We start from the raw sequence: 72,089 nt of genomic DNA on the forward strand, positions 1-72,089 counted from the left end.
ATACCTGAAGGCATTCCGCTAACAGGTCCCTCCTCGTCCCAACAAGTAACGGTGGCCGAGGAAGGACTATCTAAGAAGGCAAGAGAGGTGGTTGAACTGAGTTCTTCTGAGGACGAATATGGCGTGTTCAACCTAGTTGATCAGTCCGAGGATCCCTCTGGTGATCTAGGAGACCCTCATTTGTCTGAAGCCAATCTCCGATCCCTAAGAGTTGGTACTCAGGCTGAGATGGGTTTAAAAAGACAGCCCAAAACCAATCTTCTTGACTTGTTCGAAGGCGGTCCCAAGAAGGGTGTACCGGAAGAGTCGCAGCCCCAGCCCCCAGCACCTCCGCCCCAAATTTTAACTGTGTAAACCAGGTCGTCCTCTGCCCCCACAGTATCAGACCCTCAGACCGAGTCTCATGACCCGAAAAGGAAGAGACTTTCCAAGGGTAAGGAGCCAATGGATGGGAGCAAATCCCATTCCCCGCCCGAGGAGGATAGATTTCGCAGGCCTCCGAAGCAACTGAAACTCGGTGGTCAACGGAAAGGTAAGAAGGCCATCCAGCAGTCCGAGGCTCAAGCCTGGCTACCCGCTGCCATGCTCCATGATCAGCCCCTGATGGATAACGCGTCGATGCGGGAATCTCAAGGAGCCGAGGGGGCTCTCGTGGCCGAGGCCCTGGAGAAATCTCTTCTTCTTCCCACTGACATGGCCGAGCTAAGAAATATGAGTGGGTTAGAGGTTGTCCTTGACCTTAAGAAATATCTAGGCATGGTGGGTCCTTTGGCACCTATTTACTTTATTCAAATTTTGTCGCTTAGTACCTTCCGTTCTCTTTACGGAGTTACTTGTTTTTGTTGGCAGACTATCCAGGCTCTTTTCAGGTTAGACGAGGAGGTCGATGGCCAGAACAATGCCTTAGCGCAAGAGCGTGACAAGTTCTTGGAAGCTGCCAATACCCTCAAGAGATCTGAGGCCGACCTAAAAAAGGCGACCGAGGATCTGGAAGAGATGACGAAGGCCAGGGATACTGCTGTCTCCGACCTAGCCGTGGCCAGGAAGCAAGCTGAGGATCAAACTAATCGCTTGCAAGACGTTGAGGGTCAACTACAGACTGCCAAAGGGGACATTGCCTATATGAAAGAAAAGTTGACCGTGGCAATCCATGAGAAAGGTGTTGCCGAGTACGCCAGGGACGAGGCTGTGAGAGCCAAAGACGAGGCGGTTTTTGCAAAAATAGACGCTGAGCGCTCTGTAGAACAGGCAGAAGAGGAGGCTTTCGCAGATGGGGTGGCTAAGACTGAAGCCACCCTTCGGGCTCAAGTTCCTGCAGTGTGCAGGCATTACTGTTCTCAGACCTGGCTTGAAGCCCTCAACCAAGCAAGGGTTGATGCCTCATCTGACCTTAGGAGGGAGGACATGGTATATTACCCTCCTGCAATTCGCGAGACTACACTTGCTGCTCCCGAGGAGGGGTCCTCATTGCCAACGGTTGAGAGTCATGATAAGACCGCCGATAATATATCTTTAACGGACTAACCACCCGAGGAGGTTGAGCCCCAGAGAACATTGGGGGGAGTTATAACCGAGGGTCAGGAAATACCACAAGACGTGGCGAGGCCTCCGGCGGACCCTTCGAGACCAAGCCCTTAGGCCTTGGCTAAAGCCTTTTGATTTGCTTATCGAATTAATTTGCCTACTGAGTTGGGGAGAATAGTATACGACATAGGATAATTTTGTTTATTTTCTCTTTTATCTTCTCTTTTATCTCATTTTGTTTCTTGCCTCAGTGGCGTTGTAAGGAAGTTGTATACTTTTCGTTTGAACTGAATACTTAATACTTTGCTTCCAACTAATGATATTTTCTTTTATTTGCTTTACTATAATATTCTGCTCGATATTCGTATTCTATTCTGGAGTTATCCTCATGAAACCATCTGTTATCCTTCAAATATAAATCTAAAGACTGTATTATAGCTTGACTCTAGGTAACGCTTTGGCTTTTCTCCAGATAGTTATTTTCTCCATGGGTTCGAGTCCGAGGACCATGCAACACCCTGGTTATGTATAGTACTTCTATTTTTCTATAAGTATCTAGTTTTCCATAGGTTTGGGTCCGAGGACCATACAATACCTTGGTTCTGTCTAGTACTCAGGTATAATGGTGTGAATAGTTTTACCATAGGCTTGGGTCCGAGGACCATGCAATACCTTGGTTCTGTCTACCACTTCTATTTTTCTGCAAGTATCTAGTTTCCCCATAGGTTTGAGTCCGAGGACCATGCAATACCTTGGTTCTGTCTAGTATCCAGGTATAATGGTGTGAATAGTTTTACCATAGGCTTGGGTCCGAGGACCATGCAACACCTTGGTTCTGTCTACCACTTCTATTTTTCTGTAAATATCTAGTTTCCCCATAGGTTTGAGTCCGATGACCATGCAATACCTTGATTCTGTCTAGTACCCAGGTATAATGGTGTGAATAGTTTTACCATAGGCTTGGGTCCGAGGACCATGCAATACCTTGGTTCTGTCTACCACTTCTATTTTTCTGTAAGTATCTAGTTTCCCCATAATGATTGGCCCGTCAGTCGAAGCTCACACTGACGGGTTAAGCCCATGACACCTGCTATGATTATTATTCCATATCAGACTCTAATATTGAACGTGGAAAGCAAGTCATCTTTTTATCATTCATGCGTGGTGATCAAGTCAAGAATACATTGGAGCCGTCAGCTTTAGAGCCGTCAGCTTTGCCTACTCCCTCATTAGGGTTATCAGCTTCGCCTACTGCCTCGTCAGGGTCGTCAGCTTTGCCTACGACCTCGTTAAGGTCGTCAGCTTTAGGGTCGTCAGCTTTGCCTACGACCTCGTTAGGGTCGTCAGCTTTAAGGTCGTCAGCTTTAAGGTCGTCAGCTTTGCTTACGACTTCGTTAGGGTCGTCAGCTTTAAAGTCGTCAGCTTTGCCTACGACCTCGTTAGGGTCGTCAGCTTTAAGGTCATCAGCTTTGCCTACGACCTCGTTAGGGTCGTCAGCTTTATTATCTTCAGCTTACTGCCTTCAGCTTGCCCTTCAGCTTACTACCTTCAGCTTACTATCTTCAGCTTACTACCTTCAACCCTTCAGCTTACTACCTTCAGCTTACTACCTTCAGCTTACTATCTTCAGCTTACTACCTTCAACCCTTCAGCTTACTACTTTCAGCTTACTACCTTCAGCTTACTATCTTCAGCTTACTACCTTCAACCCTTCAGCTTACTACTTTTAGCTTACTACCTTCAGCTTACTATCTTCAGCTTACTACCTTCAGCTTACTACCTTCAGCTTACCCTTCAGCTTACTACCTTCAGCTTACTATCTTCAGCTTGCATAATAGAGCTGACGGGTCTTTGGAGATCAACTTTTATTTTTTCAATTAAAAATTCCCCTTATCAGGTATAAATTGTAGTTATCTATTAAAATACAAAAGAAAAATAGAAGAAATTAGTGAATATAAAAAGAACAACTAAAACTAAAATTAGTAGTCTCTGAATCTAAATTGCTCATCAAAATTACTCTTAAGAAATAATTTTGAACAAGAAAAAGAAAGTTTTCCAGTGCAATATATATTTAGGACATCCAGAATTCAAACAAATTATTTGAAGGAGAGACAGCATGTAGAGAACAATAAAAATTACATACTTTTGCAAACATTTCAGCAGAAAATCTTTTGCTTCAATAGGGAGATGTTCAGGGATCGGTGGTTCTCCCTATGTAGAAGATAGCAACAACTTGAACTAATAGCATTCACATCAAGGGTTTTAAAAATTTTAGCATTTGGCATCTCAAAAAACCACTTTATAACATTTAACATCTCACTTTATAATACACTTAATATCAAAACTTCTATTTTTTTACAACATCAAAACTTCTATTTTTATTCCTTTTTTGTTTTTGTTTTTTTTCATCCCCTCTCCCTCTTGGTCTCACTGTCTCTCTCTCTCTCTCTCTCTGGCTCTCTCTCTTTCTCAACCCAACAATCCTACCCACTATCAGCCACCAGTCACCACAATTCCAACGACCACCACAACGATCAGAGACCCACGCTGATCAACTCGATGACCCACGCCAAACTCCTAGCCAATGACCCACAAAGATCAGCAAGCTTTTAAAGCAAAGATCATTCCATAGTCTTGAAACAAACACTTTGACTGAATACAATATTTTTCAGGAAAAAGCGTGGCAAAAATTCACTTTAAAAGTCAGCTGGGTTTGTATCTTTTGACTGAAACTTCCTCTCATGTATCTCTAGTGGATGAAATGACCAAACTTTGTCCTATGATAGAAACACATTTCATCTTTCTAGTTGGGATTAAAACTTAAGGCTCCAAACGTATTTATTTAGAGCAAAATTTTGTCTCCAATTTTTTTTTTTTTTTGAAGTCTTTTGATATCAAATAAGAGATATGAATTTCAAACCTCGACTATATTAAAAACCAATTGGTGTTTTAGCCTAATTATAAAGAGCAATCATGAAGTAAACACCATTAATTGAAATTCTATCATATCTCCTAAAAAATTAATTAATTAATAATAGGGTTAAATTAAACTTCATTTATGATTTGTGATTGAACAAGATTCCTTTTTAAAGATTTTAATGTTTTCTATAAAAGAAAGGAAGATTCCTCCAAATAATTAGGGGCGACCAGAGGTCGAGTAAACTAAAGACATTCCAATGATAAAGTCAGAAATTGGTGAGGCTACAAAGTAATATTTTCAGGGTAACACTCAAACTTTTTAGGAGGAGAATTGCATACTTGGCCGATGAGAATGGCACTAGTTTTTATGGTTTGGGAGCCCAAGAGACCCCTCACTTAGGTCCGCAGGTCTTAAAGCCCATTTATGGCATTCTCAATTAATCCAAGCTCCTCTGGTTGTAGAATCTATTTGTTAGATTACAGTTCAAGTTTTGTCTTATTATTTTATTTGTCATGTCTTAGAGCATGATCAAATAATTAAATTTACCATCTTTTAAAATTTAAATTTTTGAGATAATTGGTAATTTAAAATCTGATCAGAGTAAGAAGTCCTAAGTTTGAACGTTGTTTCATCTAAGGGAGAATATTAGAATTGTGTATTTAAATGATTAAATTCATCACATCCCAAAGCTTAAATTTTTGAAATAATAGGTAATTCAACATCATGCAATATATAAACTCATATCTTATTATCTTTTGAAATAGTAAGTAACAACAAACGTGACATTAATTCAATCTAAAACTTGAAGAAAAATAAAATTCAATCAAAAACATTAATTCAACCTTAGATGATATTTGTACAGAAAACTAGGAACCCCATCACTTCATCCCAAGTGCGGGATTGTGAGTGGTAACTTGTGAGGTTCTTTTGTCTATCAATACAAAAACAACATTAACAATCTAACATTAAGGTAACTATTTTCAAAATTTTCTATAGCTACCATGCCATTACATTATTAATTTGTTCAAAAAATAAAGGAATCATTATAACAAATAGTGTGTTGTTCGTGAGTTTCAGTTAGTTCAACTGGTAAAACTCGGGTCCTTAACCTTAATTCTCCAATGCCCATCAGAACTAGCTCTCCTAGCTATCCCTCTCCACTTCCTTATCCTTGCATCCATTTTCTTAGTGAGTCCACAATATTGTTGCAAATTCTTTGGCATGGCATCAAACACTCGCCACCACCTCTTATGAGCTGAGTCACTAGCAAATGGATGGTGACTCGACATGTCCCAATTACAATCATAGTCCTTGTAACACATCCATGGCTTCAACCCCAAATAATGCATTGTATAACTATCCTCTGGTATGTCATGCTTCTCATTGCTCGACCCATCGAAACTTTTGAGCTGATTGAGCTTTTTAGGCAACCGGTGCCACCATGTGAAAGCTTCATTAAGAAATCCTTGATCACCACCATTATATGACTCCAGCTTAAAACTCTTAGACATTAACTCCTTGAACATGCACAATGATGGTTCAATTACCATGACCCCAGAATTAAAAATCACCATATCATTTGGTGCAGCAGATACTTGTGGAAGAACAAAGAATTTATCTATGTTCTTTAGGACTAAAAGATCAGCATCTATAAACATGACTTTGTCATACTCTATGAGTTGCCATATGCGTAGCTTGCTGTAGTTCCACTCATTGTAGGAATGCTTTTCGGCAAATGGACTTCGGATGCGTTTGATGCGTTTGATCTTCCATCCGGCGGTTGTTAGGCCTCGGATGGACTTGGAACTAATGGAGTAATCAGCAAGGAGGACTAGGTCTTTGTTGGATTTGCTCTGAATGATGCTTTGAGCTAAGGCTATTGCGCCACAAACATAAGCTTCTGAAGAATGGAGAACAGTTACATAGGCCTCCCTTTGAAATTGTGACCTATGATTTCTCCACGTCTCATCACCTAAAAAATCAAAGCTTTGAAATTGTTATATAGTTCTAAATTGTAATGTAGGATATTATTGAAATTGCTTGACAAGGGTTTTCATGTTATGAGATGTGCAATTAGACTTTTTTTTCTTTTGTTTTCTTTCAATTTTTTTTAAAATTTATATAATTCAATTGTAACAATAAGTAAAATATGAGGGATTTAGGCCTTAGTTCTTTTTTCTTTTTTGAAATAAACCTTGGTTTTTCTTATAAAAGAGACTAATCAATGATGAGCTACAAGACTATGATGAGCCTTTATCATATTCTTTTTATGTTTCATATATTGAACCTTACACCCATCTAATTTCCATTTCATCCTTTGACTACTTCTTGTTCAAACATTTGTGTGTAATTACAAAGAATACAAGCAATATAATTCCTTCTCTTTAAATATTTTTTTTCATACCGCAAGCGATGGTTTTTGAAGCCAATTCTACCACTGAACCGTAAGACTTTTAACCAAAAACAAGAAGTAATTGACGCTCAAAATGTAGAAAAATTGTGATATTTAGGTTACATCCATAAGCTAAGAGCCAAATTAATAAGATAAATGAAACTCTGTATAATGAGAAATATCAATATGTACAAATGGGCTTTTTATTTTATTGTTCCTATATATTGAAATTATAGAATCTTGTTGTTATACCACACTTTTAAATGTCAATCCTGGTGTACTAAAAGTCTAAAACGCACCAACCCAATTTCCTTTTGTCCAAAATATTGCCGAGATGGTCAATCCCTTAATAATATCTTACTAATTTAATTACAATATTTATTATTTAGAACTCAATAATTATTATTCAAGAATTTTGATCGCATGATTTCCCTCAATTAGAGTTATCATTTCTTATTCCTCATCAGTCATCACAATCCTGATAATGAAAAAAAAATATATGCCAGAACATAGCATGTAGAAATTTGGAAAGTTTGGCAGGTTAATTATTAATTCTGGACAAAAAAAGTTTCCTTAATTGTCTAGAAATTTTTTGTAAACAAACTAATCTCCTCAATGAAACTTATAATAAATAAAAAAAAAGTAATAGAAATTATGTCATGTCTTTCTTATTGGCATATCAACAGAACTACACAAAGAAATTCTGAGTAAACTAAAACTTACCGGTTTGTGCATAATTAGGAGCAAGTTGGCATGACCCAAAAGGCATGATTACTTTCTGCTTCAGTCTCCTCATATTAGGCTTATACACCCAATGATCCTCTTGATGCATCACAAGATCATCACATCTGTAAATCTCCACCATTGGCTCACAAGACCCGATGAACACAACGTACACCGTCCGCTTAACATCAAGACTAATCCATCCATTGCTTACCACCAAATTAGCCACCACTAAATTGACTTGTAACCTAAACACATCCCTAATCCCTTCATTCTCCTTAGCCCTATCACATGGAACCTTAGCTATTACTAAATCAAGGTCCTCATAATCCTCCACCCTCGGCAACGGTATCTCCGGGCACTTGGGTGGAGCCCATTTCTCATCTTCATCAATCCATTCAGGGAAGAAGTCATTCCATGTCAAATTCTTGGACACATGATCAAACCCTACCTTGACAGTTTCAGTGTTTGACTTTGATAATCCAAGTAATCTATATGTAGCTTCTATTCTATCACCTACAATATTAACCAAACCAACTTTAACTTTCTTACCCTTGAATTCTTTTGCAATAAGATTGAACCTACTTGATATCTTGGCCTGATGATGTTGAAGTGCACGATTGTTAACAAGGTTTGGCTTTGGTCTAAAGGATAACACAATGAAAAAGAGGGAGAATGAGAGGAAAAGGATAAAGAAAATGAAGGGTTTTGGTTTAGAAGAAGAGGTTTTGGAAGCCATTGATTGAGCTGCCCACGTCTTGGTGTGCTGGTGGTGTAAGTGGGAGAGAGAGCTTTGAAGGTGCATTTATATCTGAAATGGATTTGTAAGGAAGGTTTGCATGGACGCACCTTGTTCTTGTCATCTTTGGCTCTTTGTTTACTTATTTGGTGTTATCCACACCCTGTGATGAGAAGAAAAAGACAGCCTAACTATAAATATAATTTTTTTTCTTCTCAAAAAAAAAAAAAAGACAGCCTATTATTACTTGACTTTCATGTCTAACTATAAATATATTTTGTTTTATTCTTTCAAGTTAGTTTGTGATAAGGTCACACAACCTAACTTGAAAGAATAAAATAAATTTCTAAATATGCTAAAAATTTAGATAAGAATTTATATTGGTTGGAGGATTCTTCTTCACCTGCCTTAACAACCTTGTATCATGATGCTTCACTATTATAATTGAATGAAAGTTTCTTTTTCAAAAAAAAAAAAAATTTAGGTTGTGAATTGGTCAAATAGGCTAACGTCTAAGTTTGATATTATGTTTCAGTTTCGCTTTCATGATTTCATCAAAAAGAAAAAAAAAAATCTATGATTTCATCAAGTCACATGAGCCACATTCTTTTATATAAAAAAATCACATGAATGACATGATAACACATATATTTTTCCCCTCATTTTTTTGCCATTGTAATAAATAGGCAGTAATAATATTACACATAACCCGAAAAAAAATAAAAATATTGTAAACGCGCGTAAATTTGTCTTATATTCAATAATATACTCATGAGATATTGAACAATAATTCCACCTAGTGTGCATTTGGATCGCGCTTTCCAAATGCATGTTTTGCATTTCAGGTTTTTTTTTTTTTTTTTTAGTCGAAATGTTTGGCTTTTTTATGAACAGTACATACAAATTTTACTTTTCAACAACTTTTTCGTTAAAAATAGATCACACAGTACTATTCACACATTTAAAAATTATTTTACTACAGTGTTTTTTAGTTTTCAATTTTCAATTTTCAGCTGTATCTAAATGGAGAGTACATGCACCCCCCCCCCCAATTGTTGGAAATATCATTAAAAAAAGAGTCCAAATCTTTTGTTTCATTTTTCCTCCTCCACTCTATACTCTACCAATAAATACTTACCATGTGTTCACTTAATTAATTAAATACTATTATTAATAGTATTTAATTAATTAAGTGAACACATGGTAAGTATTTATTGGTAGAGTATAGAGTGAAACAGAAAAAGTAGAACAAAAGATTTGAACTCTTAAAAAAAACCCATATGAAGATCGGATATTTTGATTATTAAAATGCCAAAGAGCCATTGGCTAATGATTTGGCTGATGGTTTATTACCAACAGACCAACTATTTAGTTTTTTTTTTTGTTTTTTTAAGAAACTTTTTAGTTCCATTGTAGCTAATGTATTAGCATTATTTTTTAAACTTTCTGATATATTGCGTGATGAATCGAGCATTTTGAAATAATTTTTAAGAAATTTTATTATGGTCCATGTAAAATACTTATTATGTGTTAATCCCTCCATCCCTTTTTTTTTTTTTTTTTTTTTGTCATCTATTCTATTTTGAGATGTCCCAAAATATTGTCTTGTTTCTAAAAATAAAAGTCATTAATTTACTAATGTTCCTATTATACCCCTATTAATTTACTAATTCAATTTTTTGATAAATTTTTTTAAACGTAGTTTTGGAAACTTATACATTTTTAAAAGATAGACAATATGATAAATGATGTTCCCTTAAAAAGTTTAACTTTTCAAACATGACAAAAAAAATGAGACGGAGGAAGTATAATATTTTGATAATCAAAACTTCAATTATATATACCATGTCATTAGAAAGAGAGGATTTTTAATAATAATAACTAATTGAGAAAATTAATAAATATTTGATTATTTCTACTAATTAATTAAAGGTACAATTATTTCTTATTTTCTTGATTGCATAAAACTAAATTTGCTTTTATTTTCAATTGTACTTTGTTTCAATTGTTGCTAAAGCAACGCAATTTGAACAAATATGTTATTTTACAAATCAATTGTTTCATATATAAATCTTATAAAAATTCAATATGCATAAATAATTAGTGCACTACATATAAATAACTAGTACATAGAAATAATTTCACGTACCATATTAATACTTTGTTTACCTATATAGCACAAATTTAAACTACAACATTAGTATTTGTTCCATATAGTTAAAATACAAGGAATTAGAAAATGTATATTATTGAGATAATATAATGACAAAAAAAAGATAATATAATGAATTAATAATAAATAAATAAATTATTTCCGCGAATTTAGAAATGTAGGGATAAGGGCCCAAAATCATATATTGGGCCTTGTACCTTGGCCAAGAGCGTTGATTAGTCCGAGGACTAATAAACAATAGTAAGGGTGTTAAGCTCAAAGTCTCATAAGTAACATGCAGACAGAAAGGTTGGGAAAGGTAGTCCGAGGAGGACCGTCTCCTCAGATAGACGAAGCATAGACCAAATGCATATCCCATCACTCAAAGTGACCCTACAGGAAACTTCAATGATAGGGGCGTGCATTACGAACGTGCTGAAAGAATGGGAGCCAGGAAATATCTAAGAGAAAACTGCTGCCACCGCATTGAATGCTCTGCAGCTAACTTTCTGGCCGTATTTATGTGGAGAAGACTTTTGAACAGTGCTGCTTTGGCTATCCCAACTCATAGAGAGCCAGAGAGGTTATCCGATGCGACAAGCACTCAAGTAGTAGCCTGGATGATCAACAAATAGAGGGCCAAGATTATTTAAAATGAGATATATAATATAGGAGACCCTTGACAAAGAGGGGATCGGAAAAAAGATGGAAAAACATTGTAGCAATCTAGAACAGAACTTGTAACCCAACTTGAGTATTAATATAAAAGAATTAATCTACTCGGACTTGGCCGAGGACTATTTTCTCAAGACTAAACTTGTCTATTTTCTTTCTCTTATCATCAAGATCTACCTTATTGGTTAACTAACTCACTGAAGCCCAGTTCTTTAACCCATTCTCTATAAATTCATTGTTTTAAGCTTTTTGGGCCTAAGTCCATCCGTCTTTTGGGCCAAGAACCCAAATCAGGTCCTTACAAGAAATACTTAACAAATTCAATTAATTCATGCATGCAATCAATTTGTATACTTTTGATATTATGTATTATTCAATTTTCTTTTCTTTTTTCTTTTTCTGATATTTGTGTTTCAATTGTTACCAAAGCAACATGAAGAAGAATTAATGTTAAGTTCCAATGGATGTAGCTTCATCGGTTTGTCTTTGTAAAAGTGGGATGTTCTAACTAACGACCTCCATAATGAAGTGTGCAACCACTTCTTCAAAAGCACACGTGGACAAGGGAAGACTGACTTAAATTCTTAATATTTGGATTTGTTATGTGTCCAATACACTGTACGTAATATGATGCAAACATGTGTCTAAAATTGACAACGTGTCCATATCGTGTCTTATCCACTACACTAGAGCACCAAATGAAAGCTTTGCCTTTAATTAATCTTTCTTCATATAAGATAATCTCGATCCAATGTTTTACACAATAAAGATTAGAATGTGTATATTAAGTATTAATTAAACTATTTCCTTGATTATGTAATCAATATATATATAACCGAAACCTCTGACCTCTCCACAATTTTCTATATTAGCATTTTTTATTTATTTTTTTTAATTTGATTTAATTTAAATAAATAAAAAAAAAAGACTCGCGTAAAAATGAAAATAAAAAACTAGAGAGACTCATGTTAGGACTCTCTCTTTAATTATTAAAAATAAAAAATAAAAAAACTTTAGGATTAAGAAAAAAAAGGGAGACGCCTATTAGGACTCTCTCTTTTATATATATAAAGACTTGAAATTTACAACTTGTGTTTCACCGCTAAATTTGGTGCATGGGCATTGGGTTTTTGTGGAGGAGTGTATGGAGTTGTTAATCGAGGCAGTAGTAATGAGGGTGACCATCAATTGGAGAGTGTTTCCTCTCTTGACCTTTCGAATAGATGTATTCACAATTTGATCAGTAAGATTCAGGCAGTACTTCCTTCACGTGATTCTTCTTTGTTTATATGCTTTATTTTATCAGCAACTACTAAGTAGATAACATGAAATCGCGCTAACGATTCAATCAAAAGATCTGGACTTTTAATGGAGATTCTAATATGGGCTTGGATCTTTGGTTTGATCATGGATTTTGATACGGGTTTTCAATGGGGTTTCTGATGTAAGTTTCTTATATTGTGATGGTTAAGTTATTTGTGATAGGCCAAGTATGTATTGACCCCCAATGATAAATTAACCAATTGATTTAGCCAAATTAATTAATTAATTCAATTAACATGCAAAATGTGTGATAGTACAAACAAATCACAAATTAACTAAATGTAGCAGAAATTAAATTGACATGGTGATTTATTTACGACTGGAGAAAACCTACACGATAAAAACCCCACTGGATGATTTTAAGGTCACCACTCCCGAGAATCCACTATTATCAAAACAAATGGTTACAAGTAAAGTAATTCCAGTACCTTATACCAACCTACAGTTGAACCATTACCCCAATACCCAATTGGACTTGTTCTGTAGTGACAATCTCTCATTTTCAATGCACGGCTCCCAATACATGACTAACCAATATATGCACAGATCTCAGTACGTGACTTAATCACCAACTTGAGAAAGATGTTGGCTGCAAAGTTCTTTAGTTTATCGCACGATGAAGATCAAGAAGCTCCTTGGTCACAAAACCCTACGGTGTACAAACACAATAGCTTCTTCAATAAAAAGATAAATGAGGGCAAATTCTGTCTCCAGTCACAATTTGCATGAACACAATTTTGCTTCACACTCGTGCAACCTTTAACAGCCCTCAAAACAATCCTTATATATATTTAGGGTTGTGAGAAAAGAAAGTCCAAATATATACACACGGATTGAATTCAAAATAGAACTGAAAATCTATTTTTCATAAATCTCGACAGATAAAGTATCTATTGAGCTAGCTGTCGAGTTTCAAGTTTCAACAGCTTTTTAAACCTTGATAGATGCTAGCTATCGAGTTTTAAAATCCAGCACTTCTTCACTTGTTTCTTGGACAGATTTGCATGGTTTTAACACTTGATCTTGAAGCCTTGTTCCTTAAAACATTAAACGCATCCTAGATTTACCCAATTACAAATAAAGTGCATTTTGTTAAAGGATTAGCCAATTCTAAATTGACAAATGTTCCTAACATCAAATCACATATGTCCTAACAATCTCCCCATTTGGCAATCCATGACAAAACCACAATAAACAAATGAACATATGAGAGAAGTCTCATACTCACTTGTTAAATACAATAAAATCTATCATAACACAAACTCTTAAAAAATTTTGCAAGAAGAGAGTTTATGGTAAGAAAACTTTGACAACCTGTATTTCTGAAACACTTTAAACAAAACTCATTAAGGCATCTTAGTGTGAAACAGAAATATAAAATTGCATACATTATATAAGAAGCATGTGCATAAAGAGAAAAAATAAATAACACATGTAAAAATAGGTGAAAGAAAGTAATAACAACCTCAATATATATATCAACATAAGTACAAGGTGTGCTATCACTAAGTGGTCACAAGACCAACGTACAAGAGATAATGTATCTAAAATGGAAAGAAAAGAAAAGATACAAAAATCCTTACTACATCCCTCATATACACTCCCCTATCACAAAAAGACTCTGTCCGTGGCCATGGCTGTGATGAAGAAGCGGAGGTAGATAGAGAGGTGGAAGCAAGAGGAGTTGCTATCTCTGTCCATGGCCGCATCGATCGAAGCTGAGCCTTACTCCGCCTAACGGTAGACCTATCTATGGCACCCATGACCGAGAAATTGGGGGATGCAGGATAAGAGACAGAAAAATGGAGAAGGATTTGCATGATAACCGAAGGAAAAATAAGCATATCATGGGTCGTCGTATTCCTATAGACATCTATAAGTGAAAGAATGAAGTGAGAAGGGAAGTCGATAGAGATATCCTCTAAGAGGGACAACAAAAATCGAGCACGAGGCTCTGTGATAGTGTTATAGTAAGACAAAGGATGGAGAATGAATGTTATCACCAAGCTAAGGAACCTCAGACCTTTTGCAAAGCCCGACCAATGGGTGTTTTGACGATTACCCCAAGAAGAAGGTGTCTCATAGAATAGAGATGAGAGTTCGTCTTTGGACACAGCCCGTAAACGATCACAACCAGGGTAGTCTAGAGTGACTACAATGCGCGTACCCTAAACGCGAATGAAGCAGTGAGGTACAGAAGTATCGACTCCGTGCATATTGAAGTAAAACTCCTTTATAATCATAGAAGGGCACGTGACCGAGATGCCACACAGTGACTCCCAACCCCAACTGAAGATGATAGTGGGAAAGTCAGTATCGAAAAAATCTGATAGAACGACTTGGCGTTCCGAATGAATGCCGCATCGTGAAAAGTTCTCTAAGAAGTCCAACTTGGCCTTCTCATCACAGAACCTGACATGGGAGGGAGTAGGATCAAAGGAAGATGCCCCAAAATGAAGAGGGTTCTAAGACACAGTAGATTTGCATTTAGGTGCGCTAGAGTAGACTAACGTAAGAAAAAAAAGAAGAAGAAGAGAGAGAGAGAGACACGCAAAAAAACACCAAAGCAGTAATATATAAAAATATAAAGAAATGAAGGTATGTATGCATGAAAATGCATGAACATGTGACATGTAAACTTAAAGACATCATGGGCTCAACCCAATCCAAACCTAACAGCATACAATCATTGCAATAAAGTAAACACACATCTAAATGTATTAAACATTGTTATAATGCAAATGTGATGCAATGCATGATGTTTTAAAGCCAATTGAACAAAAACCCATCCCAAAATGTTAACAAAAACTCAAAAGTTTTGAAAAAATCTCAAACAATTTCAAAAACCCCAAAAGTTAGGTCAAAGATCATGAAATGCATGATAAAGAGGGAGAAAGTATCATACCAAATGAGGGACAAAGATCTTGAGATCAAAAATGAAGTGAGGAAGATGAAAAGATTGAGTTTTGGGTGTTTGGGAGAAGGAGAGAAACCTTTCTATCAAGAGAGATTGGGGAGAAATGGGACAGAAATTGTGAGGATCCTATTTATAGGAAATCTCAGTTTCTTGATGGATCGAAAGGTATTGAGAATTAAAAATGCGCATTTTAGCTATCGAAGAGCTATCAAGGATCTAATGAAAGGTGTCCACAACAAAGATTCTCAATGGATCGAGGTAGCTATCGAAAAGCTATCGAGAATGTGATAAAAAGCAACTAAAGGGTCTCAATAGATAGCATAGCTATCGAGAGGTATCGAAAAGCTATCAAGATTGCTTAAAAATAGTTTTTCAAGAAGAGAAAAACACAGATATGAATGCCATCAAACATGCTACTCAACCAAAAATCCAAACAATATTTTAAGCTCTCCAAAACATATCTCAACAAGAAATGTCAAGCATATAGATCCAAAACACCCACACACACTAAACAAGTCTAACCACTTTTATATTTCAAAAAACAAGTTAAGACAGTTTAGTGAGCATGCATTAACACATGCATTCCTTGTGATGGCCAAATCATATTATACCTGCACATGTATCAAAAGTAGTAAAGAATATTTTAAGCTCTCCAAAACATATCTCAACAAGAAATGTCAAGCATATAGATCCAAAACACCCACACACACTAAACAAGTCTAACCACTTTTATATTTCAAAAAACAAGTTAAGACAGTTTAGTGAGCATGCATTAACACATGTATTCCTTGTGATGGCCAAATCATATTATACCTGCACATGTATCAAAAGTAGTAAAAAATTTTGCGTGTTGTGTGTGAAAAACATCGCAAGATTGCACAAGTGTTTACATGTTATGACAATTTGAGATATGAGAAAATCACTTTAACTCACATACAATCATAACTGTTTAATGGGGACTATTACCTTTGAGGTACATCCTATAACTTCCACATCTCCTAGAATACACGCTTGCAATCATATATAAAGCATTTGATTCTTTTTGTTTTTTTATTTTTCCTTGCATATTTTCTTTTAAGCAAACCATGCATGAGCATATAAGAGATAAAAAAGAAATACCCAATGATGTCAAACATTTGATATTCGACTTTTGCTATACCGAAGCATACAAATGTCATTTCATGATTGGCGGGCAATATACACACGGATTGAATTCAAAACAGAACTAAAAATCTGTTTTTCATAAATCTCGACAGATAGAGTATCTGTCGAGCTAGCTGTAGAGCTTCGAGCCTCAGCAACTTTTTAAACCTTGATAGATGCTAGCTATTGAGCTTTAAAATCCAGCACTTCTTCACTTGTTTCTTAAATAGATTTGCATTGCTTTAACACTTGATCTTGAAACCTTGTTCTTTAAAGCATTAAACACATCCTAGATCTACCTAATTACAAGTAAAGTGCGTTTTGTCAAAAGATTAGCCAATTCTAAATTGACATATGTTCCTAACATCAAATCACATATGTCCTAACAATTTGGATCTATAGTTAGATCATATGGATGATATTGATAATGGTTTAATCATAGTTGACATTGGTATATGCGGTGGGGGTTGGCCAATTTTCTTTAATCTTTGGTGGCTAATTTTCTTCCATCCTTGGTATATTGTTTATGCGGTGATTTTCTTTAATCTTTGGTAGTAGTTTTTTTTTTTTTTTTTTTTGGAGAAGCAATTATTTATATTATTTAAATAATGCTTATGTGTAATAATGTGGGAGCTCTAAAAAAGGTCAAAGGCACATTAGCCACATATTCAACAAGACATAAATTCAAGTAATACATTTTTTTCTCTTTTTATTTATATTTAATACATGTAGACTAGGCTACAATAAAGTTCCTCATGTTATAAATATAAATATGATGAGTTAGGTAGTCGGATCAGGGTTTGATCAAGTAAAGAAGTTTTATTTTTATTTTTTTTATTATTATAAGTATTTTTTAATATGAAAGTTAAGAAAGTAAGTTTGGTTGTATAAGAATAAGAAATAGTGAAAAAAAAAAGAGTTTGAATAACTTTTGTATCAATCTAAACAAGAAAGTTTAAATATATATATATATATATATATTTCATTCGTAATCCTTGTACTTATTGTGATTTTTTATTTAACTTTTTTTTAACTACATAACGCACATTTGTTTTTCAACATGTTCATACTAGCCTCACTTCTCCGTCTCAAGCTACGATTTCAGCCATTCATACTTTCTCCTTTTTTAGCTCTCCTTCTCTGGTTGCTACATTTGAGAAATCAAATCAAGGTTAGGCCTTTTCTATTAGCTAAATTTTTCTATTTGGATATAATATATTCAATCAAAACTCTATCTTCGAATTGTATCTATAAGGACCAGTTTTGAGCTTGTAGCCCACTATATGGAATGGTTTAAGCGCAAAAAGCCCAAAAACAATGAATTTATAGAGAATGGGTTGGAGAACTAGGCTGTAGTTGATCAAACAAACATTGGAATCAATCAAATGAAAAGAGAATGAAACGAAATATGATTATACTGAAGAAAAATGATCCTCGACAAGTTTCGAGATGCACTGTTTTCTTATATTCTCTTCAAATTAGGTTACAAGTTTTATTCCTGAATATTATAGAGTTTCCTTTTAGATTTTTCCGACCCCCTTTCCTGAAGGGTCTCCTCCCTTATATATCTCCTTCTAAAGCATCTTGATCCTACATTTGTTAAGCATCTGAGCCATCACTTGAATGTCTGTCCCATCAGCACCTCCCATAAGTCTTCATGTAGTAGCTGTAAGGCTGAAACCCACTATTCAGGCATCTCTTCCATATTAATACTGCCAGAGAGTTAGCAACAGAGCATTTAATGCGAAGATAGCAGCTTTTTCCTTGGATATTTTAGGATCCTTCTATGTCTTGAGCTTCCATAGCGCTTATCTGCTACAATTAAGTACTTCTGTGACGTTTATTCGAATAGCAGATCATCTCTACGAGCCACGGCCTCGGTCAACTGAGGTGATTCTTATTCTCGGCACAACCCCTTAAGTCGTCATGATTTAAATTGACTTCTTTGTTCATTAACATGGTCCTTTCTGATGATGTTTACCCCTTCTCGGACACATTTCCTCCTCGGCACGAGCTTCACGTCCACTACAATATGCGTAATGGACCTCCAGGCCCAATACCGCTACAGTATCCTTTTATAAGGATATAACCAAGTATGTTGTTTATAAATTACCGTTGTTTTTTTTTTTTTTCCTTCTTTTTTATTTATTTTTAATATTAAGGTAGTCTTAAATTTGTGGTTGAAATTAGTTTTTCTTTCTTCTTCTTCTAATTTGTGTGGGAGTATCTTCAGAGGGTGGATTTCCTTAAAAGCTAGCCCGGTTCTTAAAAACCAATTTATTATACTAAATTACAAAAAAAAACAACATTCTAATTCCATGGGTAGTTATAATTTTTTCCTATTTGCAAAAATACTGAAAACCCCTAAAATTAATTTGGAGTTTAGGCTCTTATTGAAAATTTGAAATTGGATTTCCTTTAAGCTCATATTCCATGTTAATTAGAATTTAGAGGTGCATGATGTTTAAAATGCAGTCACACATTTGTTTTATTTCTGTTACTAGAAATATATGTGATTTTAAATTTAACTATCCTATACATCGCACGAGTTAGCGACTGGTATTACATATAAGGATAGTCAAAACTCATGGCCCACTTTTTTTGATAGATCACTAACTGGAAATTTAGAAACATGAAAATCTCGTCTAGAGTTTTATAGTTCAATGGCTTAATCTTGCTTCCTTTATTAGGAGATCTAGGATTTAAAACAGCCCTCCTTTCATTATGATAATTATCAAGTTATTAAAATATAAATAAATAAATAAGAGCCTAGGAGAATCTCACCCCTCTTATCGTCTTAGTGTTGATTTTTCATTAACTTATTTGAATTTTTTTTCACTAAAAAAAAATTGAAATTTTATTGATTGCTCTTGGTTAAATTATGATTGTATCTAATTTTTTTTTTTTAAATAACTTTTAAAAGCTGTACATAAAAAAAATAAAAAAATAAATAAATGAAAAAATTGATGACAAATCAACTTTATTAGCAACACGCCACCTCATTAGACATTAAGGCATGATAAAATGCCTCCCTCAAGCATTGTCCCACTTCTGTTCTGCATAAAATTTTCCCAAACTCCAAAATGAGAAAGGTGATGATGATGAGACTCATAATCATACCCGATATTGTTGACATTTCAAAGTGCAAAGTAAATTGGAATTTTTTTTTTTTTTTTTAAGTGTCATATGGAAATTTTTATTTTATTTTATTTTTTTGTGGAGGCTGTAGATCTGTGTTGAGAGTTTATACTTGGGCTTATCAACTAATAATCAGAAGATTATTCCCTCCCATTTTATAAACAACTATTTATAGTTCAAAGGTCAAATTGATTTATACGTGTCTTGTAGAATCCGTCAAAATTAAAATGATTAATTAAATAGATTAGCATATTTGTCTGGTAGAATGAGAATCACAAAATATTTAAAAATTTATTAATTAAATAAATTAGCATATTGTGATCTTTAAGTAGTTCACAAAAGATAATAAATTAATGTGGGGAAATTAAATAATTAACCAACAACAACTAGGTCACGTCCTTCTAAAAAAAAAAAAGAAGTAGGTCACGTTTGGTCACAATTAGACCAAGCCACGGTTGGCATGGTTCATTCTTTATGATATTAATTAGACCGACGGTCTATCATGCAAAGCCTTGTCTTTGTCTATGAATGATTTTTCTCATTTGCTTTTCTCTTTCCCATGTCATACTTTTCACCATTATGTGTAAAGATTTGGACAAAAAATTGCTTAATGGGTGTTTAGAATGGTAAAGTAACTAGTTTTACTTCTTTCTCCAAATCCTTCTCATCCCATGGGTCCGTTTAACAAATACAAGTCATCATATTGTTAAATTCTATAATTTGTAACTTATACCAGTACTTTTGTTGGTCGTTAACAAAGTTAATAGACACAATATTAGGTGAGGTGCTGTTTGGTTCGTGTTGGGTGTGTATTCATTTTCAGTACTCATTTTTCCTTTCTCAAATTTTGTACTCATTTTATGTTTGACACAAATTTTCTTATCTACTTTTTTTTTTTTTTCACTTTTCAATTATAAATTCAACACAAACTTTGAGTTTTTTTTTTTTTTTTTACAAAAATAGATAAAATGCCTCCCTCAAGCATTGTCCCACTTCTGTTCTGCATAAAATTTTCCCAAACTCCAAAATGAGAAAGGTGATGATGATGAGACTCATAATCATACCCGATATTGTTGACATTTCAAAGTGCAAAGTAAATTGGAATTTTTTTTTTTTTTTTTAAGTGTCATATGGAAATTTTTATTTTATTTTATTTTTTTGTGGAGGCTGTAGATCTGTGTTGAGAGTTTATACTTGGGCTTATCAACTAATAATCAGAAGATTATTCCCTCCCATTTTATAAACAACTATTTATAGTTCAAAGGTCAAATTGATTTATACGTGTCTTGTAGAATCCGTCAAAATTAAAATGATTAATTAAATAGATTAGCATATTTGTCTGGTAGAATGAGAATCACAAAATATTTAAAAATTTATTAATTAAATAAATTAGCATATTGTGATCTTTAAGTAGTTCACAAAAGATAATAAATTAATGTGGGGAAATTAAATAATTAACCAACAACAACTAGGTCACGTCCTTCTAAAAAAAAAAAAGAAGTAGGTCACGTTTGGTCACAATTAGACCAAGCCACGGTTGGCATGGTTCATTCTTTATGATATTAATTAGACCGACGGTCTATCATGCAAAGCCTTGTCTTTGTCTATGAATGATTTTTCTCATTTGCTTTTCTCTTTCCCATGTCATACTTTTCACCATTATGTGTAAAGATTTGGACAAAAAATTGCTTAATGGGTGTTTAGAATGGTAAAGTAACTAGTTTTACTTCTTTCTCCAAATCCTTCTCATCCCATGGGTCCGTTTAACAAATACAAGTCATCATATTGTTAAATTCTATAATTTGTAACTTATACCAGTACTTTTGTTGGTCGTTAACAAAGTTAATAGACACAATATTAGGTGAGGTGCTGTTTGGTTCGTGTTGGGTGTGTATTCATTTTCAGTACTCATTTTTCCTTTCTCAAATTTTGTACTCATTTTATGTTTGACACAAATTTTCTTATCTACTTTTTTTTTTTTTCACTTTTCAATTATAAATTCAACACAAACTTTGAGTTTTTTTTTTTTTTTACAAAAATGCCACTGTATTCATTTTTAATGAATGTGAAAACGGCAAAAAGGTGTATTCATTTTTTATATTCAAACTCACTTTTTTGGATATTGAAAATGAAAACTGAGTACAAATAACAAAACTAAACTAGTTTTTTAGTGGCGAATCCCATTGAAAATTGAAAATGAAAACAAAATACACCCTTTTTTTCCAACATGCTTTCTACTTTATCTAAAAAGTCTGAAGAGAGTAGCTTTAGCAAAACTACATTCTTTTATTTGAAACTTTAAAGAAAATATATTAAAATGGTGTTCCTCTAAAAATCTAGATTTTCCTAGGAGGATTAACATTATGGAGCAAATAGAGGATGCCAATAAGTTACATCACTTATTTGAAGGCACCTTAGCCCAATAGTTAATTGTTATTACCATATGTATGCAGGGGACATTCTGGCTAGGTTCAATCCAATTATTTGAACTACACAAAATGAAACAAAATCCACCCCAAAAGAAAAAGAGTTGTGCCACACTGCCTCATTCCAAATCAAATTTAGTTCCATTATCTTCCTTTAATATCCAGTTATCCTTTTTCTTTATCCTTGTACACTTGTGCTCCCTCTAACAAATTTCTGTGACTGTACCTTCCACTTTATCCTAGTGCTCCAATTGTATCTATCTCTAATTAGCATCTATATTTTTTTTCCTTTTTGTGCTGCATATATACCTCAGTATATACCACCGCTATAGTTCCCCTTGATGCTCTTAAGAAACTTGAGAGCTTGAATAATACATTATTACTGCCCAATTGGCCTAACAAGAATAAAATTCTTTAATCTCTTAAGTTGTATATGTACATTCCTTGGTGAATAGTGACTTAATCTCAAAGAAAAGAATCTCATTTTGATAAAGCAACTTGACATTTGTGACTACAATTATTAAGAATAAGTGGACCTTGGCAAAGCCATGCTATTCCAAAGAATTTGTTCTGGCTGGAAACCGTGCATCAAGGTTAGCCCTATCCCTAACATAAGATTAAGCTCAATTTATTGAGTTTATTAAAATGATGCATAAAGTTTACAAATAAGTTATTATTGTTGTGAACATATATATTGCAGCTCTAATTAGATATAGGAACAATGGCACTCAAAAGTGAGGCAGTTGGATCAGAAATTTGTGCATCTTTAGGATTGGATAAATATGAAAATGGGGTTTCAGGAACTCCCAGAGTTCTTTTAATTCTTTCTTCTGTTCTTGAGAGAACCATTTCAAAGAATGAGAAGTTATTGAAGGTGTCAAAGAAGAAGGATGCTGTTACAATCTTCCATGGTATGAAGGCTCCAATCTTAAGCATTCAACAGTATGTTGAGCGCATTTTCAAGTACTGCAAATGCAGCCCTTCTTGCTTTGTTGTTGCATACATATACATCGAAAAATTCCTCCAACGCACGGATGCTTATCTTACTCCCCTCAATGTTAATCGGATTCTAATAACAAGCATTATGGTTGCTGCAAAGTTCATGGATGATGAGTAAGTACTCCTATCACATAACCAAATTAGATGCAGCAACCAAATTAGATGCAGCAATGTTTTTATTAACTCCATGCAGCTTCTTTTTTTCTGTCCCAACATCCTCTTTTGTAGCATTCATTGTTTGATTTAGTTTCTTTATGTAATTGGCAGCATGTATCAGAATTCATTCATGAATTACTCACTGAAATGCAGGTGTCATGAGAACGCCTACTATGCCAAAGTGGGTGGCATAAGCACCGCAGAACTGAACAGCTTGGAGTTGAACTTTTTGTTCAATTTGGATTTTAGACTTTTTGTCACCCCTGAGGTCTTTGGGAAATACTGTCTCCAGCTTGAAAAGGAAGGTCTTCACAACCGAATTAACCTGCTGGACTAATTCCTGGGGATTAAATGTAGAGTAGACTAACATATATGAAACTGTATGTGCACCCAAACTGGCAGGCTTCAGCTACAAAGGCATATGATAAACCCAATGCTATGTCTTATTTCTCTCTCCCTTTTTGTTCTTTTGGCAATGTAGTTAAATGAAGCATAATTTAGAGCATAGCCTTGGCTTGAGCTAATCCGCCCCTGGTCTCTATGTATGCGGCCAGAAGCGAGCAGGATATTTGGCTACTGAGGTTTCGCCAAACCAAATCAATGACAAAAGAAAAAAGAATAATAAATGCCTTGGTGCTTGTTTCTGCTTGTGTGTTCTATGTCAATATTTTGTTTGCATTGTCATTTTCGCGATTAACATCAATTTTTCTCTTTGATGACTATGAGACCTTAAGATCCAATTTGTTGATTCTGTATCAAAGAAAATTGCCATCAATGTGGAGATGTCTCGGATTATGTTGCCCTCAGTGTTTTACCTGAAGAGATGCATCAGTTTCCGAACCTTATATTTGAGTTGCGGATAGAACAAAGAAAAGAAAATAATTTTGTAAAAGTATGCTAAAAGAAAACTAATTTCTAAGTAACATTTTCCTTTTCTCTCTCCCCTATTTTTTCCAGATTGGAGTTTTTAGTGTGCCAATAATCAATTGCCCAGCAAAAGATTCGGATGAGTTAGATTCAAGCATTGAAAGTAGAGAATTACAAACAACCCTTCATTCAACACACCCCACCATAGGTAAGCATGTTATATTTAACTTCACCAAATATAAGAGTAACCACATTGATAAGAACACATTAACGAAAAACTGAAACAGGAAAAATGAAATCATTAAACAGGTGGATATACATGGGGGACCAATTTTTGCAAAACTTTTCATATTGCGTAATTCCTACACAACTCACTCCATTGTATATTTCAGTATAAAACTTTGAAAAGCCTTCATAAAGAAGGGGGGGAAAATACCCCCAAGATATTGCCCATTAAGTATAAACCTACAAGGAACAGAAAAGAGAGAAAAAATTTAGGCTGTGATAATTTGGTAGAAATCTGCAACTTCTCTACAAATGGAACTGTCTCAAGAAACCCAACAATGTAGAAATTTGGAGAAGACAAATCGTTGCAAAACCAACTGTATGCAAATTGAGGAGAGGAAGAGCTAAACTGCAATGACTGACGGTAAACCTTCATCCCTTAACCAGAAGCATTCTTCCTTGCAGCATAGACACGGTAAGCTGCCAGTCCAACAATGGCCACTGCAGCTCCAACTGTCAAAGGCACAAAATGACTTAGAAAGAAACAAATAAAAACTGAAAGCTTAACAGAGCAATTAAACTTGGGCTTATAGTCACAATAATTAGATGATGCATTAGAAACAAGAGGCAAACATACACAAGGGTAAAACAAATTTTTAATCAGTAAAGCAGCAAGACCATGACATGAAAGATAAAAGCAAACTCCATATAAATCCAGCGAGGTTGTATAAGAGATCAAAATATGAAAAGACATGAGACATAAAATCACTAATTTCAAATTGCAAAGACTGGCATACCAGAAACGAACATAAGTGAACGGTTTATTAGACGGTGGTATTGCTTTCGACTTCTCCCAGCTTCAGTTTCAGGAATGCTCAAATGGGGGTGTTCTGCAGCACTTACAATCCTACGAAATACATTATTGAGATCACCCAACTTTGCGCTGATTGGTATAGGAGCCTCTATTCCCATGTCCTGACTAACCTAAAAAAGCAAAAGTGGCATTGAAATTTGTTAAGAATGGTTTAATGCCTAAAAGCTGCTATTAGTTTCAAAATAATCAATACAATTAATGGAATAGTAGTCAAGTGAACAATTAAAAAGTCAAATAACAACAATCTTATTCTCATTATCATCACAAGCATCATTGTTACTGTTATTGAACATAAAAAAATAATAATAGTCACTAATTTCATATACTTTTTTTTTTTATAATTCCATAGTTACAACAGGAGATGGGGAATTTGTACCCTAGATGTCACGGACACACTAAGAGATGTCAACCAGTTGAGCTACAAGGCTCTTGGCAGTCAATAAGTTAATATATCTTTGTAGCTATGCAATGGAACATATAGTCATAGACATATCTAAATATTTAGATATAATTGTCAACCAAAGCCACAAAATACCTAAAATGGGGAAATCGAGTCCAAGTATTTCAAGTTCCAACTAGAAAATAATATAACTCAAATATATTTATAAAGTTTATTTAGATAGTTTTTATCTCCGTTGGTACTTTGTTCAAAATGTTAAATTTGAGCCACCTCTTTAAGATTTAAAACTTCAGGCCATTTAGACACCTAGTACCTACGTGCTTCACAGATAATGAGGCAAACATTCACCACACTTCTAACTTCTCTAACCAATATTGTCTTTTTCTGCCAAAAAATGTTGTGCAAGTCAAATTGCAAGCTGCAACCAATATTACTCAAAAATTGATAAAGAGCTAATTTTAAAAAGTTTGCACCATATTATCAAGTAGAAGACCTGCAAGAACACACTGTAACACTGACAAGCCAACTGTAAACATCAATGTCCAGAGCAAGCAAACAATAAAAACCACTAAATATAATTTGGGGAATATTAAGCTTGCATAATAGAATCTGCAGGATATTTTAATCTCGCAATAAAGTATATACCCTAGTAGAATCTTGTATGGCCATGGGAAATGAATTCAGGTCATCTTTAGCTGCAACAATGAGGCAAGGCACCTCAAAGCCAGTATCCTCACCATGACCAGCAACTTCTACCAGCAATTCAGTTGCTCTCTTCCATGATACCACATCAGAACTGCATAAGTAAAATGCATTAATTCTCAGAAACTCCTAAGTATAAATGCAAACTATAAAAATAGTACAGGTCATGAATATATATGTATTGAAATACTGTTTAGTGCAAACTTAAGTTCACCTATCAATAAAGGGGAATTTCCTATGAAATTTAGAAAATATAAAGAGCAAATAATAGCTACCCAACATTCTCATCCATAAAATTTAGTAATCCTATACTAAAACCACCATAAGATTAGTAGTAAAATTGATATACAAAAGAGTAATATGAATACATGGCCCTAGATTGATATATGAAGTTTGAAAAAGTCTAACTAAACTAGATAAAAATAACTGACTGTTGAGTGTAAGAAAGTTGAAAAAACTAATTGTATGCTCACGCACAGAGACAGTGCTATAATTCATTTCAACGCCAAATACGACAATAGTTACAGGCTTTTGTTTACCTGTCATGAACAAATATTGCAATGTCACACGTAGCCAAGGATTCTTTATCAGATAGCAATTTACTCACTCCATCTTCAGGTATCTCTTTCAACACAAGGGTCTTCTTTATTCCCTGAAGCAAATAACAAACAAATACTCAGGAAAAAGAGTGGGATATCAGCAAAATTAGATACCACAGCAACTCAGAGAGCATTTAGTGATGCATGATGAATAGCACTCACCCCCGGTTGATCAACAACATTCACTGCATAACGCTCTTCAGTGCTTGAATTATAATTATCAGAAACAGGCCTGAAGTTTCGATTCATCAACAGCATATGTTATATTACTTGGGGACGAAATTAAATTACTAGGACAATCAGACTTAAAAAGGATGATTCAGAAGACCTTCCAAGAAAAGAATTCAGTAATGCAGACTTTCCAGCCTTGTTGGGCCCAAAAACGAAACACTGGAAAACATTTCTGTCTGTCTGCTGCTTCTTGCGATCCAAACGCCTTCTTCTAGTCACACGGAAAGCAGGCAAAGGATCGCCAGGATACCCAATGTATATAAGATTCTCCATGCTCCAAGATGGGTCTAAAAGTGTCATGAGGGACCACTGTGACCACAAACATATCTCAAAAAGTTCAGCACAAGTTACCAGAGAATCACTAAAGTTGACAGAAGTTCAAGTGTATGTATAAACATGTTAGCAAAACAGTAAAACTTCACGTATGAAGAGATGGGCAAACTGAGATCTAACAAATTGGTAGATTGATTTAAAAGATTTGCAACATTGCCACCCGAACCTCCACAAAAAAATGATAAAATGGGAGGGGGGCCTACCTCTGACAAAAACCCATCAAGTGATAGACCTCCAAATGCATCTTTCTCTGCTGCATCCAAGTATGGGGCTTTCTCCCAAGGACTGGCGAAAGAATTTTATCAAACATTAAAAACCCTTAGTGTCTAATCATTATAGTTATTGATAAAGATGCATTGATAGCAAGATTTATGAGGATTAACTTAGTGAACATGAGGCCAAGCAGGATTTCTCTTGGTAGAGGAACATAAGACTTGTAAAAAAGTAAAATAAACCACATAATAAATTATCTTAAGAAAACCAAACTACCTCTCAGCAGCTGTGGAAAATAATTCCTCAATCTCACGAGGTCGTAGGGCCCCATCCTATTAGGAAGAATAAGCATATTGTCATGATTTTAATAAATTGGAAATCTACTAAGCTACTTGAATAATTGTAGGCTACACAGTAAGTCCTGATTGTACAAATTATACTATAAGCTAATCAACCAAATTGGAAAGACAAGTATTGAATAGAGCGCAGAATAAGACATACTTGATTGTTGTCAAACAATTCAAAGATTCCCTTCAGATACTCGATGGCTTCATTTGTCAGCTCCACACTCTACACAAATGATAATCAACAGTAGCATTTTTTAACAAACATTATGCACTTCACAAAAACATGCAACAGTTTCAGTTGGAAGGTTTTGACTGAAAGGGGGGCAGGGCGGTATATGGTTTGTAAATGATTCCATAACATATCATATAAAATCATGACTAAGTGGCATGTTATAGTCAAAAAATTAAACATATTAGAACTGAAATCCATGCACATCCCCCCGAAGGTGGGAAATTTAGGGACCGTAAGTCCTCAATGCCAAGGCCAACCAAATTCAAGAGGCACAATTTATTTGAGGTAGGGCTTATTCTAGTCCCTGATGGCCCCAGATTTGTCATACTTGACAGTTAATTATATTTCAAAGTCTAAATGCAAAAACATTTGGTGATTAATCACAAGCTCAGGATATATAACAGAGAATTATGGCCATGTATTGATCATAGAAATCATGATTACCCCCTGATCGAGGAATCACTCTGAAGCAAACTAGAATAGGCATGAGAAAGCCTGGTCCTCCAGGTGGGATCCCAGCATACATTTAAAACGAGGGAAATTGAGGTCAAACCAATAGTATGTGTTACAACAAGATTTGAAGCTCAGCCCAAGCTGAAACCCAAAAAAATGGCCAACAAGATGCCACCACTAAAAAGGGGAATAATTAATACCAGACTCCACCCATTTACAAACGAGATAACCAACAAACAACTCAGATACTTGTAAAACAGGGTCTAATGATAAAGAAAAGGAAAAAACAAGTAACAAACCAAACAGCACTAGCATAGTGGCAACTAAAATCCATCCCTAGAAACTATAAATGCACCCAAAAAAGAAAACGCATGACATTCCATGCATGCTTTGAGTGCAACAGTCGGGCTTTTTTTTTCACCATATCAACAATGCTGACCAGTGATAATTAATTTAAACACAAGGATTCATATTTATTTATCAATATTTTTATATCAGGGTTCATATTAGCACGACCTGCAAACAACCTGTTTGATAGGGCTCCACCACTCACAAACAATAAAATTTGTTCTGGCAAACTTTAGTTGGGCTTAAGGCTTAGTTGTTATTTGAGTAAGTGATGGTTATCATAAAAATTGACAAAATAGAGCACTGGACTACCAATATTCTTGGCAATGGATCATGAAAAATCTAACTAAATTCCCTTCACTTCCAGAAACCAAATATATTATTTCAGCACATCAAATAAGCATTCTATCATTTTAAGAAAACCGTGGGTATTATAATAATTGTACTTTAACCCAAGAAAACATTACCTGATCAGGAGCTCGTTTGAAAGAAGATGGAAGCAGTTCATCTGCAAGTTTGATATCATTATTGTATCCAAATTTTCTTAGGACAGTCCATGTTGTCTCAAGACGCCCTTTTTCTATGAATAGTGCATGAAGAAAGAGGAATCCTGTCAAAGTAAGCCCACGTTCATTGACTCCTTCTGGCAATTTTTCTGCCACAACCCTCTTAACGCCTATTATTTCAGAAGGTTGTAATGGAGCATTGAAACATTTCACCTGTTTACAAGAGATCCCTCATTAACTTTAGCAGAAAATATTAAAACTTAAATAGACTTGAAACTTGTATGCAAGTATTACAAGATCATTCTCAAATTGTCAGGAGCTGAATAATTGGACATAAAACAAATATCAAACTTGGAATTCAGGTTGCAAACAAAGGATGAACAGAAACCTGAAAATCATTCAACTCAGCATCACTGAGGGCGCCATCCCTGTCATGGTCACAAAGAATAAATATCCGCTTCAAGGCACGCACACATCGGGGCTTCAAAGTCTGTGTTTCCTGATCAAATAGTGGACCAGTCGGATGAAGCACAGCTTTTTGTGCATAGTAGAAAACCTCAGGGATCTACAATTAGAAAATTTTCAACATTAATTTCCAAAAAATTTAGAATGATAAAGCAAAAATTACAAACAATGTTTCAGATAAATAGTCCTAGAATAAAAAGGAAGAAGATGAAGAAGAAAATAAATAGAGGTCCAACTAAATATAGGACTATTGCACTAAAGAGATCAAAAACAATGTATTTTCTATTACTATAAAAAAAAATCCACATTACAAGGAACCCAAAAGGGCAAAAAATCTAGATATTATAGTATAATATTTTTTTGATAGGATATTATAGTATAATATAATAAGACTGCTACATATTGCACATATAGAACCCAATTAGAGGCCTTTTCAGTGGCCAAGCCACAAACCCATCATCAGCACATATCATGCATGAATACAGACAAATTAATATCATTCCTTCTATGAAAATTGAACCTAATCAACAGAAATTTGTTTACTTTGATCTCAAACTAGATTTCAAGAAACAGCATTTATCATGATCTACTGTGTCTGTATTGATTAGACAAGTTCAAAATGTCATCTTATCTTCATTACCCAAACATTAAGTTTATTTCTCAAGTTCAATCTTTTTCTTTAAGATCAGTAGAAAGTAAGAAGCCAATTGTTCTTTTGCTTCTATTTGCTCTAAGAACTGGCTTCATGTTCAAACCTATTAGATTCACATATATTCTTGGGCCACGGTATCAGAAGAAAATTTGAAAAAATCAAAAATTGAAATTTACATTTATGCATCGTGTTAGCATGGCATTATAGTTCCATCTAATAGCAACTGATATTTTAACTTCAGATTAAAAACTGAATGCTTACACAGACATTTTCTGCTTTACACAACAAATTATAGTGGTCTGAAGACCCCCAAACATTTTACCTTCTCTTAAAATGTCTACCCTATACCAAAAATGTAGGAGCAAACATAATGTGGCTCTAATCATGTTTAAAACAAATCTACAATGATATATATTCCATCAGCAAGATTAGAATAGTATAAAGGATTGATGTGTTTGAACCACAAAGGAGCTCAAAAACAAAGATAGAAAAATCATTTAAAGAGAAGGGGGAAAATAAAAAGACAAACAGAAAGGAGCATCAATACATACCTGAATATGTTTAAAGGCCGAACATTCAATGCAAGTTTCAATCTCCCGAAATTGTTGCATTATTGGTGACATCACCTGTTCCAGGCTCAGCTGCTGGTTATCATCTCTTAAATCCAGCTTACAACCCACCACTATAACTGGGACCTTCACCTATGCATCAAATTCCACACATCCACATCATAGACAACAAACAATCAAAATCAAAGTGGCTCCATCTATTGCTATGGCAAACAAATTTCCAAAAATCTAGATAAGCAAGAAAGCAGAAGAACTCCATTTATAACCATGCATGATTTTACAGTCAAGCATGAGGTTTCCAGAAGAGTAGCTCCTTGCCCTCTCTCTCGCTCTCTCTCTCTCTCTCTCTCTCTCTATTTCTTCCTTAAAAGATGCCCTGGGATGAATCTTGCCTCAAGCAATGCATGTAGAAAGAAAATTAGAAAACTATATTAAAATGAATAATAGAGACCTCTAATTTACGAAGCTTTGGCAGCCAGAAAGAACTCAATCGATCAAGTGTAGAAGGCTCATCACACGCATAAGTTAGCACAACCGCATCAGCCTTCTTCAGTTCTTCAGCAACTTTACCATCATCCTCCACTCTAATTAAGAACAGAACAATAAAATATTCAACATTGAACTGGATATATCAGTGCAATTAGTGTAATAAAAGCTTAAACTTGTATGCATTTCAAGTTTCCAAAATGAAAAACTCAACTTAACAAGCCATCTAATTGTACTAAGATCAGACAAGCAGAAGCTACACTTTTCTTATGTCAAAAATAACAATAAAATCTCTATTTCAGAACCCTTGCTTAATTTTCTGTCCTCAATTTGTCAGCAACCAATCACCTATCCCAGACCCCACAGAAGTCAGAGTTTTGTGCACTAAGTACAATCTTTTTATTTGCGAGAAACAAAACTGATATTCAGATAAAGGTTAAAATCAAGAAGTAACCTTTGACTGCAATATTTTACATTTTTTGGTTCCAGAAATTGAATACTTTCACTGAGAGGGGTAACAAAAAATCCACTTCATACCTTCACTTTGTCATCAAAGACTCAGAGCCACTTCACTACACCAAACTGAACTAACCCCAAAACCTGTTTCAAACCCCGTTCTAATTTTCTTAATGGCCAAAAAAGAAAGAAAAAACTACCGCTCAGATGTAAACCCTTTTTACTCATTTACACATTGTCTCCTAATTCATACACAATTGGAAGCAAAATTAATTCACTTTATTCACTAGAGGAGGCAACCCATGTACACAGGATGTATAACAGATATACACCATTAAGTATTAACTAAGAACTAAAACTTAAACAATATAAGCAAACATAGCTTTTAAATAAGTAAATAAAATTTAAAAATAAAGCTAACAAACAAATTTTTTTTCTTGAAATGAACTAAAACGAGGCCAGAAATTATTGCATTAGCCTCAATTTTGACCATTTTTCCCATACACCAAATAACAACTTAAAGTTAGAATCTTGAATTTTTTTTTTTTCTTCTTTTCCTACATTTTCTCAGCACCCAAACAGAGCTTTCCCAAATCATAATATAATTACACCTTTCTTTTCCTACATATTCTTAATGAAATCCTACTCTCCTGTTTTACTACACTTTCTTACTAGCCAAAGAGAGATTTCCAAAACACATGAATACACCAAATCTCATTAGCACGATACAACGCAACACTTAACACCATTTTTTCCTATATAATCTCACACGCTTCTCTTCTTTTCCTACACTTTCTCAGTGATCAAACACAGATTTTCAAAATCATCATACAACAGCACCAATTCATTTCACCAGCTTCTTCTCTTTCCCTACACTTTTCTCAGCTACCAAACACAGCAATTTAAAATCAGAACAATAATTAAACAATATACACACACGTACCGAGACGAAGTGTCGATGATAGTAACAGGCACGCGGTCGGGGTAGAAATCTTCAGGCAGCCTCGTCGGAGGAAGAACCGGCGGAACGTTCGCCGGAAAATTCTCGGCGGCGGCGGTGACGATCAAGCTGGATTTGCCGGTGCCTCTATCTCCGGCCACCACGATACGCACACCGGTCCGGCCGTACGGGTTAGCCGCTCCAGCTGAAGCTCTCGCCATTGAAAGACAAAGACAAAGACTATTTTTTTTTTTTTTTTTTTTGGTGTGTGGTGATTTTGACATTTTGTGATGTGATCTGACGGCTGAGATTTGGAGATGTTGGAATGAGGGATGCAGGGGGAAGTGATGTAATGTAACTATGGAAGTAGTGTTATCCCACTCTCTTTTTTGAATCTTGACGGATACGTTGGAAATACTAAAAAATGTCAACTAAGTTGAGTTACGTGATTTATATGAGAGAGTGTGGCAATATTGGCATTGTTATTGTTGTGAATGTGTGTTTTATTGACAAGTGTACATGAGTTTTTTTTTTTTTTTGGTTTAGGGTCCGTTTGTTTTGGGTGAAAACAATTTTAGGAAAGCATTTTCCGTAAAATAGGATGTTTGGGTGTAAAGGAAAATTCGGTCAAACGGAAAATCATTTCCGTTGACCTTCAAAAATACCCTCTGTTTACAGAAAATCATTTCCGTTCTCATTTTACCTTCAATTTACTTCCGGAAAATGAGAGAGAGAGAGAGAGAGAGAGAGAGAGAGAGAGCAGAGAGAGCCACGAACCCAGAGCCTAACTCCGGCGACCCACAAAGACCCACGATCCACCGCCACTCGCCGTCAACCCACGACCCACCGCCACTCGACGTCGACCCACGACCCACCGATCTTCGACCCAGACCCAGACCTTTGACCGTCGACCGTCGACCCAGATCGAGACTGATCGCACCCAGACCGATCGCACCCCACCGAAGACCGATCCACCCAGACCGATCGCACCCCACCGAGATCGCATCACGCTCTTCGACGTCGCCTGCGAACCCCGAGCTCCAGTCCGTCAATTGCAGCACCGCGCCGATCACACCGCGCCGCTCGATCTCGCCTCCGCTCGATCTTGTCGTTTCCCATGACCGATCTCATCGCCCATGACCAATCTCTCCCTTTCCATCCATTTTTGATCACTCTCTCGTCCTCGCTCTCTCAGTTTGACCGAATGTGGATTTGATCGAATGGAGTTGTTGTGATTTTTGTTTTTTGAAGTTTATACGTTGAAATTTCTATTATAAAATTTGTTTGGGAACTGAGAAAATAGCAAAGAAAATGTGAGAAAGTGTAGGAAAATAGTATTTTCAGTATACAACCAAACACATGAAAATATTTTCTAGAAAATTTTTCATAATGCAGCCAAACACTCAGAAAATATTTTTCTTTCCCGAAAATACCATTTCCGGAAAATATCTATTTTCCGGAAAATATTTTACGGCAAACAAACACAGCCTTAGATTGTGATTAAATTGTGAGATGAGAATGAGATGTATCCCCACTTTTGCCAACTAGATAGGTGAATTGTGCATATTGTACTAGATTCATTTCAGAACGTTGAGGTGATGTAAGAAGCCTTATCTTGTTTGATTTTTTTTTTTTTAAATATGTAAACTTATCTTGTTTGATCTAATGTAGTATTTGATTGATGAATAACTTTTTAAAAAGTCTTTAAGGAACAAATAAATAAACTGTGTATTCAACTTATTTTAAATATCATCTCAAAAAAGTTTCAAATATATATATATATATATATCATCTCAAAAAAACACTTATTTTGAAATAAATTAAATCAAGAAAAATAAGTTTATTCAAGCAATTTACATTGTATCTTGAATAAAAAAAATTTACTCGCTTATTTTGTTTAATGTGTAAAGTATGGGATATCTTAAAAAACTTTACATAGTTTGCTAAGTTTTAAACTTAAGATTTTGTGGATTTTTGTTAATTCAATTGGTAACATTTTTTTATCATCTAATAAGATTTGAGATTCAAATTCAAATCTCATCTATCCATAAAAAAAAATATATATATATATATAACTCGGGATTTCAAGGATAAATAAAATAAAATAAAAAATTTATCTACACCATATTTTAAACACAAGACTCTTTACCATAAAGCTCCAAGCTGATGAAACAAGAAAATTAACACTACGGCCTATGGCCCATTAAATGGTGAGATTTCTGTTTTTTTATTTATTTGCTGTGGTACGATCCAAGTGAATTGAGTCAGGTATTTTGGGCTCGCAGTCAAAACCAAGTCAAGCCCATTACTATTCTAAATGGGCTCAACACATGAGCCTTTTAAGAACAAGGTGGATCTTTTAAATTTGGTTTAGGACAATTTTGAGCTTAACTTCTATTATGTTACCAAAACATTTTAAAATATTAAATTCAGTGGTCAGTGCAGCACAAGATTTTTATACTTTTTATGTCGGCTACATTGATTGATTCAAATCAGCAGTATGTTAATTCTCAAACAAAAAAAAAAAAAATCAGCAGTATGTTGAAACCCAGTGGAGCACAATGTATAAAGGTTGATTTTCTTTTTTTGAGAACAAGGTAATCCAAATTTTATTAAAAGAAACAGCGAACTACAAAAAAAACAAAAAACTAAACTCAAGGAAGATCCGACTGGAGAACAACCTCCACGTCCTCGGGTAAGTCTTCTACCCAAACCTCAAGATCTGCAGATAGAACTGCTTTTTTAGCTAAACTATGAACTAATTTATTCCTATCCCTCCTAACATGTTGGAACATACAGTTTCGAAGTCCTCCACCAAGTCTTTTCGTCTCGTCAATAATATGGCCAAACAGCAATGGACAGGGACCACAACGCAACAAAGCCTGAATAATAGTAAGACAATCACCTTCAACAATTACGTCGAATAAACTCATCTCCCTTGCAAAAATCACAGCCCTTCGCGCCGCCAAAGCTTCAGCCATCTCAGCTGACTGCACCTTGCCCAAATTCTAACACAAAGCCCCAATAGCTTGCCCGGAATGATCTCGACATACTACACCAATACTTGCTATACCCGATTCTTCAAAAAAAGCTGCATCAAAATTTATTTTGAAAAGATCTTCAGGCATAGGAGACCAGCGGACCACAGGACGAGGAATAGACGCACCATGGTCCTTAGAATTCGCGTTCCAGAATTCATCAACCAACCTTTGAGCATGATCACCCATCTCATGAAGCTTCCAAGATGGTTGGCGTTCCCTCATCCGATTCCGACGCTGCCACAAACACCATGCCACAGTAGCGAACATAGCAACCTGTCTATTCGACCCAGTTGTAAAAACTTCCTCCAGTAATTCATAAAAGGTCCGAAACTTCTTATGAGCCAAAGAACGAAAATCCTGAAGCGACATCCAAACTGACCGCACCTGATCACAGAGCCATAAACAGTGCACAATCGACTCCGTATGCTCACCACAACCATCACATTCCACTTCAACAGGGATATGTCGAGCTTGTAAGTTCTGTTTCGTAGGCAAAGAGTCCTTTGCAGCACGCCAAATAAAATGCCGAATTTTATTCGGAACTCGCATCTTCCAAATTTTCTTCCACACCAGCCCATTACTACCCGAAACTGATGAACTTGGCAGAAGACTAGACTCAGCAGATACTAGCATACGGTATGCACTCCGAACACTATAAACCCCATCACTAGTTAGAGGCCAAATCAGAGTATCTTCAGCCCCATCCTCACATACCTGAATCCTCCTCACCAAATCAGCCTCCCACAGAATTAAACACCTCTCAAGACGACCCAGGTCCCAAACTCTTGTATCAGGGAAGAACAAATCACAAACCCGATGGACAGGATACTCACTTCTAGGAGAGATAATCTTACTATGATTAAGATTAGGTAGCCACCTATGTCTCCACACATCAATCAACTTTCCATCACCAACCCTCCAAATAGCCCCTTGTTCAATAACTCCTCGTGCTTGAAGAATACTTCGCCAAGCATAAGAACATTTAGGATGAACCTCCGCCTCAAGTATATTACCCTGTGGGAAGTACTTTGCACTAAAAACTTTAAAAAGAAGGGAGTCTCGATTATGAAAAAGACGCCACACCTGTTTAGCTAACAAAGCATTATTAAACTTCTGAAAATCCCGAAACCCCATACCACCAATTGATTTTGAAGAGCAAAGAGAACTCCACTTCACCCAATGAATCTTCTTAGCATCACCCGACCCCCACCAAAATTTTCGAACCATGGCTTCAATATCTTTACAAAGACTGACTGGAAGCTTGAACACACTCATTGAGTAGACTGGGATAGATTGGACTACTGCCTTTATCATAATCTCCCTCCCAGCTTGAGACAACAGCTTTTCCTTCCAACCTTGCATACGACCCCATATTCTTTCTTTTATTTGAGTAAAGCACGCCTTCCTATTCCTTCCCATAAAAGAAGGTAAGCCCAAATATTTCTCATAATGCCTAATGGCAAAGACATCAAGGGCTGCTTTTATGGCTTCCTGAGTTACTTCATCTGTATTCCTGCTGAAGCAAAGAGTAGTCTTTTCCTTGTTAATCACTTGGCCTGACGCTGACTCATAACAGGCTAATAGCTCTTGAATTTTATTGCACTCATCTAGAGTAGACCTGCAAAAGATCAAGCAATCGTGTGCAAAGAATAAATGAGTTAGTTTCAGGCCATTTCGACAAAGTGAGAAACCTTGAATTTCACCATTCACTGCAGCACCTCGTAAGAGTGCATTCAACCCTTCAGCACAGAAAAGGAACAAATAAGGAGAAAGAGGATCTCCTTGTCTTAACCCTCGAGAAGGGATTATCATACCCTTCGGCTCCCCATTCACCATGATAGAATATGAGACAGTAGTAATACACTCCATAATCAAAGCTACCCATGCACACGGGAAACCCATCTAAAGAAGAATTTTTTTCAAGAAACACCCATTCCACCCTATCATATGCCTTGCTCATATCTAATTTCATAGCCATAAAACCTTTCTTCCCTGTACAACTATTCTTCATATGATGCAAGGATTCAAAAGCAATTAAAATATTATCAGTGATCAATCTATCAGCAATAAATGCGCTCTGAGTCTCAGATATAATGGAATTAAGAATAGGTTTCAGGCGATTAGCAATCGTCTTACTAATAATCTTATAAATCACATTACACAAACTTATAGGCCGAAAATCTGAAATCCTCTCAGGGTTGGGAACTTTGGGAATCAAAGTAATAAAGGTATGGTTAATAGATTTAAGAATAAACCTTGAGTTTAAACAAGATAAAACTGCTTGAGCAACATCCATACCAATATCACTCCAATAAGTTTGGTAGAATAAAGGCGGCATACCATCTGGACCAAGGGCTTTTAGTGGAGCCATTTCCTTGATTGCCATCCCCACCTCTTCACTAGTAAAAGGCCTCATCAGATCTACACTCATAGACTCCGTAACCACAGCATCGACCCCATCCAACACCCTATCAATTGCCTGTGGATTCGAAGAAGTAAACAAATGAGTATAGAAATCAGTAATGATACTTGAGAAAACCTCTTCATCCTCCTACCAGACTCCATTCCCATCACACAACCCCTTAATAAAATTCTTCCTCTTTCTTTGAGTGGCAGTCCTATGAAAGAACTTTGTATTTTGATCACCATTCTTCAACCATTAAACCCTGAACCTCTGTTGCCACATCACCTCCTCTTTTTCATAAAGTGCATTCAACTCCGACTTCATTCGAATAACCTCCTCATGCTCCCCAGTCCTAGTCGAAACCTCTTCAGCTTGCCATAATCGATCCTTTACTTGTTTTATCTGTTGCTTCACATTACCAAAATGAACCCGACTCCAGGACTTTAAACTTTTCTTACATCTCTTAAGCTTAGTGGTTGCCACGAACATGGGAGAACCAGTAGGGGCACAATCCCAAGCCCTCGCTACCACCTCCTTACACTCAGGATCAGAAGTCCACATTACTTCAAACCGAAAAGGCTTTCTGCGCCACTTTTGGTATTCTCTATGCCCATCCAAAGCTAGAAGGAGTGGCCTGTGATCGGATGTAAAGCAATTCAAATGCTTCACTCTCCATGTAGGAAAGCGAGTCAACCACTCATAATTAGCAATGCCCCTATCTAATCTTTCCCAAATCCACTCCCCCCTTCTCCTACCATGCCAAGTAAAATCTGGACCAGAAAACCCCAAATCAACAAACCCACAATGGTCCAACACATCCCGAAAATTTTGCATCAAGTAATGAGCCCGAGGAACCCCTCCTCTCTTTTCTTGCACCTCCAGCACCTCATTAAAGTCACCCAAAACACACCATGGCATCTTTGGTTTAGAACTAAGCATTCGAAGCATATCCCATCCCTCATTCCGATGACCAGTATCGGGCTCCCCATAAAAACCAGTCAACCTCCAGGCCTTCTCCGAACCACCATGCACAATAGAATCAATGTGGTACTTTGAGAAACTATCCACCCACACATCCGCCCCTGCTTTCCATAAAAGAGCTAAACCTGCCCTTTCATCATTAGAAACCGTAAAACACCCATCAAACATAATGCGATCTCTTACCCATCTCATATGCTCCTTAGTAGACCATGTTTCTGAAAGAAACACAATCATGGGATCTTGTGCTTGCACAATTTCAGCAAGCTCTTGAACTGCACGCCGGTTCCCAAGCCCCCTGCAGTTCCAAGCTAAGATTTTCATGGCTGTCGACGGGGCTGAGCATCAGCCTCCACCGATTGAATTTTAATTTCTAAAGCTTGTTTCTTTCTACTATCAACTGCAAGGCCCAATTCTTCACTAGACACCTCCCTTGGTCGCTTCAGAGAACACAACTCTCCTGAAATTATTGAAGGTGTACAGCCAACATCAGATTGAAGTGCATAATTTGTCACCCTCCCTATTGACTTCTCTACCGACCCCCCCCCCCCCTCCAATTCCCTTGCAATCCCGATTCTGCTGCAGGGATTTCAAGGATAAAAAAAAAATATATATATATATATATATCTAAAGCATTTTTAGACCATATTTTAAACACAAGACTCCTTGCCATAAAGCTCCAGGTTGATGAAACAAGAAAATTAACACTACGGCCTATAGCCCATTAAATGGCGAGAGATTTCTGTTTTTATTTTAATCTATTTTTTATGGTACGATCCATGTAAATTGAGTTTGGGCTCGCAGTCAAAACCAAGTCAAGCCCAATACTATTCTAAATGGGCTCAACACATGAGCCTTTTAAGAACAAGCTGGATCTTTTAAATTGGTTAAGGACAATTTGGAGCTTAACTTTTATTATGTTAAAAAACATTTAAAATATTAAATTCAGTGCAGCACAAGATTTTTATACTTTTTATGTCGGCTACATTTGATTGATTCAAATCAGCAGTATGTTGAAACCCAGTGCAGCATAAGGTATTAAGGTTGGTTTAATTACAACTGATCACAATTTTTGCAATTCTTTGTCCTCCCAAGTTGGCACCTCTGCATTCTGCTATTTGAAAAGCACCCAAAAACTAGGGTTTGACTTGTATTTAGTGTACTTGAGTATTAGACGGAAACCTTACTTAAACTTTAAAACCTCTGAAAATAATATTTTCTTAGACTAAGTTCTCTTTATAGATACTCTCTTTTGTATAGTATTAATAGAGTCATATTAACGGATGCCCTTAGGACAATTATTAATAAATGAGAATAGGAAAATTTTGACATTACTTTTATAGGAAATATAAAAAGCTGTTAATAATATTTATTGTTTTATCATTCTCATAAAATATTTCTAAAAATAGCTTCTAAACCAATACTCTAAAAGTATTGGTTATCATTTCTCATTTAGTATTTATCACCAGTTAAAGATATTAATGATGTAGTGGTCGATGTTGATGATCCATACGAAGATTTGAAATGATCGGCGAAGCCATGAGAATTTGCTTCAGGGAATGGAATTGAAGGAGGAGGAAATTTTTGAAATGAATATATGTTTCTATTTGGTTGGCGTAGCTCACAACGCAAAGAGCTGGGTGGTTGTGAAAATTTAATAACTAGAAGGCTTTCTCTAGCACACTATTGCATATTTGTAAACCAGAGAATGTGAAAATAGCAATTTGCTCCCTAGTTCTTTTGTGAAATTGTGGATAGTCTATTGTTGGAATTTTATTTTTTAATAATAAATTACACTAACTTCTTTTAAGGTTTTTGGAAATGTCAAAAACCTCCTTCTATATTTGAAAATGAAACTTTCACCTCTAGTGATTATTATTCATATTTGGTTTCTTCAAAAGAAGAGGAATAAATTTCTTATTATATAATCAATATGGTTATTTAGCCTTTTTTTTAGATTATTCTAGAGGAGAATTTAATTTGAAAAATACTATTTTAAAATTTTAATACCCAAAAAGAAAAAATTATGACCATGGATTTTTGGTGTGAGAAACAGTGGACTATTTGTTAGGCTTGGTGAGGAGACAGAATTTTTACATATAAATTAATGATGGTTCTGAAATATAGGATAAGTCCCCTGTGATGCTATTTTTGTCCTTTATGAGGAGAGTTAATAATGCGAAATTATTGGATATTTTAGCAGTTTTTCTTCTGACTGGGTACTGTTATAAGTTTTTCTTAAATTATTTGATTATTGAGTAAATGGTATCTAAAAAAATGTTTTAGGGGATATCTGAAGATTTTAGAGGAAGTGTTAGGGAGAAATTTTTTTGTGGTGAGCTAGTTGAGGTAAGTAACATTATCCTAATTGGTTTTATTTTCCTTATGCTACTTAATATTGTTTATAAAATTTTTTTTATTTCAATTATATTATTGATTTCCTCCAAGCTATCAATTGGCTATTGCAAAACTGGCTCCTTAACCTTCTCTTGTAATCCTTCATTTGAGTTTATCTTGTTTTGAAAAGGTATAAACTCACCCACCTCTTCTCCATTTCTCGCTGGAGGAAAAAACTCTACCGCTTCAAAATGTTGACCAACTCTTACTCTACCACTTTATCCAGTTTGTGACCTATCCTGATCACTTGCTCCAACTATAACAGTTCCAAACTCAGTACATCAAGCAAGCCACTTTCATCGAAAAGATTGTCTTTATATCATGAAAACACAATTATATTACAAAACCCAAAAAAGAATAAAGAAAAAAAATTAAAACGACACTAATATAACAAGAATTGGGAAATGCTTTGTTACATACACACACTATTACGCATACATTTTTTGAGCTAAAATAATGAGTTGAAGACATGATTGCAGTTTTAAAAAAATGTGTGTAACAATTTTTATCCAAATGGAAATTAAGAGCACCACAACACTAATACAAGTTACAATAATGTAAATGTGTGTACGTGCAAATTAGACTAACAAGCTTGTAAAGGAAAAATGAGCTATGGATCTAATAGTACATTTAAGTGAAAAAGCTCAAGGACAATAAAAATGGGAACTTTATCGCTTTAATGTCTAGAGAAATGTAAAAGCAAAGCAAGGAAAACAAAGAAGGCATGGAAAGTACATGGAAAACCCTTTGGAAGGGATGAAAACCACGAGCGAGCAAAGGAAAGAATGTCCCTCACTCATAGAGCTCTCTAATATGTGAAAGTTAAGGGTTTTATACAATGGTAATGTTCTTCTCAAAGAAAGTCTTTCTTTTTACCTCACTTCCCTACCCAAACTTCTGCCTTTTTCTCTCTATCTTTCTAGGTTCTTTCCCTAATTGCTCAGCAACATGTTCCTTTTATAGTACGATGAATGTTCCCAAGTACATAAGGATAGGTGTCAAGCCATGATTCCCCAATTTCAAACCCTAATACAACTATTGTACTATACTACAACTGGAGGAGAAAGAAGACACGCCAATGTCAGGGTAGTGGGATGGAGGGCGGCTTTGCTACAACGTGGGGAGTAAGCCATAGATAAGGAAAGGGACATCAGGGAGGCTAGAAGTGATGCAAGTGTCATCAGCAGTGGTCCAACACAAACTCAACCAATAAGAGGTGTTCTATACCATCTAACCATAGGGGGTCGTTATCTCCCTTTTACGCTAGTGTTGAGTGTCCATGCCAGGTGTATTTCTCACCCTTCCCTAAGATGGTCACGCTGTTGGCATGAGCTAGAGATGCTCTCCCTCAGCCAACTTTCTCCTTCCTTTCTTCATAGCTAGCCCACATGTAAGATCTGGATCCAGCCACATCAGCACTCACACATACTTTGACTGGTGTAATGTACAATGTGCCAAACTAGTTGAGAAATATAAGTCCAATGAAGTGCATTAAATGTGGTGGTTGAAGTATGCCTCCTTGATATTTCTCTGTTGCCGTTATCTTTATGTGTGTCCGAGGTTCCTCTCCCTCTTGACACTTGTCAAATAGATCACTTGAACCTCCCATACTCGTGCTTGATCAAACCTCTTCGGATCCGAGGACGCATGACTACTCGGTCATATGAGCATCTCCTCGGATGGTATACGTGCTCATCTCCAGGCATCCCCCATTGGTGTGGGCTTCCGACTGAAGGCCTCATCTCCTCGGATGAAGAGTGTTCCTCATTCAGGGCCTTGGGCCCAATAAGTTGGGCTGGGTTTTTCTCCCCCCACACAAGCAATTTACATTGTATCTTGAATAAAACTTTTTTACTCATTTATTTTGTTTAATGTGTAAAGTACGGGTATATTTTTAAAATAATAATAATGTAAATAAATAAATCTTAAAATTTTTTACATATTTTGCTAAGATTTAAAGTTAAGATTTTGTGGGTTTTTATTAATTCAATTGGTAACTTTTTTTTATCATCTAATAAGATTTGAGATTCAAATTCAAATCTCATCTATCCATAAAATATATATAACTCGGGATTTCAAGGATAAAAAATATATATATATATATATATATATCTAAAGCATTTTTAGACCATATTTTAAACACAAGACTCCTTGCCATAAAGCTCCAGGTTGATGAAACAAGAAAATTAACACTACGGCCTAGAGCCCATTAAATGGCGAGATTTCTGTTTTTATTTTAATCTATTTTTTTATGGTACGATCCAAGTAACTTGAGTTTGGGCTCGCAGTCAAAACCAAGTCAAGCCCAATACTATTCTAAATGGGCTCAACACATGAGCCTTTTAAGAACAAGCTGGATCTTTTAAATTGGTTAAGGACAATTTGGAGCTTAACTTTTATTATGTTAAAAAACATTTAAAAATATTAAATTCAGTGGTCAGTGCAGCACAAGATTTTTATACTTTTTATGTCGGCTACATTGATTGATTCAAATCTGCAGTACGTTGATTCTCAAACAAAAAAAAAATCAGCAGTATGTTGAAACCCAGTGGAGCACAATGTATAAAGGTTGATTTAATTACAACTGTTCACATTTTTTGCAATTCTTTGTCCTTTCAAGGTGGCATATATGCATTAGTGTGGTGCAGTTTTGGGTTATTTTTAGTACTAACTTTGCGGTGTGGTTTAGCTAAAATTATAACTGCACCACACATTATTTTTGCGGTTACTTGTGCAGTGTGGTGTGATGTGATGCGATTTAAAGTTTAGGCAAAACCATAACCGCACCACACCTCATTTTTACAGTTACATATGTAATGCGGTGTATAAGATGCGGTTTGAATGATTTGAAGTTGGTATATTTTTCAAATTTTAGGCTTTTTCTACCCAGCCTAAAACTAATTTTTCCCTTTGTTTTGGTCCAAGTTTTAAACTATTGAGTTAGTTTTTCTTTATTTTGGGTTGGCTTTCCTAATCAACACTTGCTAGGATTATCAAACTATTTTTTTTTTTTTTTTGAAAACTAGGGTTATTAAAATATATATATATATATATATCTAAAGCATTTTTAGACCATATTTTAAACACAAGACTCCTTGCCATAAAGCTCCAGGTTGATGAAACAAGAAAATTAACACTACGGCCTAGAGCCCATTAAATGGCGAGATTTCTGTTTTTATTTTAATCTATTTTTTTATGGTACGATCCAAGTAACTTGAGTTTGGGCTCGCAGTCAAAACCAAGTCAAGCCCAATACTATTCTAAATGGGCTCAACACATGAGCCTTTTAAGAACAAGCTGGATCTTTTAAATTGGTTAAGGACAATTTAGAGCTTAACTTTAATTATGTTAAAAAACATTTAAAAATATTAAATTCAGTGCAGCACAAGATTTTTATACTTTTTATGTCGGCTACATTTGATTGATTCAAATCAGCAGTATGTTGAAACCCAGTGCAGCATAAGGTATTAAGGTTGGTTTAATTACAACTGATCACAGTTTTTGCAATTCTTTGTCCTCCCAAGTTGGCATCTCTGCATTCTGCTTATGTTCTATTTGAAAAGCACCCAAAAACTAGGGTTTGACTTGTATTTAGTGTACTTGAGTATTATACGGAAACCTTGCTTAAACTTTAAAACCTCTGAAAATAACATTTTCTTAGACTAAGTTCTCTTTATAAATACTCTCTTATGTATAGTATTAATAGGGTCATATTAACAGATGCCCTTAAGACAATTATTAATAAACGATAATAGGAAAATTTTGACATTACTTTTATAGGAAATATAAAAAGCCGTTAACAATATTTATTGTTTTATCATTCTCATAAAATATTTCTAAAAATAGCTTCTAAACCAATACTCTAAAAGTATTGGTTAACATTTCTCATTTAGTATTTATCATCAGTTAAAGATATAAATGATGTAGTGGTCGATGTTGATATGAAGATTTGAAATGATCGGCAAAGCCATGAGAATTTGCTTCGGGGAATGGAATTGAAGGAGGAGGAAATTTTTGAAATGAATATATGTTTCTATTTGGTTGGCGTAGCTCGCAAGGCAAAGAGCTGGGTGGTTATGAAAATTTAATAACTAGAAAGCTTTCTCTAGCACACTATTGCATATTTGTAAACCAGAGAATGTGAAAATAGCAATTATAGCTCCCTAGTTCTTTTGTGAAATTGTGGATAGTCTACTGTTGGAATTTTATTTTTTAATAATAGATTGCACTAACTTCTTTTAAGGTTTTTGAAAATGTCAAAAACCTCTATATTTGAAAATGAAACTTTCACTTCTAGTGATTATTATTCATATTTGGTTTCTTCAAAAGAAGAAGAAGAAATGTCTTATTATATAAGCAATATGGTTATTTAGCCTTTTTTTAGATTATTCTAGAGGAGAATTTAATTTGAAAAATACTATTTTTAAATTTTAATACCCAAAAAAAAAAAAAATTATGATCGTGGATTTTTGGTGTGAGAAACAGTGGACTATTTGTTAGGCTTGGTGAAGAGACAGAATTTTTACATATAAATTAATGATGGTTCTAAAATATAGGATAAGTCCCCTGTGATGCTATTTTTGTCCTTTATGAGGAGAGTTAATAATGAGAAATTATTTGATATTTTTAGCAGTTTTTCTTTTGATTGGGTACTGTTATAAGTTTTTCTTAAATTATTTGATTATTGAGTAAATGGTATCTGAAAAAATGTTTTAGGGGATATCTGAAGATTTTAGAGGAAGTGTTAGGGAGAAATTTTTTTTTGTGGTGAGCTAGTTGAGGTAAGTAACGTTATCCTAATTAGTTTTATTTTTTTTTTGTGGTGAGCTAGTTGCACCATTGAGCTTGTCCCATCTCTTACTTACCAAGTTGCCTATTACATATAAAAAGAGACTGTCATCTCAAAGTATCAATAGTGCAAACATATTATCACAATATTTGTTGGTTGACCTATCAAAAAAAATATATATATATATATATATTTGTCGGTTGAACCATCAATGTATCAAGATCTAGTGTAGTAATGTTGTATCAAGATCTACTTCCCTTTCCCCCCTCCATTCAAACTAACCATAAAATTTCACAAACAAGGTGCCACATTTTGCAACAAACAAAAGATTTTTCAATAAATCAAGTTTTGCAATATACAAAAAAAAAAAAGTTCTTTGGATTACTTCTGCAATCAATTCTAAAAACCCAAGTTTGGCTGATTTAGGTCGTTAATAGAAGACATAAAATTGAATTGATTGCTTTACACCTCGTTATTCTCCAAATCATTCTTAAAAATTGAAAAAAGATACTACTATTAATTAAGCAAATTGATGTGTAAAGCAATCAATATTTAGGGACTGCAATCACATGAGTGATGGAAAAAGAAGAGAGAGAAATTTTTGGTTCCATGTTCATGGGAGCAGGGGTGAGAAACTTTTACTTCAACTTGTTGAGGTTCGTCTGTTTGTGCAGGTTTTTTTTTTTAAAAGAAATTTTAAATCTTTTTCTGAGAAGACATCTGTGCAAGCTTAAAGATATGACATCTCAACTCTTAATAGGATATATACTAAGAACAAGAACTTCATAAACATGGTTGGTTTTATAGCCCAAGAGCCTTGCTGTCAACAGGATCAACAGAAAGGAAGGAGCCCTGGAAGAGGAGGTAAACTTAGAGAGAAAAATTGTAAGGTTTTTTGGGTTAGAAGGGAGAGAATGTGTGGAATTGTGGAAAATAAGAATAAAATAATGTGGAGACAATTATCTCATTAATTAAAATTTAAAATATTAATTACATGAAAAATTGTCTATTTCTCACCGTTAGATACTATGAAATCAACGGTTAAAAAATATGTAATTTTTGTGAAGTTATACACACACGTGTGTTAATATAACTTTTAAAACTATTTAAAAGAAAATCAATTCTTTTAGATATAACTGTAATTTATCCTACATATTGTTTAAGAAAACAAAACAATAAAAATAAGTTATACCAAATGAAAAACACTCAGGACAAATTTGATAGAAGATGTTGATAATGATAGCCACTAAATTGTATCTACGTTGAAGTGTTGAACAAACAAATTTGGATTAGGAAATCCCCTCCAAGACCTTGGTTTTGCAACTTCGACCACTGTTGGACTCTAGTTGCTGGTCAATCTTGCCTATACGTATGCATCATAATTTAAATTGAATTGCTGTTAGATTGATGTAAGCAAAAAATATTGTACAAAATTATTTATTCCAAATAATCAAATTAGTTTGACTACCGAAAGTTCCTAACTGTTTACAAACTCTCACACGAAATCAAATTTAGAAGGATCACATCCTTTTTGATTTATCGCGGAGAATAATAGTCTATTTGTAGCTTTGATGTTTCTGGTTGCACAGAAACCAAATAGTGTTTGATAACCAATTGGTGAAATAACGAGTTGCGGAAAGTATCGGTAAAGTATTTTTTTTGAGAACCGAGTGTCGGTAAAGTTTGATTAGTCCTGATTGGCGTTGCAAAGAGGTCAAGGGGCATCTTGAATTTATGATCATTTATTATCATTAGTTTGTTTTGTTTCCCCTTTTTTTTTTTTGGGAGAGATTGTACAAAATTATTTATTCCAAATAATCAAATTAGTTTGACTACCGAAAGTTCCTAACTGTTTACAAACTCTCACACGAAATCAAATTTAGAAGGATCACATCCTTTTTGATTTATCGCAGAGAATAATAGTCTATTTGTAGCTTTGATCTTTCTGGTTGCACAGAAACCAAATAGTGTTTGATAACCAATTGGTGAAATAACGAGTTGCGGAAAGTGTGTAAAGTATTTTTTTGAGAACCGAGTGTCGGTAAAGTTTGATTAGTCCTGATTGGCGTTGCAAAGAGGTCAAGGGGCATCTTGAATTTATGATCATTTATTATCATTAGTTTGTTTTGTTTCCCTTTTTTTTTTTTTTTGGGAGAGAGAGTTTTGGTGTCTCTTTGAAAACAAATGATTTACATTTGTAATTGGATGCAAAATTTGATATATATATATATATATGTTAGGTTTAAGTTACATTTAATATAACTTCAACTAATGTTATATACTTATATCATTCAATATTTTTTTAATTGAATGCAAAATTTAAAAAATCCTTTGTTAGAATACGTTTTCTTCTTATAATCTCCATAATTTTAAAATATCAAGATAATTAGAAATTGATAACTATCTTATATATAAAATATAAGGTTTTGTATCACAAATTATGCATAAAAAATATAAATTTATAGGTTGAATAATAATAACAATGGATTGACATGAAATTTGACATCCACATTAAGAATTTAAGGAACATGCAATCCAAATATGAGATTTTTTTAATATTAATCTAATAAAAATTATTAGGTAATGAAATATTGATTCAAGCTACACATCAAGTATAACTTGATCTTGTCCCTTTATATATAAGGAATTGATGTATCAACCTTACCTATGAGACATCCCTAAAAACTCCGTGAACTAATAGTATAGTTGATGAAATTTAAAAGCCTTCGGAATTACAACACACACTTTAAATCTACTAGTATATAACTTGTGTATATATACAGTACAATTAAAAAACAATTATAATTACACATATATGAGTTCAAATTATATATACAATAAGAGTAATACATTTTTAAACCATAGATATATACATAAATTTACTCTTCTTCTTCTTCTTTTTTTATTGGGTTTTTGATGATTTATTTATATTAGACACTTCGTAACTCACCCAGAATAAAAATAATAAAATAAAAATTTATATAAGATATAAAATTAGATAATAATTGAAATCTAATTTAAAATCTAATTAAATTTTCTTTTGACTTTGACTTTGACTTTTTTTTTTAATTAAGCCATCATTGTGGGTATTCATAAAGACCCAAAAAAGAAAACCAGATAAAGATAAAAAATAAAAGACTACAGATACTACAATTTTTACCCTAAGATGAAGTTTCTTTTGACTCGTTTCAACAAGATAACAAGTGTTTAAAAATTATTTGTCGTTTCTCAAAAAAAAAAAAAAAATTATTATTTGTCGTAATTAGTAACACGCCAATTTTAACACGTCTCTGCATTTTAGCATGAATAATGCAGTGACAGAATCAGTGTACAATTTGAAATATTCTTGTATCAATAAGATCAAATAACGTATGAGTCTTTCTCCGACCAATCACGTTTTTCAATTCCCAAGAAAGCGCCACACCGTTAGTCTCTCCGAGTCTCCGTCACTTTCCTTCGTACAAACAACACTCACACATCACATTGCCAAATTCACATCGTTTTTCCTATTCCAGCTTCCTTCCTCAATAAAAGTTTACACTTACCAACTCTTTGTCTCTCTCTCTCTCTACAAATATATAAAATACCAAAAGGTGCCATAAAGTATATTTGATCTTTGAGTATATTTTGGAACCTTGAATATTGGAGATGGGTCTTGATCTCGAATCCATATCAGAGGCAACTTCAGGGGCTATAGGATCCCTCGTCAGCACCACAATCCTTTACCCACTTGACACCTGTAAGACCAAGTACCAAGCCGAGGTCAGAGCCCATGGCCAGCAAAAATATAGGTTACCCATCTCTTCTTTTTCACAAAGTTTCAATCTTTCTCTCTTTTTAAACCATAATTTGTCCTTTTCTCGATCTGGGTCTGTCTATTTTTTATGTGATCATGGTTTTGTAATTCTGTATTTGGGTAAAGTTTATTTATTTATTTATTTTTATAATCTGTTTGATTTTTGTTGTTTATAATTATATACAGCCTCTGAATGTGTGTGTTTTAATTTGCCTCTGTTNTTAGTCAGAAGTCAGCTTTTTAGACAAGGTGTAAAGTTTACTTGAATTAACTTTTTCTGGCTTATGCAGGAACCTCTCAGATGTCTTTTGGGAAGCAATTCAAAATCGCCAGTTTCTTTCGCTTTACCAGGGCCTAGGTACAAAAAACCTGCAATCCTTCATTTCACAGTTTGTCTATTTTTATGGGTACAGCTACTTCAAAAGATTATATCTAGAAAAGAGTGGTGCCAAAAGAATCGGAACAAAAGAAAACTTAGTTCTTGCTGCTGCTGCTGGAGCATGCACTGCCATTTTGACACAGGTGAGCTGTTGTGAGGGCATCTGTCCCTGATTCTGGTTGAGAAAGTATTTCTGTAAAAACTAATGGCTTTTGAAACTACCATTCTATGCTATAAAAAGTATGAACTGTTGACATGTGGGCATAGCACTATATTTCTAGTGTTAGTTTCAAATTTTGCATAGTATTTATACATCATATTTGGAAAATAGAAAATTTGAACTGCAATTTGTTATGCAGGGAAACATTTATTCTTCCTCTCTATGATTTTGCATTAATTTTTCATATATGCTCCATTTTCACGCCTAAAACATGCAGAAAGCTTGAAGATTAATGTTAGGCGATCTGGTTTACTACTGTGCAGCCCCTTGACACAGCTTCCTCAAGGATGCAGACAAGTGCCTTTGGGAAATCCAAAGGGCTCTGGAAGACCCTTACAGAGGGAAAATGGACTGACGCATTTGATGGGCTTGGCATCTCTCTTCTGCTGACCTCAAACCCTGCAATTCAGGTATAAATGGTAGATTGTATCATCTCCATCTCAAATCCTTCACTCCAAGTTGCAGTGCCTATTTGTGAGCTATCTTATATAGTTGATTTGATAGAATAAACCAGGCTTAGACTTAAATGTTTATATGCTGCAGTTTACAGTATTTGATCAATTGAAAAACAGACTCCTGAAGAAAAAACAGGATAAAGCAGGGAATGGTTCATCACCAGAAGCCCTTTCTGCCTCCTCGCCTTTGCATTAGGTGCAATTTCAAAGACAATTGCCACAATTCTGACATATCCTGCAATCAGGTGGATAATTTGCTCTCAATCTTTTACTTATCAAAAGAATGCATGTCTTCTCTGTTGCACTGTTACATGTTAAGCATAATGTTTATAACCATTTCATATTTTAACTTCATACAGGTGTAAGGTCATGATCCAAGCTGTGGACGCAAACGATAATGAAACTGAGAGAGCTCAGAAAAAATCCCGCAAAACTGTGCCAGGAGTTATTCGTGCTATATGGAAAAGTGAAGGGGTACCAGGCTTTTTCAAGGGATTGCACGCTCAGATCTTGAAGACTGTTCTGAGCTCGGCACTGCTTTTGATGATCAAAGAGAAAATCACTGCATCCACTTGGGTTCTTATACTTGCCACCAGAAGGTTCTTATTGCTCTCAAGGGGTGGATTAAAAAATGCTTGATGGTAGCATATGGAAGGGGATTTGCATAAATCCAATGTATAGGGTGAGTTTTTATTTGGTTTCATTGGAACAGATGACTTTGACTTCATAGAGCTGGCTCAATTTCCTGGGTAGAAACTTCTTATTATTTTTTGTAACAAAGAATTCCTCCTTAAGTTAAAGAGCAATAATGGTAAGGCATGCATGTTACATGAAAGAAATGCCAATCCTTGCAGAGGAAATTTTCAACTGAGAAATAATGTATCGCGGGAATAAATTTTCTGCAAATATTGATTAAACTTACGTGTATAATTATTTGTTGAGTTTCATTCTGAGATGAAATTTCATATTTTCCTATTGATCATGTGTTCTGTCATGTTCTTATTTATGACAGTCACTCCACTTGAGGAAATGGATGTGTTGCTGCGGATGCTATCAGAAAGATATTTAGAAATATTACTTTTTAATAGAAGATCTTTGCCCCTTTTTTTCCACATTCCATTTTACAAGTTAAAAAAAAAAAAAAAGTCATTGTCCAAGGGTGAGAGAAATGATTACTCTGTACAAGTTTTAAATTATCATTGATTCATTATTTGATACATCATCATTGACTAATCTAGGATGATATATTGAGGGCCTCTTTACAGGTAATCCATGATAGAATTTTGGTTAAAATGCAATTTGCACCCTCTAATTATTTTAGCTCTTTATCTTTACTTTCATTCAATTGAATTTTTTAAGTTTCAAATTAATTCAATTCAAAGCTTTTATCTAATTTTGTTAAAAATTTCCATTAAAAAAAATACTTTTCTCACACAAAAAATATTTTATACATATTTTTATGTGAGATTTTTTTTTTTTTTAAATTATTTTTTATTAGTTAATTTAATAATTAATGGAAAATTTTTAATGGAACAAGATGAAAGATCTAAATTGAATAAATTTGAAATTTAGAAGATTCAATTGAGCGAAAGTAAAATTAGAAGACTAATATAAATTTCAATCAAATTTAAAGAATGCAACTTGCATCTTAACCTAAATTTTTTAGGATCATATCATAGGGTGATACCTTTTTACAAGTCATGAGTGATGGAATCTTTACCAACCCACACTAAATAAGTCAACATGCTAGCCACACTAAGTCTACATGTGGATTTGTTATCTTCCATTGGGACCTTAAGTCCATATATTATGATGATTAACATGCTGGGGCAGACTGGACTAATTTGCCATAGCCTGTTAGTCATGCTAACACTGTCAACTTTAATCATCAAGTTAAAAGCTTTGTCAAAAACAGTAGCCTAACATTTTCCTGGCTAGTGTTCTTAACTCCATCCAGTTAAACAGACTGTAGTTATAGCATTGACTTCAAAATACAAAGGATTTCAGTTCAATGTTTTCTTTTTCCCCCTTGATCAAAAGGAAAAAATCAATGGAAAGATATATAGCCATCCTACTAGCTCCTTCACACTTCCCCCCCCCCCCCCCCCCTCTCCTAAGTTGGAATTCTAATATTAAATTTTAATGGAATATTCATAGTAGAATAGCAAACTCAAAGATGTAGATTCATACCAAAAAAATAGAGATACAAAGGTAGTGTAAAATTATTAAAAAAAAAAAAAAAAATTGAAGCGCTGCACATTAGGAGAAATGTTTCTTTAATTTATCTACTTGGTAATTATTTAGGACAAAGTTGGTTTGGAGGAATTCCTTTTAACCATTATGTGGCAATTTATAAAACTATTTACGTATATTAAATCACATGATTCATTAAGATACTCTAGAACTTTTAATATTATTCTACCATAAAATTCCTAAAAAAAATAAAAAAATACATTGTTAAATAAATGGTCTAAATTTTGCCACATTATCAATATTTAAATATGTAAGAATTATCATCATTTTAAGGTTAAATTACTAATTTGATCCTCCAACTATTGGACAAAGTTCAATTTAGTCCCTTAACTATCAATTGTGATATTTAACTGAATTTAGCTTGTCAACTTTCAAAATCAAGTCAATTTCATTCTTAGATCTCTTCTCTATTTAAAATTTAATAGAATTAATATTTAAAATTGACTTGATTTCAAAATTTTACACTTTCTATAATAACATGTTAATGCATATTTTAGTTATATATCAGTAAAGTCCATTAAAAATTAATAAAGGGGATATGAAATTAACTTGATTTTAAATGTTGAATGTCTAAATTGACAAAATTAGTAGTTGAACTTTTTTTTTTTTTTCTTTTAGAAAGAATATTTGAGGGACTAAATACACAGCTAGTAGTTGAAGGATTAAATTGAATTTTATCTAATACTTTTTTTTTTTTTTTGAGAAACAATTTTATCTAATAGTTGAAGGACCAAATTAGTAAATTAACCTAATTTTAGCATTTATTTAAGTACTTGTGACATGATAAAATAAAATGTTAATATATGACAATTAACAATTAAAATTTTAAAAAGCCCATGGTATTGCTTTCAAAAAAAAAAAAAAAAAGCCCATGGTATTACTAACATAATTTTTTTTTTTTTTAAATTTTAATTCCATCCATGATCTACTGCAATTATTTCTTTTAACTTCAGTGCCAATTAGAACTACCACTCTATTTTTATCTGACGGCATGGATTATCATTATGTTTTGTGATCATGTCCAGATGACTTGATTTAATTGGATGCAACTTGTCCAATATAAGGGTTATCAAGGCAGACATTATCTTAAATTTTATTTGATGTTACTTTCTTCCCATTCTTGATGATATCCACTCCAAAATGCCTGATTATTTGATTCATTTAAATTTCAAGAAGAAGATTCAGATCAATGGATGCTGACACAAAATTTCTAAATTTGGAACTAGTTTCTATTTAGAGTTTCAGACTTTTATTAGTCTGTTTCTGAATCATATACATTGGTTAGTGTCAATTATTTTTTTTTTTTGAGAAGAAGGTAGGTGTCAATTAAGTGGCTTAGTCTTTTGGCATTATTTATGAAACACCTACATTATGTTACTAAAAAATTGAAACCCAACTTTACAAAGCCTTCAACTAACTTCTAGTAGTGGTTAGTGAAATAATTTTCTCAGCCTAAAATCCGATTTTCTTGTCTGCTCATCCTTGAATGGTTGAACCCATGACTTAGGAGCCAATGTGACACTTGACCATTCAATGCTCTATGCAAAATGGTACATATTTTAGCAAAAAATTTGGAATGGTGACGCATTGTGGAGATTTCTCTTGATGGTCACAATATTTAAAATAAAATGAAAAGAAAGACTTAATCACAGCCAATGTGTGTGTTTGTGAGAGAAAGAGAGATTTGGTGAAACAAAAGATAAAGATTAAGTAGACAAATTCCAACACTAAGATTAAAGAAAGGAGACCAGTAGACCAACGTGTTAGAGCTGCCATAAGCTAGTCCAAAGCAAAAAACAAAACACTGCAAAATATATAATAAACGAAACCTAAACCCCAACAAAACCAATGCTAAAGATACCTTTTACTGAAAATGTGTTGTTACTTCAAAAGGCAAGCACCGTAGTTTGTGAAATAAAAACATAATTAACAAATGAAACCATATTAAAAAACAGAAAGAAGTACAAATAGCCCTAGAGAACTGCATTAGCATGGACTTTAGCAATTTAGACTTTAGAAGAAAGATATGAAGAAACCAATAACAACTAAAGGAAGAGTCAAAATAAAGATCCTGAAATTGAGGCTCTTGTGGAGAAAATACTTGAGGTTCACTTGCTTTAGATTATTGACAATTCATTGAATATGAATATTATTGTCTGGCATAGTCTGAGACTTGAAAGGACTGGTTGGTGTGGAAATTTAAACACATTCATTATCCATGCACTACCCAAAGTTCTGTAAATTTCTGTTTACTTGTGATGTGTAAGCTTGTCTGTATATAAGACAAGGTGTTACCTTATGAAACGATTGCAGGTAACTAATACCTCATATTCTGTGGGGAAAACCATCACCTCAAGCTAGTGAGATATGCCATCAATTTTTATGTAGGGGAATGGTATATTGGTATTGTTATTATTATTGCTAGTATTGTTGTTATTATTATATTTTGCAATGGAAGATGTTAAAGCAAGTCCAAAACAATGGGTTCTTTACATGAAAAGGTGTGGGACACCTCTACCGCAATAAGAACTCAACCCATCACTCCCTAGTTGTCCATGCTAGGGAATTTGACCAAATCTTTTCCTCTTCACAATTGCACTCCCCATCTAAATACCCTTCACTCACTCTTTCCCCTTTAAAACCAAAACAAACTTGCACCACAAGTGCAGCTTCTCTCTCTTTCTCTCACAACTCTTTGTTTCTTCTCCATCTTTGGCTCAAAGAGAAAGCTAAAGAGGGACAAAGAAAGAAAGAAAAGGAAATAATTTTCTTGAAATATATAGGGAAGCCATGTCTGTCTCAAGGAGTCAAGTTGTGTGTCTCTTGCTGATTTTTTTAAGTATTTCAGCTTTTCACAATCGAGTTTTGGGAGCTAGATATCTAAAAGAGGAGGATAGTTTAAAGAACCCTCAAGTTTCTAGTAGTGGAAGCTCTAAAAATGAAGTTGAAAGCTCTTTTGCAACAGTCGAGAGAACAGTTCCTTCTTGTCCTGACCCCTTGCACAACAGGTAATTAAGTCGGTCTACAATCTACATGCAAGTGAATTTTCAAGTTATGTGGAGCTGTATATAAATTGCTGATTACATGGGAGATTGGTCAAGCTTCTGAGTAATCCGGCAAGACTGAATGATAGAAAAGATGTTTGTTTTTTCCTTATTATTTTGTAAGGATTGAAAATGCATGTTTTAGTTTAAACGTGAGCTATTGTTTTTTCCTTATTATTTTGTATTGTTTATTACCTAGGATTGAAAAAAATGAATAAGTTTAAACGTGAGCAATATCAGTGCAAAATAACAGTGTCATATTGCCTACACATGTAGCTATGATCACCATGTTCTTTTTCTTTTTCTTTTTCTTTTTTTCCTTTTCTATTGTGTTTTAAATAATATAATAAAAACTTTCTTTGGAAGGAGGGTGTGTTAGGAAGATAAATCACCATGGTCATTTTTTTGGGAGATAAATCATTGATCGTGTTAATTTTTTTTTCCTCCTATTGTGTATTGAACTATATAATAAACAACGAATCTTACTCTGCTGGACAAAGTATGTATTGAGAGATAACAACTTGGGAAGGTTCTAATCGAAAAGTTAATATAACATGTAAAGACATCTCTTTATTAAAAGTCTAAGCATATTAAGTATATGGATTTAGTCACATTTACATGTCTATATTCAACTAGAAAAGAAAAATATCAAATATGATCTATATTTCGTCTGTCTTTCCCCTCTTCTCTCTTGTCTCTCTTCTCCATTATAAGCATGCTGTTCATTAAACCATTGCAGCATTAATAAGGTCTTGTAGCACTTGTAATATCTCTAAGGATCTCCTTGTGTGCAGCAAGAAACATAGCTTTATTGATATATAGGTGATTGAGAGTTTGGGCCTCATGGGATTAAATTCACCATTTCTAACGGATGCGAATGCTATCAGAAGAAATTTTATTTCAATATATTCATCCCAACCCAATTTGATCCAATAGAAATAAGGAAGGACCAAATTTTTTCTATTAAATTGCAAACCCATTAATGCCTTGCTTTGCTGGTTTGGATGGTGGTAGTGCCCTGGGCCTTCGTTTTAGGTAATTAGGTTATAAACCAGTCAGGAAACGAAAAAACAAAAACAAAAGCCATAGGATATTGAAGTTCAACAATAAAAATATAGATTATAGGTTGCAGTGTGCATAAACAAAGAAATGAACTGCAGAGAATTCAATAAAAACATGAAGGTATGTGGCAGAAAATCCCTTATGCTAATGATATTATCAATATTTAATTGTGGACAACAAAGATATTCATGTCCTTGAATTGGGGCAATACTTTGAATAAAATGAGCAATGCTACATCCTTCTTTGACTATGGAACAAACTTGTCAAAATACAACATAAAAAATAATAACAGGGTTCTTGATTAGATTTGATTTCTAGAAGGCAAAAAAATTCCTTGTCGTGGACTCTTAGTGTATAAAGTCCAACTTTCAATAGTCGGCTAGATAGATTACTAGCTAGGAATTAATCTAAAAACATTGTGCTTTGGGAAGTTGATTAAAGAAGATTGGACTTCTCATTACAAACGTTTGCTGAATAATTTAAGCCCAAGTTTCCACACCAAGTTCCTCTTTTCAAACAGTTTCATAATTGGAGTGAATTTTGGTACAGCTTGATTGGATTGAATGGACTTGCGTGTCCTGCAAAAGAAGAAAATGTAAATTTCAGAAGCCGGGATTGTGATTAAAGGCTGCATAAGTGATGAGACTAAATACTAGATTTGATCACTTTTACATGGGACATTTGACTTGTGCCACGTCCGTACACATAGCTCATTATCAAATTCAATCAGCTCGGTGTAGCCTCATCAAGTGGGAATATTAGTTTAAATCGAAGCAACAGGAATATCAAATTAATCTCTCTTTGCTTTCATAAACAGTCACATACACAACCTAGTACTCCCAACAAATCCATTAAACAGGGTCCCATTTGGTAAAAGTTGCAAGCTTCCAAGCATATCTTCCCATTGATATTACTTGAAAACACAAAGAATAGTTGCACTCATCCTGTTGACATATCAACACAAGAACCCGACCACTACAAACTTACACATCATCAATCATTACTTTGATTTCTATAAAAAAAAAGTGACAATAATAATTTCGATGAAGGTGACAGCCAATGGTGAACATGTAACAATGCCCTCATTAAATCAATCTACTATATAGTTCAATATGATATTTAGGTAAGAATGATCTTGCAAAATCGAATTTAAACAGATCATAAAATTAGGTTTTCCAATTTCTCAACAATGCATCAGAACAATTTGTTTTCTGTTGTTCCCACCCATCCCCGACACCCTTCATAAAAAAACATAGAAATGTTAATTACTTCCCAGCTAATACTCAGTCAAAGCTTATTATAATAATAAAACTAGGCCTTCGGTTTCTTCCCTTTGGCTTCAGGGGCTGGTCTGATCTTGAAAGGTAGGAAGGTCTTTCCACCCATAAATTCTCGTAAAGCTTCTGGTATCTCGACACCATCCTCCCTCTGGTAGTTCTCAAGAATGCAGCACATGGTCCTCTCTGTTGCTGTGAGAGTAGAGTTCAACAAGTGTACATATTTCTTTGTCTGCTCATTGCTCTGCAACGGCGCAAAAAAACAGCGGGCAAACAATCATAAATTTGAAAAAGTCATATAACATAAGAACTTACGAAGTTGAATGCAGTCAATGCTAAAATCATGATATCAGAAATGTGCAAGGTAGGTTCACTTGCCCATATAAACCTAAAACCATTTTTTATCATCCTCACAATAAAGGTTGGCTTTCTGTAAGATAGGCATTCACTTTCCTAGCGAGACTGATCAACAAGGCATGATGATACAATTTATAACAGCAAACATTCCTTGCTGTTTCTGTTTGACATGTTTGAAACCATAAAGGGCCTATTAGAAATATTTATTTTTCTGTTATTTGGACAATCCTCATTTTGGATCATCCCAAAAAGTCCAAAGCACTATAAACCTTTGCTTCTTAGCCATTATTAAAATTAAAACTTAGGATAGAGTATAGCCTTATAAAGGAAAATTCATCAATATCTAGTGGGTGACGAATTTAAATTACTTGGACTTGCAGACAAATATATAACAGCATTGAAATTTCTCCAAGTTTTTTTTTAGGATGAGTAACTTTCACCAAGTTTTAATTCAAAAATTTTCCAATAAATTTGGTTGTTTCTAACCTTGTTTCTTGAAAATATACTCAATATTGCTGTTGATAGAGGATTCCAGCTCAGTATACACAAATAAATGGGAGGTGATAAAAGAGTTTGCATGATCTACCTTTTTCTGTCCATATCGGGTTTCCATTCTTCTTGCCTGATAGTCTGTACAGTTTGAACATGACACCAGCTCTCTGTAAGCCTGAGATGCAGGAAACCATGCCTCCAAATCATACTTCTTTGAAGCGGCATCATTCAGAGCACCAGAAACGATAGAAACAACTTGATAGGGGAGGTTTAGCTGAAACATGAAAAATTAAATCAGATTCATAGAGAGAAAAGCAGTCAGAGGAATTCATATATATTACCTCACGTTTCTCCAACATGAAGCACAGAGAAGGAAAGAGTCAACCCATACACAAAAGTATACCACTATGTCTTGACTTGTACACAAATGTTCATACCAAAAACAAACATATCTGTATCTCTTAACTTGGAAAAAGATAGACATTGACCATCAAAACTTGTTCTTGGATCATCCATATCATGTGGCGTTAACAAAACTAACCAACTCGTGAATATGCTACTTAACAGAGTCTTCAAACATAAGGGAAGGAAAAAAGATTAATGGAAAATTCAACACACCATCTTGTAGAAATCCTCAGAGTTTTTGATCATTTCCTCATGCATGTCCCAAGATTCATTATTATCAGGGCTGGTGATACAAAACTGCTCCACTTTCTCAAACTGATGAACTCTGAATATTCCCAGGGTATCTCGACCATGTGCACCAGCCTCTTTACGGAAGCAAGAGGAATATCCAGCATATCTGGAAAAATTGAATATTTATGAGCAAAAGGCCACCTTTCTAGTCGTAGGAACAAGCTTCAAGAAGATATTACAACCTTATTGGTAGCTCAGAAGGGTGGATCCAATCTTCCAGATGATACGCACAAAGTGGCTGTTCAGCTGTAGCAATCAGATATTTGTCATCTCCCTCACCTGTGACCTATTAAATGACAACTACTTCAGTTAGCTCATATACCTTTACATATGATGTAGGAAAATAAAGTGAATGAAGCATTCAGTTTCTATGATGTCAGACCCTCCCAGGCTCCCACACTTTCTCCCCCATTTTCTTTTGTTTTCTTTTTCTGATAATTAATAGTATAAAAAATGAGTGCATAAAAGGTACATGAGAGGTAACTCACAAAAGTTAAAACAAGAACAGAGGAAGAAGAGAAGCAAAAATGCAAGAAATTAAAAGGTCAAATAAAGAAAGATAAGGGAATATTTTACCTTGTAAAGCTCTTCATCAAACTGTGCTAATTGAGCACACTTTGCCATGACCTCTTTTCTCATGAAGAATGGAGTTTGCAATAATGTATATCCCCTTTTCTCCAAAAAATCAAGACCAAAGTTAATAAGAGCTTGATTAAGACGCACACCATCTCCTTTCAAATAGAAACCTCTGCCTCCAGCTATATCTGCACCTAAAGTTCACACATATTGGGATAAGTAATTAAACCAAATTAACATCATCTAGAGTAGCACAGTATAAATCTATTGAGATTTTTTTAGTGATACAAAGCCTAGCAATTGGTCTACAAAGGAGTAATAAATACAGGAAGTAGAAATGAAAGGACAAAAGAATGTGTTAAGATACTGAGTATAACTCAGAATGGCCAAGGAATATGATTCACACGTTTATTTTTTTTTTCTCACTGAGTATGAATTACACAAACTCAGTAAGTTGACCACAATACATGGGTTAAAGTGCAATGAGTGAGTTGAAGCAACTAACCCACTATACTAAGAACAAACCCTGGCTCAGGTTGAATTGAACAAGAATATATTAAACTGTTGTCCAATTACCGATTCATAATTTTAGTGACCATATTCCGGAAGCCTAACAAGTATAATTAGTACAGATAATAAAACCTCAGAGCTGATCAAGCTAGAACGAATAACTCCAGACACTTCAACCTAGATATAGGTGCTTTTCTACTTATTTAGTTTTTTCTTGTAGAGAAGTGAACAGAGATGTGGTTTGATTTTTCAAAAAAAGTCATGATGCAAATGCATTTTGCAGTTACATTTGATCAACAATTTAGATTTCTGCAACCAGATAGGGCCCAGAAAAAGTTGTAATCAGGTGAATCAATATAGATTTAGAATAAATCCACAGAATTAAAAATGCAACTCATGAATTGAAAGAGGTACACTAACTGTAAGCTGACATATTAATTCAGCGCATACAAGAGAAACAATAAACCAGAATAATGCTCCAATCAAGTCATAAAATATTAAATACACCACAACAAGTTCAATATAAGAAAACCATCTTGCTTTCGAGCTTTGAATGAAAGTAGTTTCCTAAATACCTTTCTTCAAATCTGCAATCCCAAGGAGCTCAACAAGATCAACATGATTCTTTAGTTTTGGCTCCAATCGTTTCTCACCCCATGATCGGACCACCTTATTGTTTGCCTGCAATACATGTTACAAATTTGCAATTCAGAATAAGCATTAAATACAATAAAAAGGAAATGAAATTTGCCAACTCCAATACCTCGTCATTATCAACAGGAACTGAATCATGAACAAGATTTCCAATTAATAGCAATTTTGAATTCAATTGCTGTAAAACTTCCCGAACTTCAGCATCTTTCTCCGCTGCTGACTTCTTATTCTCCTCTGTATTCTTTATCATCTCAGTGGCATCTTCACCTGCCTTTTTTTACAAACAAATTATGAAATTCAGTTCCATACCAGACGAACCCAAGAATCAATTACAAAAAAAAAAAAAAAAAAAATCCAACAAGAACAATATATTCAGAAGTAATAGACTGAAATACTAACAAATTTTAAGTCAAACAGCAATTGCCCACACAGAATTAATCCAATTCAAATCCCAAATTCTGGAGCTCAAGACTCTTATACAGAAGAATGGTGTTTTCTATAATTCCAAATACATCAGCTTACTTGCATGCGTACACCTGCCAAATACTTAATTTTTCTATTGCTTCAATATACAGCAAGAAAATAATGGTTTAAAACTAGAGACTCCACTCTGAAGTCTATTCAATGAAACACATCTTCAAACAACTTATTTCTTTTCCAAAACTAAAGAAATCTAAAAACTTTGAAAAGAATGTAATTAACAATTAGAACCACCAGTATTTTCACCAAATGTTTCTGCTTTCTAAAGAATCTACACAAATAAAACTCAAGTTCCTGTTTAGCTTATACAGGAAATCTTTTCCATTGTTGGACCTGCATTGATACTGGCATGTGTCCCTTGGATCCCACCTACTTGCACCCTGAGGCCCCAAGTGAAGCATGTGCCACGACCAAACCTGTCTTGTTCCCACTAGAACAGGACAGAAGCTAAACTACATAGGAAAAAATTTTAGGAAATTTTTTCTCTGAAAAACTTTTAGAGGCTCCACTACTATCATAACAGTTATTCTACACCCCTAATTATTTTTTTCCTAAATGTCATAATTGGACACGATAAATTTCAGGTACAGTATGTTACACACTTTCTCAACATATCTAATCATATACCCTAAAAGTTTTCAACTTTTCACCAACAAAAGCATGAAGCCATACTAAATGTACAGCATATATTTTTTTTTGTTGCTCTAATATAATCACAAACAAGGATGTTTCTGTTGAAATATTTTCCAGGAAACCTTTATCAAGATCCTCACCATTTGTGTTTAGATAAGATTTTTTTTTTTTTTTTTTTCCATGGTGAAGCTTTTAACTTTATCAATATAAAGGTGTACAATGATCAGTTGTAATCCCTTAGAGGGCATTAAGATTTTAAAAAACATGACATCATATATACCTCATATTAGGATCCTATACATTTGTTTATGAATCAAGGAGGGATCAGACCTTTTCACAGTGAAATTCAATTTCATTTCTATTAATGAATCATGGTTTATTTTTTTTTCCTTTTAATCACTTTGTGTATCTACCAATGTCAAGTAAAGTCCGAATAATACGACCCCACATGCAAGAATCACGCAACGAGTAACCCCAGGACTTGAACTGGAGACCTCATGAGGAACTTACTTATCATCTGAGTACTAAGATTTGAAATGACATGACACCGTATACAGCTCGACCTCGCATAAGCATTCTCTTCATTTGTTTATGTAACAGGGAGGAATCAAATTACTTCAAAATGAAATTTAGTATTTTTAATAAGGAATCAATAAGACACACATGGTGCCATGTCATTTGAATTTGAAATCAGTAATCATCAGTCTACTAAGATTTGAAAACAGATCACATTTGTTTACACAATCGGTAAGCTTTTTTTTTTTTTTTTTTTTTTTTTTTTTTAGATTTGTGAAAATTACAAACATCTTAAAGCAAGAAATGAAGTGGATCCTAATATATAAATAAATAAATAAATAAAAAGTAGGATCCAAAAACCCGAAACGAAAGAAAGAATATGAAAAGACTCACAATTCGAAGCTGAGCGACTTGCCTGTTGATCTTGTTGAAGTCCTTGCGAAGATTCTCCAGATCGAATTGAACTACAACCCAAAAAAAACCAAAACCCATATTCAAAAAACAGAGATAGATCCAAACCAAATATTTGGTAAAGAGAGAGAGAGAGAGATATTTACGTTGGCGCCATTGTTTGTCGATGGCGATGACTTCGTCGACGAGTTCGACGTTGGCGAAACGACGGCGTTGGGATTCGCGAATGAGTTCGGGGTTGCCACCTTTCTCTACTCTGAAGAGATTGATGTCCAGCATTTTGAATCTATTATTCTCTGCGTTTTTTGTCTGCAAACTGAAACTGTGAGGTGAAGAAGAAGAAGAAATGGAATAAAGCGAAGGTAGGAGAAAAGCCTTTGAGGTTTTGCTTTTTATTATCTTCTTCAAAAACCCTAAGCCTATTTTAAGGTTGTGAAAAGACAAAATAAGAAAAGATTAGTTGCTGTTTGGGATGTAGGGTGAGCCTACCCCTGCCTGGGAGAGGGCTTCTAAGAGAGAGAGAGAGAGAGAGAGAGAGAGAGAGAGAGATGATTATTACACACCTATCTGTAACCGGAGTGTGTGGGCCATGTAATTTGTGGAGTGTGTGCAATACATGATTTCAATTAAATTGTGAACAAGATTTTGCGATTTTAAAATTTGTGCATCAAACACTAATTATATATATATATATATATATGTGTATGTATGTATAATTTCTCTTGGATTTCCCATTTGTTATGGGGATTTTACGTTGAAAACAAAGTGATGTAATATTTTAAAGAAATAAATATGAATGATTATAAATTTTGTGACAAATAGTATTTTTTTTTTCTAATTTATTATGTTTATAATTCGATATGCGAGAGGGAGAGATTTAACCACGAACGTGTTAAAAACATTTGAAGGAATCAATTATGTTACAAGGCTTTTGACGACAAATAGTATGATTTTCTTGCAATTGTAATATATGGTACAATTTCAATTATGATAGAATTGTGAAGAAGAATAGATCGAACTAAGTAATTGGTCTCTTGAGGATTCTATGGTTGATTTCAATTTTTGTTTTTTTTACTAAGGTGTTGTTATTATCATTGTTGTACCAATAACAGTAAGTATGCCTATCCAAAAAAAAAAAAAACCAGTAAGTATGAGTTTTACATTTATTTTTATTTTTTGGTAATTTTAACAACATATTGTGTATTTAAAATTTGATTTTTAATAACAAATTTCTTTTATGGTAGTTCGGACTAAAGAATAGTATGTGTGAGAGGGAAGATCCAAACAAATAGGTCTAAAGCCCAAATAGTCCCCATGAGCTAATGATAAAGGGGGAGGCCTAGACCAGACCGAATGAGCTTGAATGAAAGGGAATTGGCCCTGGCAAAACACATCTTGATCATGTCCAAGGATAAGAGACAAATGAACCAGTGGGGGTTACCATGACAGATTTCGAGAAGAAATGTTCGAGGATCACCCATTCCTTGGAAAGGGTTCGAGGAGTGACCCGACCTCAGAAACATATTTAGCACCCAATAAGCCTAAAAGGTATCATGGATAACCGCTCAAGCAAAGTAATAGTAGGACCCTAGATAAGGAAGAAGGAAACTTTTAGAGGAAGCAACCATATTCTCCACATTAAATGCACCCCACCCACCAACCATGCTGCATTTTGACTAAATGACACCCCTGAACAATGCTCCAGTATCTTGTTACTCACTCATTTAGCCTTAAAAGAATGGGAAGTAGAGGATGAGACAATTATCTTCACACACCTCATATCTGCCCTACAGATGGGCGATAAAGATGGATCCACCCTCAGGATAGATTAAAAACTAATTTCTCATAAAAAGGATATCTAAAAAAAAAAAAAAAAAAAGCATATAAAACAAGAGAGCTTGAGAGAGAAAAGTGTAAATTCCTAATTAAAGAAGTGTAGAGTGAGACTTGAGTTCTTTGTAATCCATCATCCTCGGTCATCCCAAGGGAGATCATACATTATACACATTCTTGTTTTTATTATTATTTATTGTTAGTTATTTTTCTGTTATTGTGCGATCAAGATTTCTCCATAGCTAAATTATAGTCTATAGGCTATAGCCCCATCTACAAATTAGTTGTTAAGGCTAAGGCCCATATCCCATAGGTAAGCGGTTTTAGCCCACATAGTATTATATGAAATATATATATATATATATTACTAATTTGAAATCGCTTGCAGCGATTCTCATAGTTGGGTAAACTATGAGTTTTTATTGTTTTAAAAAAGAATATTTTTTTTTGGTTAGCTAATAACATTGAGGTAGTGAGACTGAGTGGAATGTTGACATTTTTTTAGTGCCGTGTGTTTCGTCCGACGTTACTGAGAGGAGAGAGTTGGATGCTTTATAAGTGCCTAATAAAGCTACCTTTTACAAGTTAAAAACATTTCTTTTAAGTTGAGCTTGAGATTTACACCTATAAATTCTTCATCCACTAGCCTCCCACTTACTTAACCAAATAAGAAAAAGAAAAAGAAAAAATTGAGGTAGGGCTTAGGGGTCTCTCCAATACCTTCTTTAGCTACCGAATTAATAGTACGTATCAGTTATAAAAAAAATAAATGCAAAGCAAGAAAAGCATTGACACACCGTGCAAATTCTATTTGGAATTGTTGAAGATCATCCTTTACAATTTTAAAACTAAAACAACCTGAAAAGGCCTTTACAGCTAGTGATGTCCAATAAATGTTTATTATCAGATGAGTGATAGTTACAGAATTTGTTATCAGATAATAATGATATACCATATCTCAAAAGAAAAGCTTTTTTTTTTTTTTTTTTGAGAAAACAATATTACTCATTTCACAATTCACATTGTATTCCGCCGCCACCACCAACATAAAACACTGGTCTTGACCTGAAATTCTACATATGTTGCACAATGTAGTTATTTTTATTTCACAAACAAGAACATTCTCATTATCATTATTCCCTCTCAACTCATAATACTCTTTCCCAGCTCTATTTCTAGGTATATGGGTGTCATATTTATCACCCACTTTCTGAACAAACATAGACTAAACAACACAATAATACAACACTTCTACATCCAATTGCTAAGCCATGCTTTCTACCAAAAAGAATGAACCACAATCAACCCATGAAACTCAACCCACCCACCGCCATAACCCACAACTCGAACCCACCCACCACCGATCTACCCATCCGAACCCACCCATCAAACCACAGCCAAAAAAAGTGAACGGAAAAAGGAAAAAAGGAAAAAAAAAAAGAACCCGAAGCGAGAAGAGTGGTGGCCATTGGTCGGCGGCGTCGAGTGGTGTGATCGGCGGCGTTGAGTGGTGGCCATTGGTCTTCGGTGTGCTGTGGAAGACGAAGAGAGAAGATAGAGATGAGAGGGAAGACAGAGATGAGACGGAGAGAGTGATTTGATACTGTGATGAGGAGAGAGAATACATAATAAAATAATAATATATATTATGCCACATTTGTCCGTACAGTGCCAAATTTATGATGGCACTGTAGCATATTGCAAAAATTTAGAACATTTAACACATCTGATAAATGAGTGTTTTTAGTGTTTGGTGTGCCAAATGTGCCAAATATTTGGCATTTGGCACATTTGGCACATCTGATACGGATGCTCTTATGTTACAAGGCTTTTGACGACAAATAGTATGATTTTCTTGCAATTGTAATATATGGTACAATTTCAATTATGATAGAATGGTGAAGAAGAATAGATGGAACTAAGTAATTGGTCTCTTGAGAATTCTATGGTTGATTTCAATTTTTGTTTTTTTTTACTAAGGTGTTGTTATTATCATTGTTGTGCCAATAACAGTAAGTATGCCTATCAAAAAAAAAAAAATATAGTAAGTATGAGTTTTACATTTTTTTTTTTTTTGGTAATTTTAACAACATATTGTGTATTTAAAATTTGATTTTTAATAACAAATTTCTTTTATGGTAGTTCAGACTAAAGAATAGTATTTGTGAGAGGGAAGATCCAAATAAATAGGTCTAAAGCCCAAATAGTCCCCACGAGCTAATGATAAAGGGGGAGGCCTAGACCAGACCAAATGAGCTTGAATGAAAGGGAATTGGCCCTGGCAAAACACATCTTGATCATGTCCAAGGATAAGAGACAAATGAACTAGTGGGGGTTACCATGACAGATTTCGAGAAGAAATGTTCGAGGATCACCCATTCCTTGGAAAGGGTTTGAGGAATGACCCGACCTCAAAAACATATTTAGCACCCAATAAGCCTAAAAGGTATCATGGATAACCGCTCAAACAAAGTAATAATAGGACCCCAGATAAGGAAGAAGGAAACTTTTAGAGGAAGCAACCATATTCTCCACATTAAATGCACCCCACCCACCAACCATGCCGTATTTTGACTAAATGACACGCTTGAACAGTGCTCCAGTATATTGTTACTCACTCATTTAGCCTTAAAAGAATGGGAAGTAGAAGATGAGACAATTATCCTCACACACCTCATATCTGCCCAACAGATGGGCGATAAAGATGGATCCGCCCTCAGTATAGATTAAAAACTAATTTCTCATGCAAAGGGTATCCGAAAAAAAACATATAAAACAAGAGAGCTTGAGAGAGAAAAGTGTAAATTCCTAATTAAAGAAGTGTAAAGTGAGACTTGAGTTCTTTGTAATCCATCATCCTCGGTCATCCCGAGGGAGATCATACATTATACACATTCTTGTTTTTATTATTATTTATTGTTTGTTATTTTTCTGTTATTGTGCGATCAAGATTTCTCCATAGCTAAATTATAGTCTATAGGCTATAGCCCCATCTACAAATTAGTTGTTAAGGCTATGGCCCATATCCCATAGGTAAGTGATTTTAGCCCAAATAGTATTATATGAAATATATATATATATATATATATGTTACTAATTTGAAATCGCTTGCAGCGATTCTTATAGTTAGGTAAACTATGAGTTTTTATTGTTTTAAAAAAGAATTTTTTTTTTTTTTGGTTAGCTAATAACATTGAGGTAGTGAGACTGAGTGGGATGTTGACATTTTTTTAGTGCCGTGTGTTTCGTCCGACGTTACTGAGAGGAGAGAGTTGGATGCTTTATAAGTGCCTAATAAAGCTACCTTTTACAAGTTAAAAACATTTCTTTTAAGTTGAGCTTGAGATTTACACCTATTAATTCTTCATCCACTAGCCTCCCACTTAACCAAATAAGAAAAAGAAAAAGAAAAAGAAAAAATTGAGGTAGGGCTTAGGGTTCTCTCCAATACCTTCTTTAGGTACCGAATTAATAGTACGTATCAGTTATAAAAAAAAAAAACCTGAAACAACCTGAAAAGGCCTTTACAGCTAGTGATGTCCTATAAATGTTTATTATCAGACGAGTGATAGTTACAGAATTTGTTATCAGATAATAATGATATACCATATCTCAAAAGAAAAGCTTTTTTAAAAAAAAAAAAAAAAAGAGAAAACAATATTACTCATTTCACAATTCACATTGTATTCCGCCGCCACCACCAACATAAAACACTGGTCTTGACCTGAAATTCTACATATGTTGCACAATGTAGTTATTTTTATTTCACAAACAAGAACATTCTCATTATCATTATTCCCTCTCAACTCATAATACTCTTTCCCAGCTCTATTTCTAGGTATATGGGTGTCATATTTATCACCCACTTTCTGAACATACATAGACTAAACAACACAATAATACAACACTTCTACATCCAATTGCTAAGCCATGCTTTCTACCAAAAAGAATGATGATCCGTAAAGAAAAAGAAGAAAAAGAAAGAAAGATTGAATTGTATACTTGGCCTGATCAAAACCGAGCACGCATCTGTTTATCAAGATCTTGAAATTCAAATTGTTGTTTCTCTTTCCCTTGCGTGATTCTTATGGTCAAGCACCTGCAATTAGTTCCCCGAAAGCCTCATTCCAGAGGAGACAATTGACTCGGATTTTGATCACAGCCGAAGAGCTCCTAAAGCCTTCACAAACTTCTTTTTGAACAGTTCCTTCTCATCAGTTACCATGAATTTGAGGCAACTTAGGAGGATCACAACTTATTAGATTTGCCCACAGGTTCGCAAGTGTGAGAAAGTAGTGCTCCCCATTCCAAGCCACCAGTCTCAAGCCTGATTCAGGCAAATGTAGAGAAGGTTAGAAAATTCAGGCTCTTTCCACCACCCACCAAAAACAAAAGATAAAAATGAACTAAGAGATTGTGATGGGGTCAAAGATAATCATAATTTAAAATAAGATAGTAAGGTGTTATAATTTGTTTATATCAATTTATAAGCACCAGACAGCCAAGTCAAACATAGTCATCCTCGCATATCACACTATCTTTTTGGACTAAAAATTTAACTTCATTACATAAGCCATAGATGCTTGCAAAATATTACAATTTGATAAAAATGGCAAACTACAGATGCTTGCAATATATTAAAATTTGATGAAAATGGCAAAAGACTCTCCCACTCTAGGCTTTGATTTTCTCTGTTACTTTGAAAGTAGCTGATTCAGCTTCAGTCAAGTAATGTTCTTAGATTGATGACCAAAGTAAGAAATTTGCATCACAACTCCAATTGTTTATTCCGTTTTAAATATAATTTTTCCTCAATCCATTTTATATATAAAATTATCTTAAAGAATTTCTTAATTTTGGTATTTAGTTCATAGTAATCATGGTCACCCGAGAATGCCATACAAACCAGCGGGTGGCAATAAATCCAAAATCCATGTAGAGGAAAATGGTTATTTTCATGGTTTGGAATAGCTTAATTGACCCCTGAGAGCTATGAAATCAATATACCTGGTACAGTGCTGGCACTCAAGGCTGACAAGTGACATATAGGTTGTTGTCCAGAGAAAACATGATTTTGAAGTGCAAGTGCGTCAATATCATGAATATACTTGATAGATTCCAGCAATGCCTTTATAGTTCCATCATACTCGAAATCAATACAATCAGAAATACTCTTGAGAGCATCTTCAATTCCTGAACTTGACCATATACTGTAACATTCACCTAGAAGACCAACCAAGCCAGCGTTATCCGTAGAAGTTAGTAATAGCCAAGGCTTGTGAATCTTGGTTGAGGCTCGAAGAACTTCAACTACTCTGTAAATTTCTCCAAGGGCAAGGACATACCTCTTCCCTGTATTTTCACCCCTCAAAAAATAAACAATTAGTATAAAAATTAAGCTCAAAACAATCTACAATTTGTTTTTTGGAAAAAGAAAATAAGTGTAAGACTATGAAAAAGGGATCTGCCATGATCATTAAGGTGCATATACCTTGAGGTTCAGATAATATTTGACTTTGAATATTCTGTTGTAATGACTCCTTCCAAATTAAGGCTCCATGTTTCAGCTCTTGAGCACAGACAGAGAGCATTTTAGACCAGGTTGAAACATAATACTGTTGCTCCTCCGCTGATCCCAATTTTAGAATTGTTACTGCTGATGCCACTTCTTTTAGGAGATCAATAGCTGATCTGATATCCTTTTCTGCCTG

General features: G+C 34.5%; 6 protein-coding genes across 9 annotated transcripts in view; 2 read left to right on the top strand and 4 right to left on the bottom strand.

The window, feature by feature from the left end:
• Positions 1-5,526: 5,526 nt before the first annotated feature.
• On the bottom strand, positions 5,527-8,451 carry LOC112006681 (putative UDP-glucuronate:xylan alpha-glucuronosyltransferase 4). The gene is made up of 2 exons (XM_024038984.2): positions 7,560-8,451; positions 5,527-6,416 (listed from the first exon to the last, which is right to left on the bottom strand). The coding sequence occupies exons 1-2, from the start codon at positions 8,362-8,364 to the stop codon at positions 5,527-5,529; spliced, it is 1,695 nt and encodes a 564-aa protein (XP_023894752.2). The 5' UTR covers positions 8,365-8,451.
• A 14,153-nt stretch (positions 8,452-22,604) lies between these two features.
• LOC112006670 (cyclin-P3-1) lies at positions 22,605-23,871 on the top strand. Of its 2 annotated transcripts, XM_065780273.1 has the most exons (3): positions 22,605-22,665; positions 22,773-23,185; positions 23,381-23,871. In XM_065780273.1, exons 2-3 carry the CDS (start codon positions 22,794-22,796, stop codon positions 23,562-23,564), a joined length of 576 nt encoding a protein of 191 aa, XP_065636345.1. In that variant the 5' UTR covers positions 22,605-22,665; positions 22,773-22,793; the 3' UTR covers positions 23,565-23,871. The 2 variants fall into 2 exon arrangements, with proteins under 2 accessions (XP_065636345.1, XP_023894742.1); XM_024038974.2 differs by lacking the exon at positions 22,605-22,665 and having other exon boundaries at positions 22,677-23,185.
• A 490-nt stretch (positions 23,872-24,361) lies between these two features.
• Positions 24,362-33,364, bottom strand: LOC112006674 (mitochondrial Rho GTPase 1). Its single transcript, XM_065780279.1, has 14 exons — positions 33,129-33,364; positions 31,695-31,827; positions 31,226-31,375; positions 29,946-30,122; positions 29,519-29,770; positions 28,173-28,241; positions 27,948-28,003; positions 27,662-27,743; positions 27,223-27,434; positions 27,057-27,126; positions 26,835-26,947; positions 26,239-26,389; positions 25,117-25,303; positions 24,362-24,832 (listed from the first exon to the last, which is right to left on the bottom strand). The coding sequence occupies exons 1-14, from the start codon at positions 33,344-33,346 to the stop codon at positions 24,759-24,761; spliced, it is 1,944 nt and encodes a 647-aa protein (XP_065636351.1). The 5' UTR covers positions 33,347-33,364; the 3' UTR covers positions 24,362-24,758.
• A 16,808-nt stretch (positions 33,365-50,172) lies between these two features.
• On the top strand, positions 50,173-52,561 carry LOC112006680 (peroxisomal adenine nucleotide carrier 1). The gene is given in 6 exon segments (XM_024038983.2): positions 50,173-50,525; positions 50,821-51,052; positions 51,393-51,539; positions 51,673-51,760; positions 51,763-51,829; positions 51,944-52,561. Coding segments are annotated over 6 exon segments (957 nt in total). The 5' UTR covers positions 50,173-50,382; the 3' UTR covers positions 52,224-52,561.
• Positions 52,562-58,132: 5,571 nt separating this feature from the next.
• Positions 58,133-65,043, bottom strand: LOC112006678 (serine--tRNA ligase). Its single transcript, XM_024038981.2, has 9 exons — positions 64,692-65,043; positions 64,528-64,598; positions 62,615-62,776; positions 62,427-62,532; positions 61,342-61,535; positions 60,948-61,051; positions 60,688-60,871; positions 60,164-60,343; positions 58,133-59,464 (listed from the first exon to the last, which is right to left on the bottom strand). Exons 1-9 carry the CDS (start codon positions 64,822-64,824, stop codon positions 59,255-59,257), a joined length of 1,344 nt encoding a protein of 447 aa, XP_023894749.1. The 5' UTR covers positions 64,825-65,043; the 3' UTR covers positions 58,133-59,254.
• Positions 65,044-70,097: 5,054 nt separating this feature from the next.
• The window catches only part of LOC112020758 (uncharacterized), a 7,337-nt gene continuing 5,345 nt past the window's right edge, over positions 70,098-72,089 (bottom strand). For all 3 annotated transcript variants that reach the window (XM_065780283.1, XM_065780281.1, XM_065780282.1), the window contains exons 10-12: positions 71,870-72,086; positions 71,386-71,730; positions 70,098-70,705 (exon numbers count right to left, since the gene is read on the bottom strand). In XM_065780283.1, the coding sequence (XP_065636355.1) occupies positions 70,593-70,705; positions 71,386-71,730; positions 71,870-72,086 (675 nt within the window). In that variant the 3' untranslated portion in view covers positions 70,098-70,592. The remainder of the gene's footprint in view (positions 70,706-71,385; positions 71,731-71,869; positions 72,087-72,089) is intronic.

This window comes from Quercus suber, unplaced genomic scaffold, assembly GCF_002906115.3.
Source record: "Quercus suber isolate HL8 unplaced genomic scaffold, Cork oak 2.0 scaffold_231, whole genome shotgun sequence".
NCBI lineage: Eukaryota > Viridiplantae > Streptophyta > Magnoliopsida > Fagales > Fagaceae > Quercus > Quercus suber.

What these genes read in the sequence shown, in the direction of transcription:
- LOC112006681 (XM_024038984.2), bottom strand. Translation starts at nt 8,364, where the DNA reads ATGCACCTTCAAAGCTCTCTCTCCCACTTACACCACCAGCACACCAAG. An exon ending in TCCTAATTATGCACAAACCG is followed by an intron (nt 6,417 to 7,559) that starts GTAAGTTTTAGT and finishes TTGATTTTTTAG; the next exon opens with GTGATGAGACGTGGAGAAAT.
- LOC112006674 (XM_065780279.1), bottom strand. Translation starts at nt 33,346, where the DNA reads ATGGCGAGAGCTTCAGCTGGAGCGGCTAACCCGTACGGCCGGACCGGT. An exon ending in TCAAACGAGCTCCTGATCAG is followed by an intron (nt 28,242 to 29,518) that starts GTAATGTTTTCT and finishes TCATTTGTGTAG; the next exon opens with AGTGTGGAGCTGACAAATGA. An exon ending in AATTGTTTGACAACAATCAA is followed by an intron (nt 28,004 to 28,172) that starts GTATGTCTTATT and finishes TCTTCCTAATAG; the next exon opens with GATGGGGCCCTACGACCTCG.
- LOC112006678 (XM_024038981.2), bottom strand. Translation starts at nt 64,824, where the DNA reads ATGCTGGACATCAATCTCTTCAGAGTAGAGAAAGGTGGCAACCCCGAA. An exon ending in CGACAAACAATGGCGCCAAC is followed by an intron (nt 64,599 to 64,691) that starts GTAAATATCTCT and finishes TTTGGGTTGTAG; the next exon opens with TTCAATTCGATCTGGAGAAT. An exon ending in GATTGCAGATTTGAAGAAAG is followed by an intron (nt 61,536 to 62,426) that starts GTATTTAGGAAA and finishes TGTGAACTTTAG; the next exon opens with GTGCAGATATAGCTGGAGGC.
- LOC112006670 (XM_065780273.1), top strand. Translation starts at nt 22,794, where the DNA reads ATGGCACTCAAAAGTGAGGCAGTTGGATCAGAAATTTGTGCATCTTTA. An exon ending in GCAAAGTTCATGGATGATGA is followed by an intron (nt 23,186 to 23,380) that starts GTAAGTACTCCT and finishes ACTGAAATGCAG; the next exon opens with GTGTCATGAGAACGCCTACT.